General features: G+C 41.2%; 1 protein-coding gene across 1 annotated transcript; it reads right to left on the minus strand.

Moving 5' to 3' along the window:
- Positions 1-1,397: 1,397 nt before the first annotated feature.
- On the minus strand, positions 1,398-59,671 carry LOC134477200 (uncharacterized). Its single transcript, XM_063254232.1, has 13 exons — positions 59,633-59,671; positions 46,536-46,725; positions 46,008-46,372; positions 45,702-45,926; positions 28,401-28,527; positions 28,083-28,138; positions 25,307-25,400; positions 12,463-12,491; positions 12,301-12,373; positions 3,796-3,912; positions 3,571-3,599; positions 3,409-3,481; positions 1,398-1,543 (listed from the first exon to the last, which is right to left on the minus strand). Exons 1-13 carry the CDS (start codon positions 59,669-59,671, stop codon positions 1,404-1,406), a joined length of 1,557 nt encoding a protein of 518 aa, XP_063110302.1. The 3' UTR covers positions 1,398-1,403.
- Positions 59,672-72,089: the final 12,418 nt, after the last annotated feature.

Here is a 72,089-nt window from a genome sequence, read left to right on the forward strand (position 1 = left end):
CTGACAGGACAATGGATGGGCCCGGATCCAGTGGTCAGCTGGAACCGAGGCGCGGTTTGTGTTTTCCCACAGGAATCGGGACGAGAACCACTGTGGGTACCGGAGAGACTGACACGGGCGACAAAGCCCTCGACTGAAGATCAGACCTGCCCTACCGGAGATCCATCACAGACCAACCAACAAGATGAATAGAAATAGCGGTAGCCCGAAATGGACAAGAAGATCCTCAGGCATATGCATGGCTCGCTCGCCTAGCCTACGACCGAGTCTAGGGACGGTGAGCTTCCCACACTCCTCCTCTAAAAAATTATGATATAGCAGGGTAGGAGAGTCAATGACGGGTAAGAGCGTACTCCCCCGGTGCGACTCAACCTAAGCCAGGCCCTACCCCATCCTGCACATAAGCCGCTGGACTGTTAGATGCTGCCCAGGTCTAAATTTCTCTCTGAGGGGATTTCTTTACGGAGAGGAAATGAGTGCAAGCTTGTGTGCATCCAGGTTCCGTCCAGTTTGTGCCTGGCCCTAGAAAAAGGACGAGGGCCTCAGGGCCTTGGCAGACCATGGGACGGCCGACCAGGGTCTAAGCCAAGGACCTACGGTGGGCCTACGCATAGGGCATAAGCCTCTGCACCCAGTCCAGGAAGGGCTACGATGCGCACATTCATAAAAAATAAAAAAGGGGGAGATGTTGGGAGCCGCAGCCCCGAGCCCGGTCGCCTCACTTGGCGGACGTGAGGCCTGTAGTAAAGAGTAAAGCCTGAGGTAGATTACCCCTCCCATCGAGCACGTTAGTTTCCTGCTTACCGCGTAAGCAACCCGCTCAACAATATAGTCTGCCTGGCAACTGATGATGTTAGCCAATCAGCTTGCCTTGCTTACTTTAACATGATTGGACACTGTATCCGTATATATACTGGTGCCACCCCTGGGGGAGAAGAAGAAGCCCGGAAGTAGAAGCCCAGAAGGAGCCGCGGGGAGCGGACCAAAGGAGGCTTCGGCTGGGAGCGATCCCAGGGCAGGCTGTACGGAGAAGGAAAATAAAAGAAAAGGTTGTCCACTGCCAGACTTTGTCGTGTGTCCTTCCTGCCGGCCGGGAGCGACATCGACACTGGCCCCTCCCCTCTGAGCCAGTCAACCATGTGAGTCTTCACCATCTTAGTGTGTACTGCACAGATGGAACTGACTCAGGACTGTTTCAGGGGCAACTTCATCCCTGGCTATTGGGTCCCGTTCCAGGGGCAAGACCCAGTTGAAGCAGTTCCCACCAATCTGCTCTGCATCAGGAGAGGCCAAATGAAGCAACTACAGTTCCGGATTCAGGCCCATCCTGCCTGATTCCAGCATGTCACCCAGCTGATCAACACCTCCTGCAGGAGGACCAAATTCCAAGCACTCACCACAGGCTAGTGTAGATCTCCATGCCAGCTCCATTCTCTGTTGTGACACACCCTCCTGCTAAGGTCCTCAGGCTCAGAAACCCCCAACTTCAGCAGGACTGTGAGTTGTTGGACTCCAGGGTGCCTAGGGCAATGTGGGACCACTTCTGTTGAATGAAAGTGCATCTGGATTCAGGCTTCCACCCATGTTTTTCTTTCATTTTTCCTTGGATTTTTCCTGAGTCATGAGAATCCCTCTCCTTTTTTTCTGGTCTTCTCCATGGCATTAAATTCTAGCATCTTAGCTGTTTCTCTCAGAGAGCCTCGCTATCTTGCTACTTATTGATCTGCTATCTTCCCCCGTAGTCTATATTTCTCTTTTGAGCATCTGTTCTTACTTCTGAGTCTTCCTCAGATCCACATGAACTAATATTCATTGCCATTTCATTTTGGTATGGTATTTTCCATTGTTCTTGAAGCTGTTCAGCTATGCAGCCAGTGAATTAGTATTTTCACTGTTGAAAATGGTTATGAGACAAAGAAAGCTGTGAAGGGACAGCATGGGAAACTGAGGGCCTCATCAACAGGAGGTAAGGTGCTCTCAAAATTTCCACAGAGGTAGAGCTCATAAACGTTGGGTCAGTATTATTTTTATGTGCCACAGAAAGCTCTTTGCTATCCCTGAAAACCCTAGAAGTTTCTCTGTTTCTGACCTAGACCTAGACACAAACAAGTACCAACAAGTGCAGAGTGCTAGGAGACAGGAAAAGAAAGCATAATGAAAATATACCCTTTTTCTTTAGAAACCACATTATCAGATTTAAAAATTTGAAGATAAGTGGAAGAAAACAGGAGACATAAGAGTTTAAAAGACAATTCACTTGAAAAATCTCTTTGTCATATGGCTTTCATGGACTTCCCATACTGTAGGAATGGTGGTTTAACAGTGAATTAAAATCTATGGAGTATAACGTTGTAAGAGGACCAATCATACCAAAGGTTATCTGTCATTTCACGCTTTTTCTTTCTTGTTGGGGCATAGCACAGTGAGGTTTTCAGATATATAATGTATCACATGTCTCAGTTCAAATGATTCATGAATCACAGCTCTAATGGATGCTGGCATATGTGCTGCATGTTGCTATTTTGCCACTTGTTTGTTTCTTTGTTGTGATACCTAAGGTTGAACTCCTAAACTTGCACTTGCCAGGCAGATATGTATTTTGCTGAGCTAAATCTCTGCTCACTGTATTTTGCCTCACTAAGATTCAGTTTCTACTAGTGTCAATAGAGTCAACATACTTATAAAAAAAGCTTCTGTATTATCTGTAAGAAAACTTCCTACTACTCAAGGAATTCAGGCCTAAGATTCATAATCACTGTTTTGAATAACTGTATCTACCAGTCATTAAGGAATGATTGTAGACTACCTTCTTAATAATCAAAATATGAGACACCATACATATATACTTGTAAGAGTCTGCTTTTGAGAAAATCTATCTGCTTGCAATCAAGAACATATCAATACTGAGATGAAATAAAGTGGAAACACAGTGGGCTTGTTCGTAAGGAAAGCTTAGTCTAGGTAAACATCAGACTTACTGGAAGCACTTTTCCTCACTGTGGTGAACTGAGAGATGTGATGGTGGGGGGACCAGTGAATCTCTTGCCACAGCCTCCTGAGTTAACTGGGACTCAGGAAGGTGCCAGAAGGATCAACTCTCCAGCAAGCACCCACAAACTTGAAAACAACTTGGAATTTTATAGTAAGTTTTGTGGATACCTGTGAAGTACCCAGGGTCCAAGCTGGTAACATAGGGTATTGAAATATAAGTAAACAACACATTAAAAGTTGTTTTCTCTTATGCATATCAGCACTCTATTTGCAAGTATGGACAGCAATAATTACATCTGCACTGTTAATGTCAAAGGCCTTCCAAACATTTGGAGAAAAAACTGACATGATTCTGGGCACATCAAACACTTTAAGGTACTGTGATTTTTCCAGAGTCATCTGTATTGCTTCATTTACCTTGTTGGAATGTCGGTATAACTTTCATTCTTACTGCTTTCTTCACAACAGAATCTTTTTCTTCCATGGCAGCCTGAATGGGTTTTGAAGTAAAATGGTTAGTAAACACTCCACGGCTCCAAACTATGCAGTTAATTCAGAACACAAATATACAGTCATTACCTTCCCGTGAAGATGTGTGTCACCTGATTCTGTAAAGGAAAAGGGAAAAATAAACTTTATAAGGAAATATGAGAAAGCCAAAGACACATTCTTGTACTGTGAGGCTTTGGCTGAATCTTCATGCTTTGCTTTGGAAACCCAAATCATGCAACACAGTGAGGACAACTGCCTGACACAAACACAGGTCTGATATTCATCAGTTTTTACCCAGTAAGGTTGACTCACCAGATTCTGGGAATGCTGATGGACTCATCACGGATTCTGCCAGAAGTGGATGTTGATGGCCAAGCATCAATTTCTCAGATCTCTTCAGAGTCTCATTAGACTCGGTGAAACTCCAATCTGAATCAGAAAAAAAAGTTTTATTTATTAGGATGTAATGACAATACAAACATAATTACTATATCAATCCTTTCCTCAGAAGTACTCTCATGTATTTCTCTGCTCCACAGTCCAATAATTGCTCCACTGCTTCTGTGCTTGACACTCACTAAGCCAAGTCTGATTGTTACCATCTTCTCTCTTTCTTCTGTTTTAACTTAGTAGTATTGTGATTTTCCAACAATCTCTTTAATTTTTTTTTGGCTTTCTTTTTTTTGGGTGGGGTATACCATGGATCGAACTCATGACCTTGTGTTTCCCATGCAGGCACTTATACCACTGAACTAAATCCCCTGCTCCACTCTTTAGTTTTTAGTACACTTGACTGTTAAAACTTTAGGGATATGAATTATATTTCACTGCTTTGAGATGTTAAGTGTGTAAAGAATGAGCAAAGTGTGTAAAAGGCATTGTGAAATAGGGAGCAATTCTTCCAGAGAAAGGGGAAGCAAAGAAGAGGCAGGGTGGATGGAAAGAATGGGGACAAAGACTCCACTGGTTAAGTGAAATGAGTCACAAGCACAAATTTCAATACCATATTGTTTGCTAGTGGGAGAAACTGAAAAGTGTAATGGCCCAACTGTGCAAAAGATAGAAAATATTCAAATAGAAATGGTAAAGTGGTGGGAGGGTAAGGAAGTAAAGGATGTAAAGGAAAAAAATAAAGGAGCAAACAGAAGAAAATGGAAACAAAACTTTTTAAATAAGGACAGTAAGATAAGGAGTTGAAGGGAGAAGAAGTGACTAGGGGAAAAATAAATAAGACTATCAGGTACAGGTAGAAACTTCCTTTAATGAATGTGATCCTTATGGATATCTAAAATGCACCAATGAAAGCAATTTGAAAAAATATATGAAAATTATCCACTTGAATATAAACACACTATTTTTTCCCCAGTCAAAGGCATGGATGTGAAAGAATATTCTACTTTCAAATGGGGAACTACAATGAGATACATTCTTCAATACATCAGTGTTGTTAGAATTCCCTTCTCCGGGTTTTGATAGCATCATAAATTCCTAAGAACAGTGCTAGCTTTCAGTGACCTAAATGTGCCCATGTACAAACTGGTTTATTCCAGGTGAATCGTGGTGAACCTTTGGCACATGTTGCACAGTGGGCTCTTTGCTATCATTGAAAGGCCTAGAAGTTTGCTGTCTCTGACCTAGATACACATTAGTGAATGTAGAGCACTAGGAGACAGCAAAGGAAAGCATAATGAAAATATATCTTTTTTTCTTTATAAATCACTTTGGAAGATTTGCAAATTTTAACACAAGTCAAAACAAACAGGAGACATAAGAGTTTAAAAGGCATTTCCCAGTGAAGAAGTTTTTTATCATATGGCTTTCTTGGATTTCCCATGTTTTTGGAATGGTAGTTTAACAGTGCATTAGAATTGTTGGAGGCTTAGGTTCTAAGAAGACCAATCATATGAAAAGTTATGTTCCATTTCATGCTGATTCTCTTTCTTGTTCAGGCATAGCACAGCGGGTATACAGAGATGTAATATGTCATGTGTCACAGTTCAAAAGATTCTGAATCACAGCTCTCATGAATGTCGACATATGTGTGCATGCCACTATTTTAATGCTTTCTTGCTTGTTTCTTTCTTTCTTTTTGTACCTTGGATCAAACTCATCATCTTGTACTTGGCAAGCAGACACTCATGCTGCTGAATTAAATCCCAGGTCCCTATATTTTACCTCTTTCAGATTCAGTTTCTTCTACAGTGTCAATAGATTTCAACATGCTTAAAAATAAAAGGTCCTGTAGAATCTGTAAGAACCTTAACTACTATACAAGGAATTCAGACCTAAGTTTCACAATCACTGGTCTGTAAAATTCTATCTAGCAGGCACCAAGGAATGATTATAGACTCCATTCTTACTAATCAAACTATAACACACCATACATACACATTCATACAGTCTGCTTTTGCAAACATCTGTCTGCTTGTAAACATGAATATTCTAATAATTAGATGAAATAGAATGGAAATGCATTTGGCTTGTTATTAAGGAAAGCTTTAGTCAAGGTACAAATCAGAATTATTGGAGGCATTTTTGCTGGTGGTGTTGAACTGAGAGATAAGGTCCTGGGTACCAGTGAACCTCTTACCACAACTTCCTGAATTAATAGGGACTCAGGGATGTGCCAGAGGACCCAGCACTCCACCAAGAATCCACAAACTTTCAAACCATCTTCAAATATTATAGTTAGATCTGTGGATCCCTGTGAAATATAAGAATCCAAATTGGGAGAGTTTAAGATCATTGCTCTCAGTGGTTAAGTGCCCACCCAGCTTCCAGCCACACTATACTGATCTCTGCAGCTTTCATGGACTCAAATGGACTATACGCTGTGACCTTCTTCAATCAGTGGAGATGAATGCATTGGAGGTTAGTTCTAGCACATTGGTGCTAGCCTAGGGAGAGCTTTGGACCATCCCTAACCCTGGTTAGGAGCTCATCCAGCTTTCTGAAACCCTGGAGATGGCACAGAAGTTCCTGTGGGTCTGACTGGACCATGATCTGCAACCTCCATTCAGTCCCAGGAGCCAAGGGCACAGGAGACAATTACCAACACACCCAGGGGAAGCTTTGGAACATCATTTGAAACACAGAATTCTAGGAAAATGACAAGACAGAAGACCAAAATGCAATATCAAACCTCCAGCCCATCCCAAGATAGCCTGGAAACCATATACATAGAAGAAAATATATGCCATATACCTGAAATATCTGAAATAATATGAAATGAATTAAAGAAGCAACTCTGAGAAGTTTTAAAGGAATTCAAATTAGAAATAATCTCTCAAGTAAAAGAAGAAATGATAAAGGTAATAAAAGAAATGCTGAACATATCTAAAGAAGACACAGTTAAATAATTAGAGGAATAATGTAAAAACATAGAATTCATGGATGAACAATTTAAGAAACAAACAGAATGCATGAAGCAGATTCAAAGAGATATACAGGAAAACAAAAATTTCATTGAAAGTTGTCAAAACTGTCACAAGGAGTGAAAATAGAACTTCAGACCTCAAAGACAAGATTTCAGCTAGTGAACAGGAAAGATATTTTAAAAATAACAAGGAATCAGGCGATAACAATTCAAGCAATGCAACATGATGCAAATAAAAACAAGAGATTGATAGGGATAAATGAAAAAGAACGGGACAACACAAATGATATGAAGAGGCTATTTACACAAGTAGTAGCTGAAAATTTCCCAAACATGAAAATGGAAACTGACATATGGATTAGTGAAACATATAGAACTCCAAATAGCCATAATCACCCAGACAGATAATAATCACCACCCAGAAATCAAACATAAGAATAGAATATTAAAAGCTGTTAAAGAGAAAAGACAGACCACCTATAAAGGAAAACATATAAGAATCACAGAAGGCTTCTCAACACAAACAATGAAGTCAAGAAGAGCATGGAGCGAAGTATTTCAGATCCTAAAAGAAAATGACTTCTAACCCAGATTGATATGCCCTGAAAAACTGTCCTTCAAAATGGATGGAGAAATAAGATACTTCCATGACAAAGAACAGCTAAAGAACTTCATAAATACCAAACTAACCTGGAAAAGAATACTGAAACAAATTCTAGATACACATAGGAAAAGACTACTAAGCAATATTTACCTCGATATGATAAAGGACATCTATGACATACCAATTAAACAGAATAGAAAGGTAAAGATACAACAGCAGAAAGAAAACATGTCAACAATAAAGCAGTGTAGAACAGCTATAACCATTAATGTAAATGGAATCAATTCATTCATTGAAAGAAACAGACTGGCAGAATGGATTAAGAAACAACATCAAACCAAACTCTGTCCACAAGAAACCCATCTAACCCAAAAGGAAACTCATAGACTGAAAGTCAAAGGATGGAAAACAGTACTTCATGCAACAGGAACTCAAAAAAAAAGTGGGGGTAACTATTCTATTTGCAGACAATGTGAACTTGAAACCAAGAATAATCCAAAGAGATAAAGAAGATCACTACATAGTAGTTTGGGGAAAACTTCAAGAGGAAGAGATAGCAATCTTAAATATACATGCACCAAATTCCAGAACACCCAGCTATACAAAGCAAATGTTAACAGAAATGAAAAATCAAATAAGTAATAACACAATTATGACAGGAGACCTTAACACACCATTGGCACTAAGGGAGAGATCAACCAGACAGAAAATCAGCAAACAAATAACAGAACTGAATCATAGCTGTGAACAAATGGATTTGATAAACCTATACAGTGTTCCATTCAACAACATCAGAACACATATTCTTATCAGCCGTACATGGGACATTCTTTAAAAGAGACCATATACTAGCCCATGGAACATATGTAAGTAAATGCAAAGGAGTTGAAATTATCCCATGCATTTTATCAAATCATAGGACAATGAAACTAGAAATTAATTATAAAAGAAATGGCAAAAATCCCCCAAACACATGGAAATTGAATAATACACTCTTGAGCATTCAGTGAGTCACAAAGGAAATTAAAAGAGAAATTAAACAATACCTACAAGCAAATGAAAATATAAATACAACTTACCAGAATCTGTGTGATGCAATGAAAGCAGCCCTCAGAGAAAAATTACACTGAGCTCCCACATCGGGACTATAGAACAAAAACAAGCAACTTGATGCTACACCTCAAACATGTAGAAAAAGAAGAGCAAGTCAAGCTCAAAGCCATAAGAATGGAGTAAATCATAAAAATCAGAGCAGAAATTAATGCAATAGAGACTAAGAAAACAATATAAAGAATCAATGAATCAAAGAGTTCGTTCTTTGAAAGAATAAATAAAATTGATAATCCACTAACCAACCTTTTTTAAAAAGGAAAGAAAAAAACTCAAATTCATGCAATAAGGAATGAAAAAGGTGAAGTCACTGCAGACTGCAGAAACAGAAAAGATCATTAACACCTATTTCAAAAACCTCTACTTTCATAGGTTCGATGACACAGAAGATATAGACAGATTCCTAGAAACATATAAACTACCAAAGCTGGGTCAAGAAGATGTCAAACTGCTGAATAACCCAAATTCAATTAATGAAATTGAAAACATAATTAAGTCCTTACCTACAAAGAAGAGCCCAGGCCCACGTGGATTCACTGTGGAATCCTACAAGAAATACAAAGAAGACTTAATGCCAACACTCCTCAAACTCCTCAATGAAATCAAAAGGAAAGCAATTCTTCCCAAGTCATTCCTGGAAGCAACTGTTACCCTACTACCAAAATCTGAGAAGGACCCAACTAAAAAAAATCTTCCTAAAGAACATAGATGCAAAAATCCTCATTAAGATATTGGCAAACAGGATACAGCAAATCATCAAGAAGATTACACACCATGACCAAGTGGGATGCATCCCATCCATGCAGGGATGGTTCAAAAAACATAAATCAATAAATGTAATCCTCCATATCAATAGAGCCAAAAGTAACAATCACATGATCATTCATATAGATGCAGAAAAGCTTTTGATAAGATCCAACACTTATCCATAGTAAGAATCTTACAGAAAATTGGAATAGATGGTCTTTACATCAGTATGATAAAAGACATCAATGACATACCAAGAGCCAGAATCATATTAAATGGCAAAGAACTGAAGGCCTTTACCTTAAAATCAGGCACAAGACAAGGATGTCCCTCATCACCGCTCCTATTTAACATAGTACTGGAAATACTAGCCAGAGCAATTAGACAAGAGAGAGAAATAAAAGGAGTAAACATAGGAAAAGAGGAAGTTAAATTATCATTATTTGCAGATGACATGATATTCTACACAGAAGACCCCCAAAGCTCCATTGAAAGACTTCTAGATATAATAAATAAGTTCAGCCGTGCAGCTGGATACAAAGTCAATACTCAAAAATCAATTGCATTCCTATACACTAACAACAAAATCACTGACAGAGAAATAAGAGAAGCCACACCCTTCACACTGGCATCCAAAAATATGAAATATTTAGGAATTAATCTCACAATACAAGTAAAAGAATTACAGGGAAAATTATAATACCCTGAAAGAAGAAATTGAAGACATCAGAAAATGGAAAGACATCCATTGTTCATGGATAAGAGTAAATATTGTGAAAATGATCGTTCGCCCAAAACTGTTATATACAGATGCAATGCAATCCCAATGAAAATACCATTAACAAACCTTACAGATCTAGAGAAATAACGCCTAAAATTCACCTGGAACCAAAAGAGACCTAGAGTAACCAAAGCAGTTGGAAGTAGCAAAGGCAAGACAGGAGGCATCACTATCCCTGACTTGAAGTTATACTACAGAGTTTCTGTAATAAAATCAGCATGGTACTGGAATAAATATGGATCTGAAGATCAATGGAATAGATTATTAGAAGACACAACCATAACTTCAAACACACTCAACCACCTTATCTTTGATAAAGACATGTTCACTGGAAGAATGACAGTCTCTTTAATAAATGGTGCTGGAAAAATGGCTCCTCATATGCCGAAAACTACACCTAGACTCATGCCTATCACCATGTACTAAACTAAAATCTAAATGGATCAAAGATCTGAATATTAAAACAGAAACACTAAATTTGCTGGAAGACAAAAATCTTGAATCTTAGATAAAAATCTTGAAAACATAAGGGTAGGTAGGGAATTCATGAACAGGAATCAAACCACACAAGAAATACTTCCCAGAATCAATAACTGGGATGATGTCCTATTAAAAAGTTTCTGCATGTCAAAAGAAGTCTCCAGCAGAGTGAAAATAAAACCCACAAACTGGGAAAAAAAATTCTCACTAAACTGTCCCTCAGACAAAGGACTTCTAAAACATATAAACTATTTTTTTTTAAAATGAGACCCCTGAAATTCAAAGATCCAATCCAAAAATGGGCATCTGAGATGAATACACGTTCTCAGGTGAAGAAATGCAAATGGAAAATAAATACATGAAAAAATATTCATCATCATCAGTCTTTAGAGAAATTCAAATTAAAACAACACTGAGATTCCATCTTACTCCAGAAAGAATGACCAGGATCAAGAAAACCACCAACAACAAATGCTGGAGAGAGTGTGGGGGAAAAAGGAACTCTCCTGCACTGCTGGTGGGAGTGTAGACTGGTGCCACCACTGGGGAGGTCAGTCTCGACATTCCTCAAAAAGCTGAGATTGGAAGTCCCATTTGACCCAGCTATTTCACTTATGGGCATATTCCCAGAAGAACCAAAAACACCATTCCACAGTGATATATGTGCACCCATGTTCATAATAGCACAATTTGTAATAGCCATATCTTGGAAACAGTCTAAGTGTCCATCAACTGAGGAATGGATAAAAAAGATGTGTTATTTCTATACAATGGAGTACTACTCATCTATAAAGAAGGATCACATTGAGATATCTATAAATAAATGGATGCAACTTGAGACCATACTCATAAGCAAAATAAAAACTCATATTTAAATACCATATAGTCTCCCTAATGTAAGACATGGTAAGAGTACAAAAGGATTTATGGTAGTCTTGATTCCCCATTACATTGCTTTGAAGCCTTATAATGTTTTCATTAATTAGTTGGAATGGTTTTATTCTGTTTTGTTTGATTTGATTGTGTGTGATGGTATGAACAGCTATTTTGAAGAAAACAAGACATTTTGGCAGCCATTGCACTGATGTAATATCATCTTGTTTTGAAGTCCTACTATGCTTTTGTTCTTATGTTTCCATTGGTTCTATCATGTTGCGTCTTATTGGATTTTAATATATGTGATAGTATAAACAAATTTGCTATAGAAAAAGAGTTAATATCATAGCCATTATTAATTTTCTGTTCTTTGGTTCCGAATGCCCTATAATACTTTTATTCTCCTGAATAGTTTTACACTATTTTGTTATGTTTGATACTATTATATGTGAAGGTATACTCAACTATTTCAAATTTTGGTTGCTACTGTTAATATCCAGTTGTCTTGTAGTGAAGTGCTGTATTGCTTACATTGTTCTGCTCTGACCTGCTTTGTTCTGTCTTTTGTCTTAATCTCTTTAAAATAAAACTTAAAATTGTCAATAAAAAAGGATGCAAACTGGGAACATTGGGTATTGAAACATAAGTAAACAACACATTAAAAGTTGTTTTCTCTTGTGCTTTTTAGCACCTATTTGCAAACACAGACACCAATACTTACATCTTCAGTGTTTATGTCAAAGCTTTCAAAATTTGGAGAAAAAAATGGAGATGATTGTGGGCACATCAAACACAGTAAGCTACTGTATTTCTTTCCAGAGTCATGTGTATTGCTAGATTTACCTGGTTGAAATGTCTTTACATCCTTTATTCCTACTGCTTTCTTCGCAACACAATCTTTTGCTTCCATGGCAGGCTGAATGGGTTTTAAAGTCAAATGCTTAATGAACACTCCACAGCTCCAAAATGTGAAGTTGATTCAGAACACAAATATACAGTCATTACCTTCAAGTGAAGATGTGTGTCAGGTAAATCTAAAAAGGAAAATGAAAAATAATCTATATAAGAAAATATGAGAAAGCCAAACATACATTCTCACAGAGTTAGGGTACATGCTTTGCTTTGGAAATGAGTTCTTCAGATTTTTGACTTTGCTTTCCCATTGGTCAGATCAATATGAGAGAAAAATTAGAATACAGGTTGAACATGATTTCCAATGTGACATTATTCTTCCAAATGCCATAACTAAACAGGAAGTGAGTATATACCAATCTATACATGTCGGGTGTTGTGAAAAAGTGATTTTGGGATCCATCATGACCCTGAGAGGCTGACTGTCAAAGCTGAAAGAAGAGAACAGCATATAAATTGAACAAACCACATCATCCATTGGTACAGCATTGCACTACACGTAGGTGCTCTCGAGACACCTAGCACAGCAGAGCTCACAAACGGTGTGTCAATGCTATTTATGTTTTAAAAGATGAGGTTTTGTTATGCTGCCAAGGTGCCCTTAAATTCCTGCAAATGAGTGATCCCTCTCCCTCAAATTTTCAAATAGCTCGAACTGAAAGCATACGCACCATGCCTAGTGAGATTTTTATATACTACTCATCAATATCATTACTCCTTACACAAGCAGGTTTTGTGAAAGTTGGGGACATGGCTGAGGAGAAGCTACGTGGGAATTTCTCAGTGATTTCCACTGATACCACATTCAAGGAATGAACCAAAGAATGTCTCTATGTTACTTTTTAAAGGATTTGTGTGAAAAAGCTATTTTATCACAACTTACTTATCTTAAAATGAGTCAATGCTTCTATGTGTACATTAATGTCACTTGAATAATTATCAATTTAACAGAAATCTCTGATGCCTGATAGTTTAGGAGGGGAGGGAAGTACCTACAGTGTAAGGCAAGTCTAGCCCTTGTCCCTGCTTCTAATCATCTCTGCAGCAGCAAGAATCGACTTTGCCATTTGTGAGCACAAACACTGAAGCTGTGAGGAGTAAGTGCTCTCACGTTTCATCATGTGTTCCAAAATTATGTTTAGCTTTGTTATTTCCTATTTTCTTCCCCCAATAAATCCCTGTTCCTCTCCCAACTGACCTCTAGTTCGATGGTCTTGATTGTTTCCATTTACTGCTTTTTATGGATTATTCCTACCATTCCTTTCTTTATTTGGCAGAAATGGCAGTAGTATCTTAGAATTACAATTTGTTTTTCATCTCTTTACTCTTTCCCCTTTGGCTAGAAATATTTTCAGAAATAAAAACAAGATTTATGGGATGAGGCTGAGGAGGCGTATGATTCCCATTCAGTCTCTGGTCCCAGGAGGGAGCTCTCTAGGGGCACGACCTACCGCAGCAGTCCTGCCCTGGGGGAGTGCTGAGCTGTGATGGAGCTTAGGACAGGGAGAACAGGTCAGACACTGGGAGCCTTATGCATCTGCTCTGTTACCTTCAGTGATACCACTTCATAAGAGTCCAGAAGGGTGGCTTTTCAATTCTTCCACCTCATTGCCTCTTAAATTTGCCTTTGGGGACTTGCAGATCCAGAGTTACATTTGGCTTCTATGTCTTCACATTTTCTATTTTTATTTCAGTGAAACTGCTGCATTGATCCTTATAAATTGTTTAAGGTAGTTATCTTTATTGCTGCTATCAATAGCAATGACTTGGGAAATTACTACTCCTCAGAGACATCTTCAAGTTGTAGCTGACTTTTGAGTGTTGATTCTGTTATAAGATTGTCCTTGTTCAGCAGTCACGGGAAAGATGGTGGATCAGTAAGTAACAAGGTACAGAGCCTCTCTGGGAGAAACAGCTCAGACACTTAGAATTTACCACCATGCAGAAGACTGGGTGAAAGGAAATGGACTCTCAATGACTCAGGAAGAAACTGAGGAAAAAGATTTTAAAAAAAGAAAAGAAAAATGTGGACAGAAGGCTGGAGCCAGAAGCACGCTCACCAGAGCCAGTCCAACTCACGGGTGTGGCACTCTCACCTGAGCAGTTGGACTCGCATGGCAGTGCTCTCACTGGAGCCACAGTTGTGCTGAAGTCAGGGTTTGTTAAGCCCAATGGAGGACAGAGCCAGTGTGGAGACCTGCACTAACCTGCAGTGAGTGCTCAGAATCTGGCCCTCCTGGGAGAGATTAGGTGACCAACCAGATGACATATTGATATTGGGCAGGATGGGCCAGAACAAGGAATGGCAGTGACTTCAGTTGGCTGCTCCCTGCCAAGAGCACATGGGTGGGATCTGATAGGGCTGGGTCATGCCTTTGGCCAGCACCCAATAGCCAGAGTTGAAATTGTCCCTGACATTTTCCTAAACCAGTTCCATCCTCGCTGCACAAACTAATGTGGTGAAGGCCTGCACTGGTTGACTGGCTCAGAGGGTAGGAGCCATCCTACACCACCCCTGCTTGCACCTCAATGACAAACAACAAAATGGAGAAGGCTGCAATCCCTAGCCAGCACACTTCAGAAGAACCATAACCAATAGGAAAGGGGCTGGGACCTTCACGATACACCTGTATTGAGGAAGCAAGATACATAACAAGAGAAAGAAGTAAGAAAAAGCCTCCAGTCAACCCAGGGAATATGGGGGTCAGGAGAGGTATATACCAAACAGATTGAGGGCAGCAAACATGAGATATTTGACATGGTATCAGCTGACATAAAGAAATATCTTCATGACATTATAGATGAACTGAAAACTGAAATATTAATACAACTACAGTAAGATGTAAGATTAATAAAAGAAATGCTAAGCCCCTCCCAAGAAGACATAGATGGAAAAATGGAGAAATACGAAAAAGGAGAGAAACCTTCATAGAAGACCATAAAATAAAACTAGAATACATGCAACAGAGTCAAAGAGATTACCGGGAAATTTAAAACTACATTGAAAGATAGCAAAATTGCCTGAAAGAAACTAGGGATACATTAACAACACTTGATAGGTTTGCAATGTGTAATTGTGAAAGGAAAGATCTCTTAAAAATAACAAAGAAATAGGCAGTAACAATACAAAGGCTAGAAGACAACAAGAGGATGATCTATAGCTTAAGAATAAAAATGAGTGAAGAAGCAGGGGTAAACACAAAGCAGATACAAAGGCTATTCACAGAAATAATTAAGAAAAACTTCCCAGGCATAGGAAAAGGAGATGATATTCGGCTGTTTGAGGCATACAGAATTCCTGCCACCTAAAACAAAACTGAGCTACCACCCAGACATATAATAATCGAGATCCCAGAAATTCATCACAAGAACAGAATATTGAAAGCTGTCAGAGAAAAGAAATAGATCACCTCTAAAGGAAAACCCATCAAACTCATGACAGACTTCTCCATACAAACCATCAAATCAAGAAGAGCTTGAAGTGAATTATTCCAAGCCTTGAAAGAAAATAACCTCCAATCCAGATTGACATACCTTGAAAAACTGTCTCAAAATTAATGGAGAAACAAGATGCTTCCATGACAAAGAGGAAGTGGGGGAGTTCGTGACCACCAACCCAACCCTACAAAAAATACTGAAGGACATTCTAGAGAGGGAGGAAAAAAACCCAGGATTTCAGGAACAGTGGCAGAGAGGCCTCAATGAATGGGGCAGACAATGGAATGAAGGAGAAAAGTAGACAACCAATAGCAGAAAAATAGCATAGCAGAAATGAGGCAGAGAAGGTTGGCTATAATCTCTAACATAGATGGCCTTGATACACTAACAAAAAGAAACACAGGCAGAGTAGATCAGGAGATAGGGCCCATCGAAAATTTCCTCTGTATAGGAAATATAATTAACGTGAAAGAGGGTTTATGGACCAAAAGTCAAATATGAAAAAACAATGCTCTATGTGACAGGGAACCAGAGAGAAATAGGGGAAGCTCGTCCAGCACCTGAAGATAGCTTGGAAAGACATGACACTTGTGCAGTGGAGAAGAAGCTATAATGAAGGAAAAGCCTTGAGGCTTTTGTACGTGCAGGAAAACAACTTAAGATCAAGCCCAGGGGTAAAAAGTTTCAGAACCACTTGGGTAAATAACAGGTTGCATCCCTAACCTACAAACTAAAGGGAATTAGTGGGAACCAAAATGTACAATATACCCTATGAAAGTGAAAGTAAAAGGGAAGGAATTGTCTAAAAGGGAAGGCAGAGGACATTGTTAATAGTGTACCACGATTTAAAATCCACATTGTTCTTATCATTTTGTTTAGTTTGGTTATATTTTATTCCAGCCTGTCTACCTGTAGTAGACTTAATGGCCAGACAGCTACTCCAAAAATAGCAGGATATACCACAGTAACCATCCTTAATTTCCTATTAACTTAATCTGAAGCCCTGTACTACTTATACTGTCTTATTATGACTGATCTTATTTGAATCTGGTTTGTCAGATCACTGTCTCATCTTGACTGATCTGTTATGATTTGATAGTATCAAGTCTGAGAGTATAGACAACTACACTGAAGATGACAGGATTTACTAGGATACCCACTCTGGTTTGACTATTACCTGCTTTTGAAGTCTTATAATGTCTCCAATGTTTTGTTTTTATTAATATTGTTATATACTGCTATGTTCAATTATACTATGCCTGATGATATGGATAATTCTATTGAAGATAACAAGAGACATCATAGTAACCATTGTAGGTCACCTTGTGTCATGGTTTTATATGACTTCTTCATTTTGTGTTTTTCTAGGAGTTTTTGTTTTGTCTTGTTTTTCCCTCCAATACAGAAAGGATAGCTATCCATATAGAGACTCATGCATGTGTAGAACTTCTAAACAGTTTATGAGAACTGATTATATAATGCACAATAAAATGAACAACTACTTTGAAGAAAAAGAGACACTAAGGGACCCAGTTCTGATTCTGTAGCATCATGATGTGAAATCCAGCAAATTATTATTCTTTATTCCAAGGGATTTTAGTCTGTTTTGTTTAATTTCAAAATGCATGAAGGAATGGACAGTGATTTTGAAGAGAATGAGGAACACTATGACAGCCATTGTCGATTTCCTTATTGTCTGGTCTTGAAGACGTAAAATGCCTTCACCATCCTGTTTGGATCAGTTTTATACTATGTTGTTTTGTATAAATTCACTGTATGTGAAGATATGGACAAGTATTTGGAAGAAAACAAGAGAAAGTATAACAGGTAGTGAAGATCTACTGATGTCTTGCTTTGAAATGTGTCTCTTACACTGCTTTCTTATGTTTTGTTTTGTTATCTTTTGTTATGCTTAATTTTACCCTGTTTAAAATAAAATTAAGAAAAAAAGATTTATGCTCCCCCTTGACCCTGTTATGTCTTGATCTAGTTGTCAACCTATGGTTCTTCTCCAGATTTCTCTACAGGGAACTTGATATTGGGCCACCTCCAGTGGTCTGAGGATGAGTGGTGTCAGCCTTTTCATAGAACTTACTACCAATACACTTCCTCAGTCCTTGTGAATCAAATATGTGGTGTAACATGTTCCCCAACAGGGGTTTCATTTCTTCACAAAAGATCTGGCACACACACTCTCTTCCAAATCCTCTTCCCTTCCCTGAGTCTCTTCCAAATCCTCTTCCCTTCCCTTCCTTCCCTTTTTGGAAAGTGGTGTTGACTTCCTCATCATCATGTCACCCAAATTGAAAATGCATGAATGTCAACCACTTTCTTATGGACTTTTTACTGAGACTATGACTTTGCTGATCTCAAACACTAAGCATTCGGTGTCTGGAGGACTGTGGATATCTCTGCAAGCAGGGAGGGATCACAGGTTCCTGAGGCACTGTGGCCTGTGGTGAGTAGCCTAACCCAGCTGCGATTGAAGAGCTGTGGAGCTTCCAAGGGGCAGGTGGGCGCACAGTGTCCCCGAGGCCCAGCTTGTCTGAACTGTGGAGTTCTGAGCAGGCAGAGGAGGGCCACTGGTTCTGCAGGCCCAATGGCTTGGGGTAGCGTGGTGCCAGAGTCTCAGTAGCTGCAAAAATAGAAGGCGATTTTCAACAGATCCTGAGGAAGCTTTCAAATAACACTTGAAACACAGAAATATAGGAAAATGACAAAACGAAAGACCAAATTACAACTTCAAACCTCCAGCCCTTCTCAAGAAACCCTAGGAGCAATGTATATAGAAGAAAATATATCCCATCCACCTCATATATCGGAGATAATAGCTACTGAAGTTGACAAACAACTCCAGGAAGCTTTAAAGAAATTCAAACTCGAAATAAGCTCCCAGATAAAAGAAGAAATGATAAAAGAAATGAAAGAGATTCTAAATATATCTAAAGAAAACACAGATAAAAAATTGGAGGAACTAAACAAAAAGATAGAATCCCTAGACGAGCAATATAAGAAACAAACAGAATACATAATGCAGATGCACAGAGATATACAGGAAATAAAAAACTCCACTGAAAGTTGTAAAAACCGCCTTAATGAAAGTGAAGATAGAATTTCACCTTGAAGACAGGATTGCTGCTAGTGAACAGGAAAGGAAAGATCTTTTGAAAATAACAAGGAATCAGGAAACAACAATTCAACAACTGCAAGACGATGCAAAGAAGAATAACATAAGAATGATAGGGATTAATGAAAGAGAGGGAGACAACATAAAGGATGTCAAGCGGATATTTAGAGAAGTAATAGCTGAAAATTTCCCAAGCATGAGATCAGAAACTGACATCAAGATCAGTGAAGCATATAGAACTCCAAACACTCATAACCAAAATAAAACTACACCCAGACATATAATAATCACCATCCCAGAAATCCAACACAAGAATAGATTACTAAAAGCTGTCAGAGAGAAAAGACAGATCACTTATAAAGGAAAACCTATCAGAATCACAGCAGACTTCTCAGCACAAACGATAAAGTCAAGAAGAGCATGGAGTGAAATATTCCAGATCCTAAAGCAAAATGATTTCCAACCAAGACTGATATATCCTGCAAAACTATCATTCAAAATAGATGGTGCAATACGATACTTCCATGACAAAGAACAGCTGAAGAACTTCATGAACACCAAACCGACCCTGCAAAAAATATTGAAAGACAGTTTAGATACACAAAGGAAAAAACCACTAAGCAAAGCAAATAATTAAACAGAACACCAAGATAAAGATGCAACGCAGAGAGATAACATTCCTACAATTAACCAGCATTTAACAGTAATAACCATTAATGTAAATGGTCTCAATGCACCAATCAAAAGAAACAGACTAGCAGAATGGATCAAGAAACAAAATCCAACCATATGCTGTTTACAGGAAACCCATCTAACCCAGAAGGATACTCACAGACTGAAAGTCAAAGGATGGAAAACAATTCTTCATGCAGCAGGAATCCAGAAAAAGGCAGGAGTAGCCATTCTGTTTGCAGACAACGTGAACTTTAAACCAACAATGACCATAAAGGACAAAGAAGGTCACTACATACTTGTAAGGGGAAAACTCCAAGAGGAAGAGATAACTATCTTAAATATATACGCACCAAACTCCAGAGCACCAAGTTATATAAAACAATTATTAACAGAAATGAAAACTCAAATTATCAGTAACACAATTGTAACAGGAGACCTTAATACGCCATTGACACCAAGGGACAGATCAACCAGACAGAAAATGAGCCAAGAAATAACAGAACTGAATCATACCTGTGAACAAATGGGTTTGATAGACATATACAGGATGTTCCACCCAACAACATCAGAATACACATTCTTCTCAGCAGTACATGGATCATTTTCTAAAATAGACCATATATTAGCTCACAGAACATATTTAAACAAGTGCAAAAGAGCTGAAATCATCCCTTGCATGTTATCGGATCATAGCGCTCTGAAATTAGAAATTAATTATAAAAGATACTGCAAAAATCCCACAAACACATGGAAACTGAATAACACACTCTTGAGTAATCAGTGGGTCACAGAGGAAATTAAAGAAGAAATCAAACAATACCTAAAAGAAAATGAAAATACAGATACAACTTACCGGAACCTGTGGGATGCAATGAAAGCCGTCCTGAGAGGAAAATTTATTGCACTGAGTTCCCACATCAGGAAAACAGAACGAATACAAATAAATAACTTGATGCTACACCTCATACAGCTAGAAAAAGAAGAGCAAGTCAAGCCCAAAGCCAAAAGAAGAGAGGAAATTATAAAAATCAGAGCAGAAATCAATGCAATAGAGACTAAGAAAACAATCAAAAGAATCAACAAATCAAAGAGTTGGTTCTTTGAAAGAATAAATAAAATCGATAAGCCCCTAGCCAACCTTATTAAAAAAAGGGAAGAAAAAGCTCAAATTCATGCAATAAGAAATGAAAAAGGAGAAATCACTACAGACCCAATAGAAATACAGAAGATCATCAACACCTACTTCGAAAACCTCTACTCTCAAAAGTTTGATAACTCACAACAAATAGACAGATTCTTAGAAGCATATGAAGTGCCAAAGCTAGATCAAGAGGATGTAAAACTGTTGAATAACCCAATCTCTGTTACTGAAATTGAAAATGTAATTAAGTCCTTACCCACCAAGAAGAGCCCAGGCCCAGATGGATTCACTGCAGAATTCTACAAGAAATACAAAGAAGACCTAATGCCGACACTCCTCAAACTGTTCAATGAAATTGAAAGGGAAGCAATCCTTCCTAAGTCGTTCCTGGAAGCAAATATTACTCTAGTACCAAAACCTGAGAAAGACCCAACTAAAAAAGAGAACTATAGACCGATCTCCCTAATGAACACAGATGCAAAAATCCTCAATAAAATATTGGCAAATAGGATCCAGCAAATCATCAAGAAGATTATACACCATGACCAAGTGGGATTCATCCCAGGAATGCAAGGATGGTTCAACATATGCAAATCAATAAATGTAATCCACCATATCAATAAAGCCAAAAGTAAGAATCACATGATCATTTCTATAGATGCAGAAAAAGCCTTCGATAAGGTCCAACATTTATTCATGATAAGAACTTTACAGAAAATTGGAATAGATGGTCTTTACCTCAATATAATAAAGGCCATTTATGACAAACCAACAGCCAGCATCATACTAAATGGCCAAAAATTGAAAGCCTTTACTTTAAAATTGGGCACAAGACAAGGATGTCCTTTATCACCACTCCTATTTAATATAGTACTGGAAGTACTAGCCAGAGCAATTAGGCAAGAAAGAGGAATAAAAGGGGTAAAGATAGGAAAAGAAGAAGTTAAATTATCATTGTTTGCAGATGACATGATACTCTACATAGAAGACCCCCTAAACCGCATTGAAAGACTCTTAGATACAATAAATAAATTCAGTAAGGTGGCTGGATACAAAATCAATACTCAGAAATCAATAGCATTCCTATACACGAACAACAAAATCACAGAGAGGGAAATAAGAGAAACTGGACTATTCACATTAGCAAGCAAAAAAATGAAATATTTAGGAATTACTCTTACGAAAGAAGTGAAAGACTTATACAGTAAAAATTATAATACACTGAAAAAGGAAATTGAGGATGATCTCAGAAAATGGAAAGACATCCCTTGCTCATGGATAGGAAGAACAAACATTGTGAAGATGGCCATTCTCCCAAAACTCTTATACAGATTCAATGCAATCCCAATAGAAATACCATCAACATATCTTATAGATCTAGCGAAATCACTCCTAAATTTCATCTGGAACCAGAGGAGACCTAGAATCGCAAAGGCAATTCTAAGCAGCAAAGACAAAGCAGGAGGCATCACAATCCCTGACTTGAAGTTATACTACAAAGCAACAGTAGTAAAATCAACATGGTATTGGAATCAAAACAGAGCCAAAGATCAATGGAATAGATTAGAAGATATAACCACAACTACAAAGACACTCAACCACCTTATCTTTGATAAAGGAGCCAAGCAGGTTCACTGGAAGAACGACAATCTCTTTAATAAATGGTGCTGGAAAAACTGGCTCTCCATTTGCTGAAAACGAAAGCTAGACCCATGTCTATCACCATGTACTAAATTAAAATCTAAATGGGTCAAAGATCTGAATATTAAAACAGAAACACTAAATCTATTGGAAGAAAAATTGGGTAGAAACCTTGGAGACATAGGAGTAGGTAGAGAATTCATGAACAGGACTCAAACCGCACAGGAAATACTTCCCAGAATCTGGGACCACATCTTATTAAAAAGTTTCTGCATGTCAAAAGAAATCTCCAGCATAGTGAAAAGAAAACCCACAAACTGGGAAAAGATTTTAGCGAACTCTCTCTCAGACAAGGGACTCTTGTCTAAAACATATAAAGAATTAAAAAAAACTCAGGCCTCCAAAATTCAAAGATCCAATCCAAAAATGGGCATCTGAGATGAATACGCAATTCTCAGATGAAGAAATGCAAATGGCAAATAAATACATGAAAAAATGCTCATCATCATTGGTCATTAGAGAAATGCAAATTAAAACCACACTGAGATACCATCTCACTCCTGAAAGAATGGCCAGGATCAAGAAAACCAACAACAACAAATGCTGGAGAGGCTGTGGGGAAAAAGGAACTCTCCTGCACTGTTGGTGGGAGTGTAGACTGGTACAGCCTTTGTGGAGGTCTGTCTGGAGATTTCTCAAAAAGTTGGGATTGGAAGTCCCATTTGTTCCAGCTATTCCACTTCTAGGCATATTCCCAGAAGAACTGAAAGCAACATACCACAGTGATATATGTGCACCTATGTTTATAGCAGCACAATTTGTAATTGCCAGATCTTGGAAACAACCCAACAACCCAAGTGTCCATCAACTGAGGAATGGATAAAAAAGTTGTGGTATTTCTATACAATGGAGTATTATTCAGCTATAAAGAAGGATCACATTGAGATATTTATCAATAAACGGGCACAGCTTGAGACCATACTCATAAGTGAAATAAATCAATCTCGCATGTGTGAATACCAAATAGTTTCCCTAATGTAAGTAATGATTCAAATATATAAAAATATGTGGTAATCATGATTCCCCATTCTGTGGCCTTGAAGCCTTATAAAGTTTTCACTTATTAATTAGAAAGGCTTCATTCTGGGCTTCTTGATATGGAAATATTTGAAGCTATAGTATATGAAGTTTCATCCAAATATTTCAAGGAAAAAGACAGACACTATGGTACCTACTATTAAGTCGGGTTATTTGGTGGTGAAGCACTAGGGTGCTGAAACTGTCATGCTTTGACCTCTATTGTTATATTGTTATGTCCTGTTTTATCTCAATCTCTCCCTTATTCTTTAAAAAAATTATTTAGTTATTTCTTATGTTTGTTTTAATTAAGGGGAAAAACTTTAAAAATTAGGATATATAATAGTAACTCTTTTTGATTTCCTATTAACTTGTTTTGAAGTCCTGTAATACTCCCATGATCTTGTTTTGACTGATTAGACTCTGTTCCATTCTGTATGATAGTATCAAGTTTGAGGGTAAAGGCAACTACTTTGAAGGCAGTAAGATTCACTAAGATGCCCATTCTGGTTTGACTATTGTCTCCTTTGGAAGTCCTGTAATGTTTACAATGCCTAAGTTTTATTGGTCTTGTTCTCTACTGTTTTGTCCAACTTTATAATATCTAATGAGATAGACAATTCTTTTAAGGAAACAAGAGACAACGTTGATAACCATTGTTGATAACCTTGTACTCTGTTCTACATCATGTGCTATGTCTATCCTTGCTTTTGACTGACAGCTTTGTTTTGCCATATTTGACTTTATTCTCTCCCCCCCAAAAAAAGTAATAAGAACTAAGGAGAAATAAAATCCAAAATGTGTAAATTTTGTTGTAAAAAAGAGAGGGGAAAAAAAAGAGCTCTAATGGATATAACAGCAAGTGTGTTTAGGGGTGTTAAATAGCTGACTATATTAATGTTTTTGGATCATTGAACACAGCTGTTTGCAGTCTCTCTGTTTGAATGTCCACTTTGTATTCTTTGATACTGTGATTTGAGCAACTATTTCCAAGATGATAACATATAATCTATTAACAGGTGATTTCTTACTGCTATGTTTTTTTTTGTAGTTCTGTATTACGTGTACCCGTACACTGCTTTGTTTTGATTTGTGTTTTTCTCTTTTTCCTCTTAAATAAAATTTTAAAAAAACCTAAGCATTCCTTTCTTTCTATTTTTTTACTGTATCATTCTGGATACACTACATGGTGAAACAGCAACTCTTTTTAAGTGGTAAAACTGTAAATGGAATTCTGCAACCAGCATTGTGGGAGAAGTGCATGAACCAAGGTACCAGTGAAACTACACATATAGCTGACCTTGCTTGTTTATTCTGATCTGTAGTGAATAAAGAAGAGCTCTGCATAATCTAGTACTTCAGTCCTTGATGCCTTTCGAGTGGTAAGAAGACAGGGAAAGTGAAAAACTTCTGCTCTACTTCTCTATCAAGTTTTGCTACTCAATGCTCAATTGATACAATTCCTACACTTCTGCTACCTTGCTCTTCCTTCTCTTAAGAATTACTTCATTTTTCCACACTCCATACTTTGTTTTCTTTGTTTACTCCCTGTATTATTGCTTTCGCATTCTTCACTCTTTTCTTTCCTATTAATTTTCTAACTTCCCTCAGACATTAGAATGCCTTGGAATGGTGCTAACAAGGTAGCTCCCTCAGTGACCCTCAAATTAACCTATTACTTAAACTTCAAAGTGTATAAAACTTACTACTGATTTACTTCTTTTTTCTTACTATCCAATTCATGGGTAGTTTTTTGACTATTATAATCCAACAATGCTCTACTTTTAGCTAAATAACTATCAAATAACTTCTCTAAATAAATTACACATATTTCCTACCTTTTGTTTGTGTATTTCTTGCATGTTTTCCTCTATCATCTGCATCCCCAGAAAAAGGATCGACAGGCTGCTGTGGAAGATTCTCAGAGATACTCTGTGAAAATTCATATAGCAGTAATGAGTTACAGAAGCATTTCTTACTCATTTCCAAAGAAGCTATCTGATTTTTACCATCTTAAGGCAAGCAGGTTTAATAATGGGAAGCATATACTGAGGACCAAAATGTCTCCCATGTGAACCTTATGACAAGCCCAGCTGCTGTCTCCATATGGGTGCTGACTTTGTAAAGCAGGCATGGAATGCTACAGGAAGGATTCAGAGACAAAATTCTGTCTGACAAACCTATTTCATCCTAGCTTCACAAGAGTCAACAGTACTCTGCACTCTCCAATGAATGTAACATTGAAACATACAGATTTACATGAAGCCATTTTTATGAGTGCATGTTTGTGATATATAACAATTACACTTGTTTTGGGGAACTGCTACATGAGTTATCATTTCTTGATTACCTTGGTTCCCTTTACACCCTAATATCACTTTCCCTTCCCTGAATAAACAAATTCTTATAAATATACTTGTTATTATTCAGCATTAAGCATTCTGTTCGCAGAAGTCATGTCACTGTTAAGATACTTGGCCAGTAAGAAACTTCAGAGAGCCATGCTGAGTAAAAACATCATTGCAGGCACTACTTCACTTGTGTAAACAAGGACTTGAAAGAAAAGCAACTCTGAGATAATATTTTTACTGATAGAAAAATGTTCGAAAATAAAAATATACTGATAACTTCATGTTATATTCAAGAAATAGCACATGAATATGAGATGTTATATACAACTCTTTCCCAATTAAGAAAAACTTTGAAAAAGTATGAAAAAAGACAGCAACATAAAAACTTTTTTTACAAAGTGCCCCCAATTTACAACATACTGACTTACACATTTTCTTTTCTATCTGTTGCAAAACCGTAAATAACTGTGAGGAAGTAACTGCACTTCCTGCTTCCTGGTCACTGTAGGGTGCTGCAGTGATGGACAGACAGGGCTCATGGTCCTGCCCACAGTGTCCTCCTGGACTTTACTGTGCTGGCTCCTGTTCACTCTTATGTTAGCAGGAGTTCACTCTCATTCCCATCTGTACTGAAACCCCCCTCGAAATTCTTTAACATTTGCAGGCCTAGTGGTGCACACCTGTAATTCCAAACTTCTGGAAGGGTAAGGCATGACAAGCACCAGTTCAAGCCCAGTCTTGGGAATGTGGTTACATAGAAAGACCCTGTCTCAAGTCTAATATGGCTGGTGGTGTAGTGCCATGGGAAGGCCATAGGATGGATTCAAATTAATGAAATAAAAAGTGCTTCTTGTTCATTTGACTATCATGATAACACAAGTCTTCACCTAAGATATTCAGTATCTCACTGCTTGGTACACAGTGGTACTCTAAAACAGAGATTTATTCAAGTTCACATTTAAAATCTCATCAGGGAAGCCTCAAGCACCAAGCCACTCTCTTCCTATATGCTGTTTCCATCAACAGTTTTACTAAGAGTTTTACCATTTACAAACCAGCAATCTACATGCCCCTCTCATCTTTCTTACTCTTTTCTTCACATTATTATTTTGCTGATCTCATGTTTAGGAAAAAATCTTCAATATTTATTCAGGTAAAACCTTTTATACTTTCAAAGTATTTTTATAATTTCTTATCACAAATTTCCTATGACATATAGAAAGTATCACATAAGTAGTAGATCATGTGCCATCTTCATGGTATAATAAGGTCACCAAAAGCCAAATTCATTGGATTATGTTTCCAAGATTTAGCAGTTACTAACAGACAGAATACTAACACATCTTGTGACTTGAACCACCACCTGGTACCACAATGCAGGAGCTGCTTGGAACAAAGACATTAGCTCTTTCCCAAAATGCTCACTCTAGGGCCAGGGATTTAACTCAGTGGCTGAAGTGCCTCTCTGGCAAGCACAAGGTTGTGAGTTTGAACCCCAGTAACCGAAAAACAAAACAGAACAAACAAAAAATCAAAATGTTCACTCTAACACAATTTGTCATTATTTACATTTTTATCAGTACAAGCATGGCTGCCATAAAGAGACTCAGTGCATTCCACATTCAAAATTGGTTTCTGTTTTTTCAAATAATATAACACCAAACTGTGAGTATAACACCATGTATTTACATCTTGAGTCCTTGATTCTATTGAATTACTACGTTCAGATCCATACCAGGAAACCCTAACATAATAACTATTGCAATTATCATTTATTACTTTGTCAAGTAAAAAACTGTAAAAATTATGATCCAAACATTTTGTCTGAATCTCAGCAGAATTTTCACCCATTGGCCATAGACTGACTGGGAAAAATTCCTCAGTTTTTGCTCAGCTTAGTTTCAGAATCCAAGCTGATTGCTTATGACATGTTGCTCCTAGTTTTTAACTGCACTGGCTTCCTTAAATGAATCTTACACAGGTAGCAAAGGTGTGCTCAGACTCCACTCATTTATTCCTTCACCTGCAGTACAAAGGATTCAGCACAGGACAATTGCATTCAGCTATGAACCCAGTGGCATTAACTCTTTGAGACATAATCATACTAAACAGCTAAGCTACACAGGAAATTAGGAACTGTGGTTAAAAACTGTAAGGAAAAATTTCTTACAGGTATATGAAGAGGTGAGAAAGTGTAGTCAAATTTTCCCATTATATTTCAACCTCAACCAATATTTATTTCAAAAATAATTACAGGCAATACCTCAGAATCCCAAGGAGATTCATCATCTGTCTGTGCTTCCAGTGGCAACACAGTATCTATAAAATGTAGTCACAGACACATTAGTTATATTTACTACATTAAATTTTACTCATGTATGCAAATCCATCTGCATTCATGAATATTTCACTAAGATACAAGTCAATGTGAAAAGAATTTCAGAAACAGGTTCAGAAATATGTTGGTGGAAGAAAAATAAGAAAATTTTAAAAGAAATGGATATTATGTTTTGGATCTATACACATTTGAAAATAATAGCATATGAACAAGAACGATTTTCATAGCTAGTCACTAACTTACCAGTTTGAGAAGTTTTCTTCTCTTCATCCACATTAGTCACATTTTTGGCTGTTTGCTCTTCTTGTGTTTTTACAAGAACAAACTTACCATTTTCCAGCCTTATAATTTTTGGCCTTTCTGCTTCTTTCTAACAACAACAACAAAAAAAAGGCAGAACAAAAACAAAAATAGCATTACAAAGCATGCAATTGCCCAGTGACCCACTCAGCATAATGGAAACAATCACAGGGAAAAAATTTATCAAATCACAGTGATTACTCTGGGAAAAGCTGAAAACAGGAAGCACATTCTGCTCTGCATGGAAGCAGATGCAGATACATGAACACAAATGAAAACAGTGAAATGTATTTCATTTATTCTACAAATGAGGTACAAAGATACACATCCAAATCAAGTACAGTCAGTTCTATCTGGGAAGCTCAGGAAGGGCCATTTCTTTTGAAAGGGAGAGAAAGCACACAGGAAGGCTGTTTAGGGAAGTCAAATTATCACATTTACATTTAAACCTCAACCAATACTTATTTCAAAAATAATTACAAGTGATAGGCAACACCTCAGAATTCAAGAATACAATTTCATTTAAAGAACAAATGAAATACCTCAGAATTCAAAAAGGGACACCAGAAACAAAAGGATGAGGCATGAAACAATACAGCAAAAGAGGGCTGCCCAAGGAAGATGATACAACTAGAATAGTTTCCAGAAGGGCACAAACAGATAAAAAGGAGCAGCAAGGGGAACCACACAAGACTCATCTCAGGCTGGAATGGGAACTTTCCCTTTGTGAAAAGGGAATCTGCAGATTCTTGGCAGCAGTGTAAGATCAATGCCAGAGTTTAATGGGCAGCAGAGCATAAAAGAATATAATGTCTACATGATGGGTGAGAAAATGAGTCTAGAAATGAAAAACGGTTCTCAGAATGTAAAGAGTAAGAAAGACTCGATAGTCATCAGAAGAGTGGCTGGGGCCAGGAATTCTCAGCTTCAGAGGTCTGGAGCCATCCAATATCAGCGCGGAAAGGTCACAGTCAAGGCCTGCAGAAAGACATCAAGCTGGAAGCCTGGGACTGCAGACACATTGTAGGAGGAGGGGAGAAGATGACCTCACTCAGGAAATCATATCAGTTCAAAAGGTGAAATATTTGTAGAATGCAGCAAACTGAGGTAGTAATGCTAACTATGCTATCCATGGTTCTGAAATTCCTCAAATGAAATCAAGGAGATGCCATTTTTCAATTATATACACTAACTTTTTTTCAGGAAATGAGCATAAACTTTTATTAATATATGTAAAAGCTGACTTCTGGGACACTACATAAATATGATTTTAAAATTTAATCATAAGATTTAACACTAAAATGTCCATTGAAGATTTTGCCAAATATTCCTGTTCAAAGAAAAATCTTCCAGGATTTAATGAAATCCAGGCCTGCTGATGTGCACCTGTGTCCTGTGCAAATAGGGCAGCTGAGGTACGATGGTTCCTGAAGCCAGGAGTCAGAAGCCCAACTGCTAAGTATAACCAGGTCCATTCTCAAAAAGGGAAACATATTGTAAATTATAGAAGGGAAATGGTGATATATTTACAGAATAAGGTATTTTTGAATACTACTATAACATGAGGGAGAAATGTAAAACCTTATTTAAAAATTCCTATTCTCCCAATAAATGGCATATGCCAATACTTCTAATTTTCTACTTATACCATGTGCAATGACAGTTACAAATTGAAGATAGGTTGTATGCTATGTACCACTACCTGAGAACTGAAGCATTTATAGTAGAGAGAGAAGAAAACACAGTATGTTCCATGAGTTTTTCATTCAGAGAAACAACTGCTAATCAGGATTCTATAGAAAAAGTACACTTTGAAAAGATGCACCTAGTAAACATAGAGCTGGCTAAAAGAAGAGATTAATAAATTTTAAGATGACATTCTAACCTATGTTCAGAGTTAAAGGATACTACAATGTACTGTGTGTATCATACCTATTCATTCCTCTGATTTGTTTCCTTATTTGACATAACATTAAACATAACCTGAAATTATATATCCTAAGCACAGTAAGGAAATATACACTTTAGGGCATATTTTTAGAAACTCAATGTACTTATTTATTACATAAATCATGCGTACATTACTTGAAAAATTCTACTAGGTAGAAATCCATTCATTAACATTCAAATGGTATTAAAATGCCTCTTAATACAAAACACCGCACTGCAGGTCTTCAGAATTAACACAACATCTTTCTAATCTCCAGAAACTCACAGTACTGCGCGAGTTTTAAATGAATATTTGGAAGTACAAAAACTTCCGAAACTTGAAATGTCAAAATGAGATTTGGACACTTCAACTGTATATTTTAAAAACTATAATGCTTACAATTGCTTAATCATTACCACTTGCTTTTTTAGACCATCTAGTTCTAGGACTGGTCATTATTTTGACCACAACAAGTATTCTACAAAAAGATGAAAAATTTTAAAAATGTTATCCTCTTAATGGAGGAATGACAGAAAACACAGTGCAGACAGGTGTAGTAGCACATTCAACCCAGCACTGAAGGTGAGGCTAAAGATCCCAAATTCCAGTCCTGATTAAAAAACAAATTCAATTAATTAAAAAAATGAGGACCAGGGGTAGACCTTCTTGCACAGGCACTGTCACACCTCTCTCACCACCGTCTTGCAGCTGCTTGCACTCACTGCCATCTGATGACCCTTCCTACACATTGTCTTCATTATCCCCACTCCAGCCATCTTTGACATGATGCTCACCCCACCCTCTCTCCCTTTACAAAGTGAGAGGTACCAAATGCTTAATCCACATTCATGTCCCTTTTTCCATCTCCAGTCTCTCAAATATCTTCCAGCATGTAATATCCTTTGCTGCTGACCCATACAATGATATCATAAAAAGCTCAAATTCATCCTTCAATCCTATCTACAAGGATCTTGATGCTATTCTTGCTTCCACTCTTCGCCCTCAACAAAAGCTTAATCTTCTATTTTATTTGCCAAGCAGCACCAAACATTCAGACTAAATTCAAAAAGTCAGACCTTGGTCTTCAATCTCCCTAGAGATACCTCTTAGGTATGGCTTTCCATGCCTTCAACAGTGGAGAAAACAACAAAAACAGGATGACCTTAAAAAGGATGCATTTTAGGCTAAACTCAAATGCCAATTTCTGGCCTCAGTAGCTTCAGCTACAGTGGAACTCAGGGCTCAAGATAAAACACAGGTAGGAAAAAATGACTAGAAACCTGAGCCCCTCTCCACCATGCTTTGAGTGCAGCAGATAAAGGACACTGGATACAAGCCTGCCCTGACCTGTGGCCATGAATGGGAACTTGTCCCATCTACAACCAAGAGGGCCACTGGAAGTGCAACTGCCCTGTGAGAACGAGTACGTCATCACCTTCCCTACCCTCACAGGCTAAGACATTGCTGCCTTGGACTCATCACCAGCTGATCTGCCCAGCATCACCACTGAAGAGGATAGACAGAGCCCCATGTCTCACTGGATGTCTCAAGTAAAACTGTCTCTTTCCTTATTGACACAGAGGCCACCTATGGTATTCTTCCTGAGTTTTCAGGGCAGTGTTTCTGCTCTGCAGGCTCTCTTATGGGAATTGACAGCCAGGTTACATGATCTCCCCAGATAGGACCTACTTCCTGCAGATTCCAAAACTTTTCCATTACACACAACTTCTCAGTATCCCAAACTATCCTGTACCTCTTTTTGATAATCTGCTCCAAAAACTCAGTTTCTCTTACACTCTCTGCCCATGGGTGTCAGACTCCCAAGCCAACTATCATGTGCTGTTGACTCAGCCTCTCCCCTTCCTTCCTCCATTGTCAACCCTACAGTCTGAGACATCTCCAATCCTATTCATGCCAACACATTACTTGTAATTCACCTCAAACACCCCTCACTTTCCCCATATCCAATAGCCCCTAAACATCAACAGGGGCTCAAACCTATAATCTGCTGCTTATTATCTAATGGGTCTCCAAAAGTCACTCACTCACACTACAACTCCACTATTGTCCCTATCCTCACATCCAGTGGCTTCTATCACCAGTCCAAGATCCTGGAGATATTAAAAATGTGATTGATAGTGCCAAACGCTTACACTATACTCTCGCTTTTCTTTGTGTACCTTTCACTTTTCTGTATTATACCTTAATGATATATTTTTAACTATTTCCTGACACCTCAATTGCCAAGATTTCTTTGCCTTTCCATAGACAAATCCAGACACTGAAATCTACACAACTTATCTAGAGTCCTACCTCAAGGCTTCAGGGATACTCCACACTTCAACTGAGCTCCTGCTGCTGATCTCGTGGCTCTCAACCTTTTTTTTGTGGCTCTCAATCTTAAACCTGACTTTCTTCTCCAATATACAGATGAGCTTCTCCTCTATTCTCCAGTCTAGGCTCTAACTACATAACATCCAACTACCTTTCTCAACTATCTCTCAAGTCTCAAACATAGGGTGTTCCCTACTAAAGCCCAAATAGCTTCACCAAAGATTAAATACCTGAGTCTCACTCTCATCCCCACCTATAACCTCAGACCACAGAGCCCATCTCCATGATCTCCAGGTGCTAACTTCAAAACAAGTTTTATCTTTTCTAGATTTAAAAACTTCTTTTATCTCTGGATTCCTTACTTTGCTACACTAGCCCAACCTCTTTATAAAGCATCCACAGGTTCTTTATCAGAAGCCTCATATCCACTACTCCTACTTCTCATTTTCTAAATTAAAAGAGGCTGTTTCAAAGGCCCCAGCTCTCATTCTCCTTAGACCAACCCAAGATTTCTACCACTCAAGATCATAATGCTGTAGGAGTTTTAGTACACACACACACACACACACACACACACACACACACACTTCTTTCCAAGCAGTAGCCTATCTCTCAAAACAGACAACATGATACAAAGCTGACCTCCCTGCCTTTGTCCACTTGCTTCAGCAGCCTCACTAAGACAAGGGGCCAAAGAGTTCACTTTAAAACAATCCATTATTGTCCACCTACCCCATTGCTCCAGTGACCTTATTTTACACAAGATACTTCCTGCCTTAATGACGTCTCACCTACAAGTTGACTTAATTCTTATACAGGATCCTACAATCACCATCTCTGTTAATATCTCCCTGAACCAAGCCACCTTACTTTCCACCTCTGACGAGACCCCTTACACAATTATAGTGAGGTCCTGCAGATGACTCCTACTCCCTTCCCTCACATTAACAGTATTCATCTCCCTACAGCTTCTGATACACGGTTCATAGATGACAATACAGCCAACACAAACCCTCAAAAGAGGACAAAATATTCTATAATCAAAGGTTTCAAGTCATAGAGGCAAGCTCACTGCCACTCAAAACATCTTCCCAGAAAAGAAAATTAATTGCCCTCACATGGGACCTCACACTAAGGACAAAATCATAAATATCTATACTGACTCCAAATATGCATTCAACATACTTCACTCTCATACTATGTAACAAATATGAGATCTAAGTAATCACAAGGGACCCCTAATCACTAATACACCTCTCATTCTTAATTTGTTAGAGACAACACAACTTCCAAAACAAGTGACAATCATTCACTATAAGGGACACCAAACATCATCAGGTCTATCTGTCAGGATAGTACCTGTGTGAACACACAGGCTAAATTAACTACACAACAACCATATGTCTCTCATCTTTCCCCCCTTATCCCAAACACATTGACTTCACTTCAATATTCATCTACACAGTGACAGTTAATTCACAAACCCACAAGTTCTTCCTCCCAGATCAATGTTTTAGACCTCATCACTAACATACATAACTGCTTTCATCTAGGCAGTCAAGCCCTATATAAACTACTAAGTCTACTCACTACTCATTCCTCTCTAAAAAATATTCATCAGGTCACCACTCACAGCTGTTTTGTGCCAAAACCTCTCCTCAGAGACATTTATCTGCTTCTTTCCCAACCTATCAACTTTGTGAACACACTCCAAATAAAGACTAATAGATTTTACACATGTGCCTCATCATAAGACCTACACACCTCCACCTCACCCGTTCATAGCCCAGTGTTCTGTTACTCTTTACTTCCTTGGCATTTTTTACTGCTGGTCCTCATACTGCTGCTGTCATACTTCAATCTCTCCCTACAACACCAAAACTTTTATTGTTCACTAAAATTTTAGATTCAAACACCTTACACTGCCTAAAACAAAGCCTTCAGTCTTACTCCCTCTTCCACTACTCCTATTCATTCTCCTTCTAGGACACACGGCCTTACTGACAGTCTACTGCACAGTTTTCAACCTCACTATTCCTTTCTCCCACATAAATCCCAACCTAAAATCTCAAGTTCAAATAAAAATTCTCCAATATTACAACACACAACAAATAACCCCAGCCCAAACCCAGCATCTCCCTACCTTTTCCATAAGGCCCACATCTTCACCCCAACATCTCCAGATCTGAAAACAAAACCTGTACGATGATTAAATACCTGGCCATCAATATATCTGTCACTCTTTCCTTTCTGTACTGCCAGTTTTACCCCTCCACACAAATATGAGACATAACTATAGCAACTAACTCACACACACACACACACTTGAGACATTAGCATCCAAAACACTTCCTTTTACTGATATTCCTTAGACAAAAAATAGAGATATACTTTTATGATGGAAGCCTCATATTTCATTTGATGTCCATTAGAGCCCGACTTCTAAGTACTCTTACTGATGCTGTCTCTCATCCTACATGCCTGGCCTCCCCATACTACACCTCTCCATTTATTCTCTCATTAAGCAAATGTTCAAGACTCTTTCCAGCAACATTATCACTGGCAAGGTTTCTCCATCTGGTCTTCTCTGAAGGAGGAGGCCCCTATCTCCTCCTATATGTGGACTTCTCATACTTCTCATCACATTTTTACTGATTTTTACTCTCATCTTTTTAAACTTTCCCCCAGGGCTTCATCAATTCAGGATATGAACCTTCATAACTAGAGAGCTCCTTGTCCTGGCACCATCATCACAACAACTGCAACAGCTCTCACCTTGATGCCCCTCTACAATAGGAAGCAGGCTAAAATGAACACTGTCCTGTTCACCCATAAATCATAAAAATGGAAAAGATAAGTTCCGCAAGCCTGGGGCCATCTGTAACATGACATCTGCCATGACAACTTGGTACTGGACCCAGAGAGGCAACTTATGTCTCCAAGGGTAACTTCTACATTCTCTTCATTCCAGAGAGATAATTCTCCCACTCCCTTTTTGCATGTCATAGCATCTGCAGAGCCTTATCCAATCCCAAGACTCCATAACAACCCAAGTGCTCCACCCCCAGTCCCAGTAAATCTTTGTTTCCTGATTTGTGCAGGCAGATGTTCCTTCAAATCAGTTGTTAATAGGTCATTCTGCTCACCTCTCAAAATCCTCCCCCAGACAGATCTGATAAAGGTAGCTTCACTGCTTTGTTCTTGCTGAGAGTTCCTGCACCCATTTACAGCTCTCCTGTGCCTGCATTAAAGGCCTTTCTACGCTGTCTCTAATTATTTCTTTAGTTTTGCGTAAGATTAAAAAATACTCAATCATAAAGATATTAATATTTTTAATTTTGGGGCTGCCTTAACACATGCACAGACAGCACACCTCCATACAATAGTCAAGAATTGTCTGGGCCAATTGAGCCCTGTTGGATGATAGCACAACATCTGGGAGCCATCCATATCCCCACTACAAACCCCAGGCTAGCACAAACCCATGGGCCAGCATACTAGGAAGACCTGGTGAGCATGCACAGAACCTACAGAGACATGCACCTGCAGAGAAGGTTAGGTTCCTTGCTCAGAAGCCGTGCGTGTGCAGAGGCTGTTAGGCTTCTTGCTCAGAAGCCGTGCACATGCAGAGGCGGTTAGGCTTCTTGCTCGGGAGCCGTGCACGTGCAGAGGCGGTTAGGCTTCTTGCTTGGAAGCTGTGCACGTGCAGAGGCCGTTAGGTGTTGGGTGCAGGCACTCAACATACCATACCCCACCCGGGACTAAGGACCACGCCAGCTTCCGCAATGCGCTATGTCCCTCTTTAAATTAGCCAACCCGTGTGCACTTCGTGCTCACTCCGTACTCTGTGGCAACTCCTGATTGGCCACAGCTGGATATGGTAGCCGGAGCCTGCGTCCCATTCTCGCCCTGCTTCCTCGTGGCAGCCTGTGATTGGTCACGGCCAAATATATAAACCAGAGCCCGTGTAAATAAACCAGCAGTTAACAGTCGCCCACAAGAGTGTCTCATGTTTCATTGGGGCTGCGCCGGTCAACTGGTGGCCCGTACGGGGAGCGCTGAGACGAGCGCTGAGACCCTCTCTCCGACAGTATGGGGAACGAGTCTCTCTCTGACGGAACAGAGACGTTAACAGGTAAAACCGTCAAGCACCGATAGCGGGGGCTACTCGGCGGGCGGGGGCTGACAGGTTAAACTGCTCAATGTTGGTAGCGGGGGCTACGCAACAGGCAGCGGGGGCTGCAGGGCCGGATGGCGGGGGCTATCGGGCAACCTTGGGCGGACGCGTTGCAAGGGTGGAGGAACTCGTAAAGAGAGTTCCCGGTGCCGTAAAGAGGCAGGTTTTGGGGGCGCTGTAAAGGGGCGCGGGGACTAAGCTGTCCCTGTTTAAAAAAAAAAAAAGGAAAAAGAAAAAAAAAATAAAAATAAAAAGAAACTCTTGAAATTCTGGTTAACATGGGTAACACGGCTACTCAGCCACTGTCAGTCACCTTAAGTGACTTACTGAGAGAAAAGGGATTACAAATGAAACGAGAACAAATTCAAAACTTCCTCGATCAGGTCGATAAGGTAGCACCTTGGTTTGGTCCCACGGGGTCCATTACCATCCCCAGCTGGGATAAATTAGGGAGAGATCTTGACTTTGCAGCAGAAAATGGCCTCTTGGAGCCAGGAGTCAGACCCCTTTGGGCAGTAGTGAGGGGCTGCCTCGAAGACACCTCTTGTCGTGACCATATAAGGGCTGGCACCATGGCGCTTGATTACCATCAGGTAGAATCCTCCCGGGAGCAATCTTGTGAGCCCAGTGCCGCAGGCGAGGTGACCCCACCCAACCCAGAAACAAAGGACTCGTCAGATAATGAGGGGGAGGAAGAAGTATACAAAATGGTGGATGCAGACACTACCGAAAGAGGGGAAGTCACACACACGCAGTTGAGAGGGCCCTACTCTGAGGCCATAAATGAGCTGCAACGCAGGATTTTTCAGAGTAAATGGGTCAATGAAAGTGAGTACGGGATCTCAGGGCTGCCTCGTATAAGACCTACGGCTCTACTTCCCGACCCGCCAGATTATCATGCTCACCGGAGACCCTGCCATCAGCTATGTAGCTGTCCGCAACGGGTCCAGACGTCCCCTGGGACATTCCAGGAAGACCTTTGGCATCAAGTCAAAAGAGAAGATCCAGGAGGCCTGGGCCGTTTTCTCCAGGCTTTTCCGGTTGCTGTAGATGCTCAGGGAAACAGAGCCCACCTGCCTATAGATATGAAGGCAATAAAGCATCTTAAGGAGGCCAGCACCATGTACGGTGTTAACGGGGCGTATACCCTGTCCCTAGTAGAAGCCCTGACAGGAAATGCCATGACACCTGCTGATTGGGCCAGTTTGTGCAAGGCAGTGGCTCAGCCCAGGCCAATATCTTGATTGGAAAGCTTGGAATGTTGAACTTGCCACAGAACAGGCCCAAGCTAATGCCCAGAACAATCAGGCCGCCTGGAACGCGGATATGTTATTAGGACAAGGGCAGTATCTCAATAACCAGCTGATATTTCCACAAGAGGTGTATGCACAGATAAATAGCCATACAAGCATGGAAACGGGTCTCGGCTAGGGGAGAAGTCTCAGGCCACTTGACAAAAATTTTGCAGGGCCCGAGCGAGCCTTTTTCAGATTTTGTGGCCCGCGTGATGGAGGCGGCGGGGAGAATTTTTGGGGACGCTGAGACAGCTATGCCGCTCATTAAGCAGCTCATTTTTGAGCAATGTACTAAAGAATGTCGCTCTGCCATTAGTCCATACAAAAATAGGCCTCTTGAGGTATGGATGAAACTCTGTCGGGAGATTGGGGGGCCATTAACCAACTCAGGTTTGGCAGCCATGCTAATGAAGCTAACTAAAGAAGGTCAGGAAGGCAGAGTGGCGCCACAGAATGGCACCCGCCCAAAAGAAGGCTGCTTCAAATGCGGCAGACAGGGACACATAAAAAGAGACTGTCCATCTTGGGGACTCAGAAGAGAACAACCCCCCCCCCTGAAGACCGAAAGTGCCCCAGATGTAAAAAGGGAAATCACTCCGCCGCGGAGTGCCGGTCCACCTTTGATGTAAATGGGCTGCCCCTCACGGGTAAGGGCCGTAACACAGAGAGGCCAAAAAACGGGATTGGGGGGCCCCCCCGGGGCTAGGCCCCCGATTCTACCCAGCCAGAGAGTATATGGTAGACCAGACACTGCCAATGATGCCAACATGGGCAGGTCAGAACCGAGGAGAGCCTCTCCGGGTTCAGGGGGACTTGACCTCTGTGCCACCACTGGACTCGTGTTAACCCCGAAAATGGGGATACAGGCCACAGAGACAGATATGTCCGGCCCCTTACCGGAAGGCACAGTAGGGTTGATAATTGGTCGATCATCCCTCTCCATGAAAGGAATACAGGTCTTACCGGGTGTTATAGATTCTGATTACACAGGAAAAATAAAGGTGATGATGCAGGCTCCTAAAGGCCCAGTAGCCGTAGGGGCAGGAGACCGCATCGCTCAGATGCTAGTGTTATCCAGCCGTCATGGGGATTATCCATCATTGTCTGGTATTAGAGGAGACAGAGGTTTGGATCATCAGACCCAGCCTTTGCCGCCCTCGTTCTTAGACTGGATGAGCGCCCCATGCTAATGTTGTCACTCAATGGGCAAAAAATATCCGGACTGCTAGACACAGGAGCAGACCGCTCTATTATAGCTGAAAAGGACTGGCCACTAACCTGGCCTACCCAGACGGCACAACAAACACTGCAAGGCTTGGGATCAGTTCATGCACCTAAAATTAGTAGTCAGATAATTAAATGGGAAGACAATGAGGGACACTCAGGAGAATTCATACCCTATGTTCTCCAGCTTCCAGTTACCCTATGGGGGAGAGAAGTGCTCTCTGCCCTAGACTTGACCTTGTGCAATGAATATTCTCACACAGCCAGGAGAATTCTTAAAAATCAAGGGTATGAACCAGGCAAAGGATTAGGCAAAGACCTGCAAGGAAGGCCTTTCCCCATCCAGGCACAACCACGTGCTCAGAGGCAAGGTTTGGGTTTTTAGTGGGGGTCACTGACTCGGCTTCTGCCCCTCTCAAATTGACATGGGTCTCTAATGACCCCATTTGGATAAATCAGTGGCCCCTACCACGAGACAAAGCAGAAGCGGCATCCAAACTTATTCAAGAGCAATTAAAGTTAGGCCATATCAAACCCTCAAGTCTATTCTGTTTAAACAAAAGGAGGGTATTGCCCAGGGCATGACACCTAGGGCCAGACTAAATCTTGCCCTCTTCACTTACAATTTTGTAAACATCAACCCACAAGGATCCACGCCAGCACAGCTACATGTCAACCCTGTCGCACCCAAACATGGTTGGGTACGCTGGAAAGACCTCCTGCATGGGGTGTGGAGAGGCCCCAGCCCAGTACTTAGTTGGGCGAGAGGGGCGGTCTGTATCTTCCCGCAGGAAGAAGGCAGCGAACCTGTCTGGGTCCCGGAACGCCTGATACGTCCCTGCAAACCACCAGACCCCGACCCAGAGGAAACGTCAACCACAGAACAGGGGAACCAATAGGAGCATCACAAGCCAGACCAAGCAAGTATACCCACAACTCCCATTAACCATGGCACCTTGGCCAACTCCCCTGGTTAGTAGCCTCCTTTTCCCCTCCTTCTTGCATCTCGTACGGCCCTTGCAGCCAATGACTTTTCTAAATTGCTCCACCGCAACCTGTTATATGTTACAATGTTGGGATAACAGTGCACTTTCAGCTGTTGTTATGCAGGTACTCCAGTTTGCACTGGTTCCGGTTATGGCGGACTCAGACGAGTTTCCTGTGATCCAGCTCGGGCCAACTTTCCAATTGGCTTTCATAAAGGAATGGGCAGGAACAGGGGCTCTGGCTACCGTGACTACACTTGCCGCATTTGGCAGTCTACTTCTGCTCTGTCGGATTCGCAGACAAAGGAATAGGGACAAAGTATCAAACAAGCATTGCTGGTCATGGAATCTGGTCAAAGCCCGGCAGCATGGCTCGCCATGCTGTGACGCAGGTGTGGAGCAAAGCATCGCAGGGGGTGTCGTCCTTGGCCAGGAGACACCCCGGTCCCCATGTCGGTGAGCATGCGGGTTGGGCTCATAAAACAATACTCCCGCCCCCTCCAAAAGAGCACCAACGAGTAGTGAGGCACTGTCATGACTGCAGCGTGACATCTCACAAGGGGCACCGACCTCTGGAGACCCTGCGTCAGTTATAAAGAAAGGGGGAGATGTTGGGCGCAGGCGCTCAACATACCATACCCCACCCGGGACTAAGGACCACGCCAGCTTCGGCAATGCGCTACGTCCCTCTTTAAATTAGCCAACCCATGTGCACTTTGTGCTCACTCCGTACTCTGTGGCAACTCCTGATTGGCCACAGCTGGATACGGTAGCTGGAGCCTGCGTCCCATTCCCGCCCTGCTTCCTCGTGGCAGCCTGTGATTGGTCACAGCCAAATATATAAACCAGAGCCCGCGTAAATAAACCAGCAGTTAACAGTCGCCCACAAGAGCGTCTCCTGTTTCATTGGGGCTGCGCCGGTCAGTTAGGCTTCTTGCTCGGGAGCCGTGCATGTGCAGAGGCCGTTAGGCTTCTTGCTCGGGAGCCATGCACGTGCAGAGGCAGTTAGGCTTCTTGCTCGGGAGCCGCGCACGTGCAGAGGCTGTTAGGCTTCTTGCTCGGGAGCCGTGCACGTGCAGAGGCTGTTAGGCTGCTTGCTCGGGAGCCGTACACGTGCAGAGGCGGTTAGGCTTCTTGCTCAGGAGCCGTACACGTGCAGGGGCTGTTAGGCTTCTTGCTCGGGAGCCGTGCACGTGCAGGGGCCGTTAGGCTTCTTGCTCGGGAGCCGTGCACGTGCAGAGGCCGTTAGGCTTCTTGCTCTGAAGCGGTGCACGTGCAGAGGCTGTTAGGCTTCTTGCTCGGGAGCCATGCACGTGCAGAGGCGGCGTTCATTGAAAGTCAGTGAGAGGTCAAAGGGGCCTGAGATTCTGCCATGAAGAGGGTCTACAGGTTGCCCGGTGAGGACCGGAAACCACTAAGCAACAGGGACGGTCGGAGGAGCCGTGCACGTGCAGGGGCTGTTAGGCTTCCTCCTCGGGAGCCGTGCACGTGCAGGGGCCGTTAGGCTTCTTGCTCGGGAGCCATGCACGTGCAGAGGCCGTTAGGCTTCTTGCTCTGAAGCGGTGCACGTGCAGAGGCTGTTAGGCTTCTTGCTCGGGAGCCGTGCACGTGCAGAGGCGGCGTTCATTGAAAGTCAGTGAGAGGTCAAAGGGGCCTGAGATTCTGCCATGAAGAGGGTCTACAGGTTGCCCGGTGAGGACCGGAAACCGCTAAGCAACAGGGACGGTCGGAGGAGTCACAGGGCTGCCATGCCAGGCATCTTTGGCAGCTCAGTGCCCAAGCTCCACAAGGCTGCCCACAAGGGCGACAAGGCCAAGGTGGAGCGTCTCCTCCAGAAAACAGACACGGTTTACACAGACAGCAAGCAAAGGTAATGGGGCTGCAGGCCCAGGGGCTGTGAGTGGGGCCAGGATGATGCAGGAGAGGAAGAAGTGGGTGAAGCGGGGGCAGGGGGATTCCCACCACCCTGGGAGGCAAAGCTGGCCAGAGAGTTGATCCTCAGGTGGTGTCCATAAGCTGCAAAATAAAAACCAAACATTCACTGGTTTTTAGTGGACTTATACTTCCTGTGGAGACTACATTATTGACTGCAGAAAAGCTATTTAAACATGGTAACACGTGTATAGAGTTTTATTCTTAGTATCACGTTAAGAGATGTACTGTTGTACATATTATTTAAAAAGGGAACTATGACATGTTTCCTGTAATCTACAAACTTAAGGTAGAAACTTAACCTGATGAAAATCTAGTGTCCATTTACTATCAGTGTACACCTGTGCATGTATGTTCTTTACTAAGGAACCTTATAAGAAAACTGAGATGGGAAGGTGGCTGCATGTTCTTGACTAGAAAGTTCTGTTAGTCTCAAAATGTGAGCTTTCTGTGTATCAGCTTTATAGAAGCTAAATAAAAAAATCACATAAGACTTGAGTGTCCGTAGCCTCTTTTGCTATGGGGTCACTAAGAAAATGTAGTGAAAACCCACCTTCGTAGGTATCTCGGTAAGTCATTTTCACAAATTAATTGTTTTCCAACAGCCCAAAAGATAAATAAATGAACGTAACTTAGTAGAAAACCTGGAAACATTCAAATATCTGTCAGATTGTAGAAGTTGAAAAATTGGAATGACTCATGAATGAAATGCCTGTAAAGTGTTTCCAAAAAACCTGGATTTTTATGTCACAAAAGTTTCTGGTGGTGTATTGATTAAAAATTTTATATCATACAAAATGAGAAAAGTAGCAAAGGAAAACACATAGCCTATTTGAGCCTTCCTAAGAATGACACCAACAATGAACATTCATTTTTTTGTGTTGGGGGTTGTTCCTAGAACATGGTGCATGCGAAACACACTACCACTCAGCCATCCCCTTCCCCACATGCATTCTGAAGGTTGACTACCAAAAGAAAAATTAAATTCTCATTTATATTGGAAAATCATTAACAAAATGAAAAACATATTTGTGAGACATTTATAACAAGGGCCTGGGATATTAACTCAGTGGCACAGTGCCCGCATGAAAATGTGAGGTCAGGAGTTAGATTTGCAGTGCCAAAAAAATAAAATAAAATAAAATAAAATAAAATAAAATAAAATAAAATAAAGGAGAGATAAATAGATACATCATGAAATACATAATACATCAGATGAAACAATCATACATACATACAGCAGATAAAAAATGTATCTTAAACTTACAGGGTAACTTTTTAAAAATCATCAAAGAAAAATATTGAATACTAATTTACTTCCATGCTAGATAGCACACACTGTGAGCCTCATATCCTGGGCTGTACTGCTGAGCTATATTTAACTCTGATTTCTGAGTCTATCATTTAACAAAAATAAAATTTGACAAATGCCATCTGATTTATTGAGAGCTTGTGCCAGCTGTTCCTTCCTCACTTTTCCATTCCCTGGACCTCTTCCATAGTGCATGACCCAACTGAGCAAGCCCTGCCTACTCTTTTCACTTTTGTAATCAGATAGAAGGTTAACAGAACACATTCTGGATCCGGGAACCAACAGGAACTGTGTTCTACACCCAAGCACACTAATTAGCTGGCAACCTCTACATCATCCCTTAGACCTCACTTCTTCTGAGCCACCCTGACTTTCTCAAAACCTATTCTCCTTTGTAGTGCTTATCACAATAACTTAATGTTAAAATTAATAGCTGAATCGGTATCTTTCCTACCTACATCCTGGACTGCAAACTCCCTCAAGGCAGAAAGCATACAAACCTTGTGCCTCAGCAGTGCAAAATAAAAACTCATTACATTAACGCTGAAACATGTTAAGATCACTTCCTGATACACTGCTCTCATTACTGTTACTTAACCTAAGTAATAAAATTACTAGCACTTACAAAGTTACAACTTTAAGCAGAAACTCCACCTATTACCACAAACACAAATATGTTCTACATATAAATTTATATGAAAAACTGTAAAGAGTAAGAGGAACTTGTTTCCTAAGATTGTTACACTTTTCTTGCCCACTCCCATGAAAAGGAAGTTGGATCAGTTACCTACATTTCAGGATTGAAAGGTGTGTGCTAAATCTTGTACAGGCTAAATGTGCAAATAAGTATCATGAATCAGTGATCCCAATTTGACATTAATACTTTTCTATGTACCTGTTTACATTAATACCCAATGAATACCCATTGGGACTTTAGATTTAAAGCTATTCCTTAACATTAGTAAGTCATGATACGCACACTGAAAAACATTAGTAAGTCATGATACACACAAAGAAAATCACCTTTATCAGCCCTGTGACACTTCAACAGGATTTTTAAATATTCCATATAAGTCAGGGTAAAACCTGTGCTGGTTGAGCAACTACAAGTAACCACAATTGTACAACTACAATTACAGTAACCACCGTACCATATCAGATGTCTTTCAAACCTAAAAATTTCTTATTTCACCAAAGTAAGTTAAAGTTTTGTGAAGTTTTATGATATACCACCTTGATCAAACACTTTTAACAGACTATATGTTAATCTGTCCTTGAACAGAGGGGTATTTACTGCTTCTCAACTACACTGGAAGACGGGGTGCTTTTGTTAATTGGCCCTCTGGAGTCAAGAATGCAAGTGATTCCAGTGATCCGTGATATGCAAGAAACTGACAAGGACTTTTGAGGTTTAACAGATTTATATAAGGGCAGTAGAAAACAATATACAACTATCTAACATCCAAGGCTTGGGTAATTCCCTGGGTTAGGAGTGATTAATAGACTCTAAATACAGTCTGAGAAGCAGCATTTCATAACACAAACACTGAAAGACACAATCACTTGGAACCACTCTCCAGGTCGTCCCATGGTTAAGTCAGCACCTCTGATCTTAAGGGGGAGAGGTGTATCCCCAGTACCCTCTGGGAAGACCTCAGACTGTGGTTCTAATCTCAGTGCAGTCTCCTGGGACCTACAGGGGTTTCTTGGGGCTGCAGAAGCTGGAAAATCCCAGGCCAGTCAAAGAGGAGTTCCAGCTCCCTCCCAGTCCCGTTCCTTAAAATGAATTGGCCATAGGATTGTTTAATATTTAAAGAGGTGTGTAGTGGCCTCTCCTAGTGCTAGTGTGAGCACAAGAATGTCCCACTCACGTAAGTGGGATGACCCGGGAGAGAGACCCTAGCACCCCGACCCTGCTCCGCTGTGCCTCCCCCACTCCGTGTCCACCCTCCTCACGCGAGATCCCCTTCTCCCCAGCCCCGCGAGCCGAGGTGAAGTTCCCAAACGTTTCCTCCCGGATCCCAAACAAAACCCAAGCCGCCGCCCCCGCTCACCTGCGGACTTCGGCGGCCGGGGTGTCCGAGAGGCAACTTGCAGCGGCAGCCGCAAGGGCAGCTCAGCCAGAAGCCAGAGGCGCTCAGGGCCACGGGACCCCGCTCCGCTGCCAGCTTCGCCCAGCGAGGCAGGGAAAGACGGCGGCGGGGGCGGACACGGGAAACTCTAGCCTCCACGCTCGCGCTCCTCAGCCGCTCCCCTGCCCCGCTCGGCTCCCGCCCGGCCTAGTCTGCCCCTCAGGGTTCTTCAGGCTGAAGTGGAGACTCTGGGGCGCCTCCTTCCTGAGGGGGTGAGCGGGAGGAGACCAGAGAGAGGGCGTTCGTCAGTCCCCGCCCGGACGTTGGAAAGAGACCGCCACAACCTGGGCGACCGCAGCCGGGGGCGGGGGCGTGCTCCCCCTCCCCCGCCTTTTCTCTGTCGCCCAAGCGCAGGCGCGCGCTCTCACGCGCTGCGTCTGGCGCGACGCGCGCCCCACGCCGCCCCAACCCGGGTGGTCGCCTCCGGTGCGGGGGCGAGGCTAGGCTAAAGGGCCGCTCCCCTCCTCCTCCTCCGAGGCGCCGCGGACAGGCGCTGCTGCGGGCTCTCCCCTTTCCCCTGCTCTGCCTTCTCCCTCTCGCCGGCCTCTCGCTCCTCGCCTCAGGGGAGAACCTCCCCACACCTCTCCAGCCGCCTTAAGGTGCGGAGACCTCGGGCGCCTCAGGCTCTGGGAAAACGGGCTGTACCCAAGGCCGCGGCGGGCGCGCACCTGGGCGCAGCCCGGGTCCCGGGCCTCGGGCCTGAATATAGGGCCGCTGGGTCCACTCAGTGGTCTGTTCGGCGGTTTATGTGCCAGCCGTAAACAGCCGCCTTGGCTCGGCTCCCGCGGGAGGGCCCCCGCGCCTCGATGACCTGACCTAGCAGCGCTCTGGGCAGTCTGAGCGCCAGGAAGCTGGGGCGCTGACAAAGGAGCCCCGCGCCAGCTCCTCTGGAGCCATCTGGACCCGCATCCAGCCCCGTGACCACCACCACCACCACCCCTGCGGGCTGATTTGGGGACAGAACTGCAGGAGTTCCCCTATACCCTGGAGGAGTACTTAGCGCATTTGTACCTAGATGTCAACCCTATCTCTCCCCTGTAAACTGGGAGCAATCAGGATTTGATTTTTAAGCCTCTTTGGTGATCATGAGGTGACACCTCAGCTCCTCAGAGTTAGCTGGAAACTGTTGCTAGTTCCACTGCTGATGCCAATGCTGATTCTGTTATGATCTGCATCTGTGGAAATGTTTTAAAAGAAAGTTTCTTTGGTTATATACTTGGAGAATCACGCAAATTCAATGATAGGAGTTCATTTTCTATTCAGGCTTCTCAATAGTCTGATGCATTGCTTCCCACAAGGAAATGGCTATTTCTGTAACTCATCCCCCTGTGCTGCCTTTAGTTAATTTCTTCAGATAGTTTATCATGAAATGCCAAAATTGAGAGGGAAGAGCTCAGAAACCTCATAAAAACCTCTTATTTCCTCAACGTAGTGAAATTAGGGACCCAGGGTCCAGTTTTTGGTACACGCTTAACGTTTTCCACTAGGCAAACCATTTGAGTATCTGTTTTTTGTCTTTTTGAGGCAGGGTCTTGCTATGTGATTCAGGCTGGCCTTGGGCTCACTTTGTAGCCCAGGCTAGCCTCCAACTAAGGATCCTTCTCATTTTCCCCAGTGCTAGGATTACAAGAGTGGACCACCACGCCTGGCTCCATATCTTTGTTTTGGCCAAAATTGTTAACCAGAAAAAAATATTTTCTAAATACCTTCCTGATTGACCTGTTAAATTAGAAATAGTTTAACTCCCAATTACTTCACAAGTGTTTAGTTAATTAACCCTTATCATTCAGGCTATCATTATTCAGTTTTTCTGAGATAATGAGAAAGGCTCTTTAGAAACTATTGCCTTGGAAATGTTAATTTTCAACTATCATGTCTAAGGCTGAAAATTTTTTTATTATACTAAAGTCGTAAAATGTGTCATGTGACTTCTAAAATGATGCTTACATTTATTGTCAAGTTTTGAAAAAAAACGAGTTGTGGCTAATAACAGACTGATTTTCTTTTGGTTTTTCAATTTTTATTTTGAAAGTATACAACAGAACAAGTCAGAATAAAGCCAAATAAGATCGTACAGTGAAATTGGTACAGAACTTCACAGCAGGTTACCGGGATAACAGTAATAGGTATCACAGTATATTTTGTTATCTTTATAATAGTTGTTCTTTCAATCCCATATATCAAAATGCGATGAAATAGGGCTGAGGATTTAGCTCAGCGGCATAAGTGCCTGCCTGGCAAGTTCAAGGTCGTGAGTTCAATCCCCGCTACCGCAAAAGAAAAAAAAAAAAAAGATGAAATATAGAACACTATAGAACTTACCAAAACAGAATATTGAATAGAGCAGTACCATTAATCAGAAAAGAGCAAAACAGTAATAAAAATATTTGCCTTCAAAGAAATGGTAGAAGGAAGACCCCCTTATTTGCTTTGGTCAATCTCCCAGGAGAAGCTCAGATTTCTGGTTCCCACTTGCTAATTGGGCGGGGAGGAGGAGAAGGAGGATATGGGAAGTGGGATAATTGACTCTAGGCCATATAGCAGTAGGTTCACTATTGCTAAGCAGGGAGGCAGAATGGTCATTTGTTTTTTTTTTTGTTGTTGTTGTTGTTTTGTTTTGTTTTTATTTTATTTAAGAGGAAAAAGAGAAAAACATTAAACAAAACAAAGCGGTGTAAGGGTACACGTAATACAGAACTACAAAAAAAAAAACAGTAAGAAATCACCTGTTAATAGATTACATATTATCATCTTGAAAATAGTTGCTCAAATCACAGTATCAAAGAATACAAAGTGGACATTCAAACAGGGAGACTGCAAACAGCTGTGTTCAATGATCCAAAAACATTGATACAGTCAGCTATTTAACACCCTTAAACACACTTGCTGTTATATCCGTTAGAGCTCTTTTTTTTTTCCCCTCTCTTTTTTACAACAAAATTTACACATTAATTCCATTTATTCCAGCTATTCCACTTCTAGGCATATTCCCAGAAGAACTGAAAGCATCATACCACAGTGATATATGTGCACCTATGTTTATAGCAGCACAATTTGTAATCGCCAGATCTTGGAAACAACCCAAGTGTCCATCAACTGAGGAATGGATAAAAAAGTTGTGGTATTTCTATACAATGGAGTATTATTCAGCTATAAAGAAGGATCACATTGAGATATTTATCAATAAATGGGCGCAGCTTGAGACCATACTCGTAAGTGAAATAAATCAATCTCGCATGTGTGAATACCGAATAGTTTCCCTAATGTAAGTAAAATTGACTCCCCGTTTGTAATGTAACCCCCCCGAGCTATAGAACAGAGCTGTAAGGAATGTTTCACTCCCTAATTCCTCCTTGAGATATCAAAGCAGGACAGGAAGAAATACATCTGCTAGTCATTAACCACAAGACGTTCTGTCCTCTGTAAAGATAAAGATAAGTAAAGGAATGTGCTGTTCAAACGAGACCGAGTTGTACCTGGCACTCTGAGATCAGACCAGGACCCTCAGTCTCCATGGTTACTCAGCCCCAGACCCCTCAAATCAGCATCTGCCAAGTCCTGTGCCGTTCAAAATTAACCAATGCGATTTGCTTCTGTAAACCTGCTTGCTTACCGCTTGTGCCCTTAAAAACCCTGCACAGATTCCCCTCGGGGCCCTCCGCACTCGTTTGCCTGGAGGACCCCATGCGCATGGAAATAAACTTTTTTCCCTCACCAAGAGTTGAGTCCTTGGGGTCTCTTTCCCTGCGGCGTCGGCCCTAACATCTTGGAGGCCCTAGCGAGATAGCACGTCTCACGGGAGGTGACCTCAACGGCTCTGCGGTGGGTGAGTACGACCGGTCGCTTCTTATTTTTACTCTGAGGATCAATCTACCGGTACCTGTTTTTGTTCTCTGGTGACCGGGGGACGCCCCACACGGTTTTCCGTGACTCACCGTCTGCGATAGGATTTTCCTATCTGTTTGGGGAATTTCATTCCCAATCTGTGGTCCGTCTGGGCCAATCTGGGGAATTTCATTCCCAATCTGTGGTCCGTCCGGGCCAATCTGGGGAATTTCATTCCCAATCTGTGGTCCATCTGGGCCAATCTGGGGCCCAATCTGTGGTCCGTCTGGGCCAATCTGGGGAATTTCATTCCCAATCTGTGGTCCGTCCGGGCCAATCTGGAGGCACCCCCTAAGGTGACTCGTTTGGTGTGAAACTAATGCGTGAGAGTGAGGTGGCCGGCCTGTTTGTCCTGTGTGTTGTGACTGTTGTGAACGGTTATTTGTTGTGTCGCGCGTACGCTAACCACTCTTTGTCTTCAGAACATCATGGGACAAACGACATCGTCCGCATTGTCCCTCACCCTCGACCATTGGTCGGAGGTTTGAGAGAGGGCTCACAATCTCTCCTTACAGGTTAAAAAAGTAAATGACAGACTTTCTGCTCGTCTGAGTGGCCCACATTCTCCGTGGGTTGGCCACCGGAGGGGACTTTCCACCATCCCCTCATCTTAGCAGTTAAGAACATCATCTTCCACCCTGGACTAGAGGGCCAACCCGACCGGATCGCCTACATCTTGGTATGGCAGGACCTCAGGGAGGAGCCCCCACCGTGGATAAAACCCTTCCTTCCTCCGCCCTCTCCTTGGTTGCCTGTTTAAACTTGTTACTAACTTAGGGGCTTGTTGCCCATTTCTGTTACAGGATCCATATGGCTTATTAGATTCAAGGTTCATGATAAAAAAAATTATTTCCTTTAGCTGACCAAACTATGCAAGAAGCTCCCTTTGTTTGTGTCTTTAATGTTGTGGCGCCTTGTTTAATATGTAAGACTTCAATTGATTGCTTGCAACCTCGACATGCCTTTTAAAAAGAGTATTTTTTTCTCTCTGGTAAAAATGTAAACATGTGCACATATATATGTATATCTATGGTTATTAAGAGTCATGTCAACTTTGCCAAGTAAAAACCAGGCGGTACTATATTTGAGCCAGTTAAAAGGTTACAGTTTTGTTTTTAAAATACAGCATTTTTATGTGGTAAAAAGACATAAAATAAGTATGTTTTGGACTACTAGAAGGTGACTTCAAGGGTTTTGTTGAGAGTTTTAATGTTGTCTGAGAAGTGAGAAAAAAGGTAATTGACTGGTAATAGTAAAAAAAAGGGACAAAGAGAGTGGTCTTCAAGTAAAGGTGTCTGGCTATGCCAGAATGTAGAAAAAGATTAAAGCTTAGTTTGAGAGGTATTATTGTAAGTTGTAGAAGGCTCAAGAGGATGTGAATATTATTTGTCTTGGTTTATAGTACTACAAATAACAGGTTTGACAAGAAGTAAATGTGTTCAGAATTTGACAGTATTAGATCAGTTTTGGTAGAAGTATACATAAGATTGTACTTTGCTGCAAAATGTTTTCATTAAAATGAGATTATAGGTGATATTAAAAATAAGATACAAGTTCTTACATGTGCTGTGAACATCTGGGAGATTATACAGCACAATTTTGTTATCTATGAAAAAGCCCTTTTTGTTAAGAATATAATTTTAGTAAAATGATGGCCTGCCACGTGACACCCTTGGACAAAAAGCAGTGTGCCATCCAGATGAAGCCGGCTCTCTGATCCGGAATGCCAAAACCATGTTCTCCTTTTGTGCCACCCTGACTGGACATCCAGAGGTAAGGAGGTTTCCCAATATTGCCAGTTGTTCTCTTTGTAACTCAGTCGGCCCCACATGTTAGACAAAAATTACAAAGGTTTGAGAGGTTTAAGAAAATGCCCCTCAGCCAGTTAATAGAGATAGCACAAAAAGGTCTTTGAGAACTAAAAAAATTTTACAAAAAGATAGCCAAGGTGTTACAGATGAGACTTTCTGGAGGCAGTTGGATACTGTAGGCTAAATTTTACTGGAAAGCTTGCCTCTATATGACTCCCATAAGGGAGAAACTCAAAATTCGCTGAACTGGACTGATAAATGTAAACAGGCCTTCCAACAGCTCAAGCGGGCCTTGACAGAGGACCCAGCCCTAAGACTCCCTGACGTTACCAAGCCTTTCATCTTGTTCATAGATAAACTCAGGGACATTGCCAAAAGAGTCCTAACTCAGGACATTGGCCCTTGAAAGAGGCCTACCTCTCCAAAAGACTTGATTCAGTAACAGGAGTATGGCCCCCCTGCCTAAAAATACTAGCTACTGTGACAATGCTACTTAAGAAGACAAAGAAACTCGCTTTGGGCAAGTGATTTCTGTGGTAACCTCTCACAGTTTAGAGACTCTTATCAAAACCCCTCCTAAAAAAGGCTCTCAAATGCCAGAATTCTACTGTCAAGCCCTGCTTCTAGACCCAGAGTCAATGATATTCAAGACTTCTTCAGCTTTAAACCCAGCCACCCTTATGCCTGATGATGATCCGGAGGAACAAAGGACACCTCTCCATGAGTGTGCTGACATCCTCGAACTGCAGCAGAACCTACAGGCTGATCTTACTGACCAGCTTTTGGAAAATGCCGACAACTGTTCGATGAAAGCAGCTTCATCCAAAACGGCAAACGAGTGGCCGGGGCAGCAGTGACCGCCGAAAAGGAGGTACTCTGGGTTAAGCGGGTAGAGCCTGGCACTTCTGCCCAAAAGGCAGAGCTTGTTGCTTTGACTGAGAGGCTAAAACTAGCCACGAAAAAGAGGGTAAACATTTTTTTTACTGAAGACATCCCTTTACTACTGTACATATACGGGGAAGCCATCTAAAAATGCTCCACAGATTCTAGATTTGCTGGCAGCTGTCTGGCTGCCTCAATGGGTTGCTATTCCTTACAAGGCTCACCCAACCAGAGATAAAAAATAGCAACCACATCAGAGGGGTCAACCAAAAAAGTAACTGCTCTGATACTAGTCCCCTGACCTTGTCAGAACTAGTCTACACAAAAAAAGACCTACAGTTGGCATCTCAACTTAAAATAAAGTCTCCCACCCCAAGGGGCTAATACCAGTTACCTGATAAACAAGTACTGTTACTGAAGACACTAGGGTGGGAGCTGTTTCACCTTGCAGAATTGTTCAGAACTCAGTATTTTATTCCAAAACTCTACAAACTGACCACCTCTTCGAGCTCCAGATGCCCACAGTGCTTGTTAGTCAACTCAGCCAAGAGCTCTGTGTTAGAGACCACCCGACATCAAGAAATTGTTCCAGGAGAACATTGGGAAATAGACTTCATAGACATGGTAAAACTTAATTTACAGGGACACCGCTATCTCTTGGTATTAATAAACACTTTTACTGGCTGGGTAGAGGCTTTCCCTACTAAATCTGAGTCAGCCTTAGTGGTAGTTAAAAGGCTATTACATGAGATCATACCTTAATTTGGCCTCCCACTATCAATGGGGTCCGATAATGGCCTGGCTTTCATAGCCCGAGTCACCCAAAAGTTAGCCCAGACATTAAAGATTAATTAAAACTCCACTGTGCCTATCAGCCACAAAGCTCAGGACAAGTAAAACGTATAAACCAAAGTCTCAAGGACATTTTAGCTAAGCTGTTTTCAAAAACTGGCGATAATTGGATGAGCCTTCTTCCCTTTGCACTGTTAAGAGCTAGATATACCCCATATGTTTCCAAAATTTCCCCCTTTAAAGCCATGTTTGGGAGGCCCCCGCCATTGGTTCCAAGATTGTCAGAAGACAGATTAGCTAAAATTACTAATCGAGATCTTAAGTCCCTGCAGACACTCCAACCTGTGTTGGCCTGGATCCACCAGCTGTTTAGACAAAAACACCTGGACCTGCCTTCAGAGACGCCTCTCAAGGCCCCAAGAACTCCAGTCTTGGTTCGATGTCACCACCGTGACTCCCTTAAACCCCGCTGAGAAGGACCTTTCACTGTGGTGCTCAGTACCCTCACTGCCATCAAGGTAACAGAAAAAAACTGCGCGGATTCACTACACTCATGTAAAGCCACTGGAAACAGCGGACAACGAGGGACATACTCAGTGGACTACACAACAGACTGATAACCCTTAAAGTTAAAAATTGACTAAAACATAGTTAGATTATGCTGGTTATAAACTGTTTTAGCTTGCTTGTTTTGATTTTAATAACATTGATGCCGACCTTGCACGGTGGCTTTGGTCCCCCTGTAAGCAAAAAAAAAAAAAAAAAAAACCAATTGTTAAAGATCTTTTGTTTTTAAAAAAAGGGGGTCTCTGCGCCGCACTTAGAGAAAAAATGTTGTTTTTACACTGATCATACTGAGATTGTAAAGGATGCAATAAAAAAGTTAAGAGAGAGAATCAGATCTCAAGAGCCCCCTTCAAGTGAAGCCAAAGTGTTCTCTTTCTGGGAATCAATCCTGCCCTATATTCTCCCTTTATTGGGACCCCTGGCCGGATTCATTATAGTCATAGATATAGCCCCTTGCCTCATTAACCGAGTAACCCAGTTTGTGAGGGCCCAGATTTCTCAAGTAAAAGTTATGGTGCTACGTCAACAATATGATCCCTTACCCATACAGGACCTTTAAGATTAAAAGTCATCCACAAGAAAAAAAAGGGGGGAATCAGAGAATCGACTCCCCGTTTGTAATGTAACCCCCCCGAGCTATAGAACAGAGCTGTAAGGAATGTTTCACTCCCTAATTCCTCCTTGAGATATCAAAGCAGGACAGGAAGAAATACATCTGCTAGTCATTAACCACAAGACGTTCTGTCCTCTGTAAAGATAAAGATAAGTAAAGGAATGTGCTGTTCAAACGAGACCGAGTTGTACCTGGCACTCTGAGATCAGACCAGGACCCTCAGTCTCCATGGTTACTCAGCCCCAGACCCCTCAAATCAGCATCTGCCAAGTCCTGTGCCGTTCAAAATTAACCAATGCGATTTGCTTCTGTAAACCTGCTTGCTTACCGCTTGTGCCCTTAAAAACCCTGCACAGATTCCCCTCGGGGCCCTCCGCACTCGTTTGCCTGGAGGACCCCATGCGCATGGAAATAAACTTTTTTCCCTCACCAAGAGTTGAGTCCTTGGGGTCTCTTTCCCTGCGGCGTCGGCCCTAACAACATTGAGATATTTATCAATAAATGGACGCAGCTTGAGACCATACTCGTAAGTGAAATAAATCAATCTCGCATGTATGAATACCGAATAGTTTCCCTAATGTAAGTAATGATTCAAATATATAAAAATATGTGGTAATCATGATTCCCCATTCTGTGGCCTTGAAGCCTTGTAAAGTTTTCACTCATTAATTAGAAAGGCTTTATTCTGGGCTTCTTGATATGGAAATATTTGAAGCTATAGTATATGAAGTTTTATCCAAATATTTCAAGGAAAAAGACACTATGGTAACTACTCTTAAGTCGGGTTATATGGTGGTGAAGTACTAGGTTGCTGAAACTGTCATGCTTTGACCTCTATTGTTATATTGTTATGTCCTGTTTTATCTCAATCTCCCCCTTATTCTTTAAAAAAAAATTATTCAGTTATTTCTTATGTTTGTCTTACTTAAGGGGAAAAATTTAAAAAATTAGGATATATAATAGTAACTCTTTTAGATTTCCTATTAACTTGTTTTGAAGTCCTGTAATACTCCCACGATCTTGTTTTGACTGATTAGACTCTGTTCCATTCTGTATGATAGTATCAAGTTTGAGGGTATAGGCAACTACTTTGAAGGCAATAAGATTCACTAAGATGCCCATTCTGGTTTGACTATTGTCTCCTTTGGAAGTCCTGTAATGTTTACAATGCCTAAGAATGGTCATTTGTTTTCACAGCATCCTCAGTTCCAACATGATGTGGATTTCAGGAGACACTGCTAGTTCTCCCCCTGGAGGGGCTGCAGTGGGCCACACTACCGCCGCTTACCAGGGAGGGAAGGTGCTGGCTTGAGGCTGATTTTCATGTATGATCTCTTTAAAGTGTTTCATTAATTTACCAGCCCACTGTGTATTGAGTGTATTAAAAAGTTTATAGCACTCTCTGAAAAGTAGGGTGACTAACTCATATATTTCTGACGTGATTCAATTGCAGTTTTCATAAAAGTTACTCTTAATAAAACACTAATAGATGAAGCCCCAGATATAAAGTTACAGATTTTAAACCAGTTCAAGAGTAAGATGGTAAGATAACCCAGGCACACACTTCAATTGTGATCCTTTATTCCATTGTAACTGTTACTATTGATATCCCCTTTTAAAAGTCATCATCTGGAGTCATTAACCTCTCCTTTGTTTAGTAAGGTGTATCTGAGAAGAGCTTTTTCTTAGGCATCTCATTCATCATTCTCATTCCCCAGAACCAGATTTTCAATAAAACCCTAGTCCACAACTATATTGCAAAGCAACATATTTTTATGCAAGTCTAAATTACTAATCTATGAACAGATATTAAACCCTTGCTAAAAGTAACACTTTTTTCATCAATGTAAAGTTTGAACATGAGCTCCATATTAAAGGAGTAACACACAAAAGAAACGTTAGAGCAAAGAAAACAGCAGCCATTTTATGTTAATGTAAGTTATCGAATTGCAGGCCAAAAATATCTAAACCAAATATTCTTGTGAAATTCATTCTAAGTATATTTTGGTATTAAAAAATAAAATAAAAACCTAGTATAAAACTTGGTGGGAATCTTAATTTTTTTTTTTTTTTTTGTCTTTTTCCTTTTTATCGGTACCAGGGATTGAACTCACGACTACCTGCTTGCAAGGCAGGCTCTTATGCCGCTGAGCTTAACCCCCACCCCCTTGGTGGGAATCTTATTCTCTATAGTAAAAGCAGTTTTCAGCATTTTTTTTTATTTTAATGATTAAGATAAAAGACACAACAACACAGGTCAGAACAGAACAATTTAAGCAACATAGTATTTCATTACAAGACAATCCGACATAAAAGTAGCTACCATAGGGTCTCTTTCCTTGAAATATTTGAGTATACCTTGATATACTCTGTAGTCGTGAGTTCGATCCCCGGTACCGATAGAAAGGAAAAAGACAAAAAAAAAAAAAAAAAAAAAAAACAAACAAACAAACAAACAAACAAAAAAAAAAACCCCAAAAACATAGAAAGACAGTGTAAAGCCATTCAAGAGAATGAAAGTATTACAGAGTATTCAAAACCAATTAACAGAAAATGAACAATGGTTACTATATTATCTCCTTGTGTATAAAAATTTTTGTTTATACTATCACATATAATAGAATCCAATAAGATACAACATGATAAAACCGAAGAAGACAGAAGAACAAAAGCTTAGTGGGACTTCAAAACAAGATAATAAATCATCACTAGCTATTATAATGTCTTGCTTTCTTCAAAGTAGTTGTTCATACTATCACAGACAATAAAATCAAACAACCCAGAATAAAACTGTTGTACACTAGCAAAAAGAGCTTCATTATATTTGTATTAAACCAAAATACTTGTAATGTGGCCTACTGTTCTATATGCATGTTTCTTTTCCTCTGGGTGACCTAATTGATATGTTAATCAATGCTCTCCTCTGTAAAGAATTGTAAAACCTAACCTAATTGATACATTAACCATTGTTGCCCTCTACAAATAATAGATGTGGTGCTAAAATAAGCTAACAAAGGTTTTAATTACTGCTAGACTACTCTATCCTCTGCTCTGCTAAGGAAAACAAAGTTCTTTCTCATTAACAGTTTTCCTGATCCAGGCCCATAACTCCTACTTTGTGAGCAGTGATGTGTACATAAGGGCAGCAAGTGTAGAGGAATGACATACAGCCTTTGCAATCTCCAACTGCACTGTGTCGCTGGGCCCAGGTTAAAATAAATCAGTGCTGCTTTTTAAAATATGTTTTTGCTCCATTTTTTGAACTCAAGTTTGGGGACTCCTTTGTGAATGACAAGAAAAACCATCCCATGGAATGAATGGAATGGAAACATTATAAGGAATTATGGAAACATTATAAGGCTTCAAAGCAATATAATGGGGGAATCATGATTACCACATACCTTATGTATTCTTACCATTTCTTACACTAGGGAAACTATTTGGTATTTATACATGTGAGTTTGATTTATTTCGTTTATGAGTAAGGTCTCAAGTTGCATCCATTTATTTATAAATACCTCAATATGATCATTCTTTATAGATGAGTACTACTCCATTGTCTAAAAATAACACAACTTTTTTATCCATTCCTCAGTTGATGGACACGTAGGTTGTTTCCAAGATCTGGATATTACAAATTGTGCTGCTATAAACATGGGTGCACATATATCACAGTGGTACGGTGTTTTCAGTTCTTCTGGGAGTATGCTTAGAAGTGGAATAGCTGGAACAAATTGGACTTCCAATCCCAGCTTTCTGAAATCTCCAGACTGACTTTCACAGTGGTTGCACCAGTCTACACTCCCAACACCTGTGCAGGAGAATTCCTTTTTCCCCACAGTCTCTCTAGCATTTGTTGTTGGTAGTTTTCTTGAACTTGGCCATTCTTTCTGGAGTGAGATGGAATCTCAGTGAGGTTTTAATTTGCATTTCTCTAACGAGTAATGATGATGAACATTTTTTCATATGTTTATTTTCCATTTGTATTTCTTCATCTGAGAATTGTGTATTCATTCGAGATGCCCATTTTTGGATTGGATCCTTGAATTTTGGGGGGGTTTAATTTTTAAAAATTGTTTATATGTTTTAGAGAGAAGTCCTTTGCCTGATGGACAGTTCACTAAGATTGTTTCCTAGTTTGTAAGTTTTCTTTTCACTATGCTAGAGATTTCTTTTGACTTACAGAAACTTTTTAATAAGACATGATTCCAGTTGTTGATTCCGGGAAGTATTTCCTATGTGATTAGATTCCTGTTCATGAATTCTCTACCTACCCTTATGTCTTCAAGGTTTTTACCCAATTTGTCTTGCAATAGATTTTGTGTTTGGTTTCTTATTTTTTAGATGCTATTGTGAAGGATGTTATTTCCATAATTTCTCTCTCAGTGAATTTGTTGTTTATGGGAATCCTATTGATTTTTGAGTGTTGACTTTGTATCCAGCTACACTGCTACATTGTTTATTACAATGTTTATTATTTGAACCAGAGCCTTCACACTACACTATATCCCAAGCTCTTTTTATTTTTTGTTTTGAGACAGGTTCTCACTAAGTCATTAAGTCACCAAGGTTGGTCTCAAACTCATGATCCTCTTGCCTAGGCCTCCCAGGCTGTTTATTAAGTCTAGTAGTCTTTTGATGAAGTTTTTGGGGTCTTCTATGTAGAGTATCATATCATCTCTAAATAATGATAATTTAACTTGTTTCTTTCCTATTTTTATTCCTTTTATTTCTCTCTCTTGTCGAATTGCTCTGTCTAATGTTTCCAAAACTATACTGAATAGGAGTTGTGATGGTGGTCATCCTTGTCTTGTTTCTGATTTTTAGAGTGAAAGATTTCAGTTTTTGTCCATTTAGTATAATGTTGGCTGTCGACTTGTCATAGATGGCTTTTATCATACTGAAGTAGATAACAGCTATTCTGAGTTTTTGTAGGGTTTTTAAAATCATAAGCAAGTGTTCGACTTTATTAAAAGCTTTTTCTGCATCTATTGAGATGATCATGTGATTTTTGTCTTTGGCTCAGTTGATGTGGTGTATTACATTTATTGACTTGTCTATGTTAATCCAATCCTACCTTCATGGGATGAATCTTGTAGTGGCAGCTCTACCATGGCTCTAAGAAGAAGCTGGGATGGGGCTCACGGTCTATGTCTCAAGTCATCTTCTGGCTGTGTTGTTGGGCAGGTGCTTTCAGATCAGGCCTCAGGACCAGACCTCACAGATCCATTCATAGTCACCATGTACACAGGCTTCTCTTCCTTGGTGTCCCCAGCTTATAGAACCAAGTTGGCAGCACTTACCCACACACCTCCACTGGCACTCGCCTTTGGGTGGGCCATGCTCCACAGGCAAGTGGGCAGGTAGCTACCTGCAAGGCTACCTGTGTTCACTCAGCTCACAGGCAAAGTGAGTTCTTCCCTACTGTGTTGCCAGTATTTTCCCCCCTTGTTCTGGAAGTCCTCGGATGATGAGGCCCAACAGGGCAGGGAAGAGGTGGTGCCTTAGCAGAGCTGACAGTTTGTCCTCAGTCCTAAGTACTTGTACACTGCACATGATGTGGAATCCAGCCCTCGCTGACCAGAAACAGGGAGCTGGGCTTCTCAGCCATGGGCTGCATGGACTTGCATTTTAGAATGGACTCAACTCTTGGGGTTTCTTTCCCAGGAGCCAAATTATCCCCAAGGTGGAAGGGACTCACAAGTGGTTCGTGTCCTCTGAAGAGTCCCGTTTCCCATTCCTGTGTGGGTTGGAAATATTTCTTATTCTTCATTTTTCATCTTTTTAATGTATATTAGGGTATTAATATTATTACTCTTTTTGGTTCTGGGGATTGAACCCAGAGCCTTCACACTACACTATATCCCGAGCTCTTTTTATTTTTTGTTTTGAGACAGGTTCTCACTAAGTCATTAAGTCACCAAGGTTGGTCTCAAACTCATGATCCTCTTGCCTCAGCCTCCCAGGCTGGGCCACCTGGGCCACCATAGGCCACCATAGGCATGGGCTGCAGCACCTCGATAAAGCTTCTTATTCCAAAAAAAAAAAAAAAAAAAAAAAAAAAAAAAAAAAAAAACACAGTGTGTGCCCAGAATAGCCTTCATATAGACAGTGTCTGTGGTAATACAACACAAGTGAGAACCAAAGTCCCGGTGTGTGCTTGTGGTGACTTGGTACTGATAAGTCCTTTCTGCCACCTGCAACCACCTGCACCCCTGCCCCTCCTCAGGGAGGTGGGTTTTTCTTTTCAGTCCCATTTCTGCTTATGCATGTACATGGCTGATAAAATATTCCTCTCCCCTCCCCCCGTTCCCATGGGACCTGCCCTCTTATGGGGAAAGAGTTTGTATGGCAACAACCACAGCAGACTGTGTGTCACCTAGAAACCATGGGTGTCTCCTTCTCTCTTCCTCTCTCTTTCTTTCTCTCTTGGCTTTAATAACATCCTTGTTGGAGAGAGAAAAGGTTTGGGCTTTCTCCTGGGCCCTGCTGAGTTCACTCACGGACTCCAGAGGGAAGATGGCACGTAGGGTTGTGCTGTCCTCTCCCAGGCCTAACAGTCCTACAAAAAGGTGGCTTCTGCCTCAGAGAGTGGAACCTGCAGTGGCCCAGCCAGTCCCCAATGGAGGCGGCAGGGGAGGCTGCTGGGTAGTGGCCTGGCTGGGTGGGCAGTGTGTACCTGTCTCCTGCATCAAGGATAAGCTCTGGAGCCACATATTCTGCACAGGAAGCTGTGAAGGGTTGGTTAGGGCTTCTTCCCTGAGCTTATTTATAACCATCTTTGCAGAGGAGCAGCTGTGTTTTTCGCCAGGTACCCTGGAGCAGGATGGTTTCAGCCTGGCACACTGCCAATGAGAGGAGTTATCCTTTCTGCAGCCCTGGGACCTGCGAGGCAGGGCACAGAGTAGCAGAATGCAAACTCTGTTCATGAAAGAGCATCAGGTAGGATACAGAGCCAGGCATGGTAGGTGTCATCCCAGTACTCTGGGAGAATGAGGTAAGAGGATCACAGTTTGTGCCCAACCTGGGTAACTTAATGATTACAAGCCCCTGTCTCAAAATGCAAAATAAGAAAAGAACTGGGAATGTAGCTCAATGAGAAGACCTTGGATTCAACTCCTACTACTGCAACACAACAAATCAAAACAAAAATCACGCAGTCTCAGGATGATGACAGTGAATGACTTCTGGACGTCAGAGAAGGTGGCACTGGACATAAGTACCTTCACAGGAGGTGACTCTTAGAAGGACAGCATCTAGGTGGCAGCAGCCAGTGTGAGGACAGCTAACCTTGGTGGCCTCCCCACATCCTTTAAGTTCCCTCCAGCTTGGATAGAGCAGCACAGCTTTGAGGCTGAGCCCATTTCAGACAAAGCTGCCCATGGGCAACCTGGTCCCTCTGTGCCACTACCCCATCAGCTCTGACTGGCAAGTTTGGGTTCAGATGTGAAGAAACCCATAGGGTCCCAACATATGACAGCCATGTTGAGGGCAAGGTCCAGTTCTGTACAGAATGCCATCTGTCATCAACTTTGTGTTCCCAAGATGGTGGAAAGCAGGAAAAACTAGTGGCAAAATGTGAGCTCTTTACTTACTCATTTATGTTTTGCCATGCTTTGGTATTCCAGTTTTTCTTTTGCACAATTATGTGTGTGCATGTGGGGTGCATTGCCTGAAAACCATGGGCAGAGGCACTCAGGAGATGGAGGCACTCAGGAGGCTGAGGCAGGAGGATTGCCAAGTTTAAGACCAACCTGTTCAACTTATTCAGATCCTGTTTTTATAAAAAAATGCAAAGGACTGGTATTAAGCTCAGTGTTAGAGTGCTTGGCTGGTGTGTGTGAGGTCCTGGGCTCAATTTCCAGGACCAAGAGAAAGAGGGAAGAGTTTGAGGACTGCATGTTTCCAGGTCTCCTAGACCACTATGAGATGTAAGGAGTATACAGGGGAGGCATTTGGGTATATTGAGGCATCTAGCAAGGGTGTGGCCTGCCCTGAAACCACAGAGTGATAGATCAGTTGAACCCAACAACCAGAAGATACACTGCAAGGTCAACATGATCGGTTGTAATTAAAGGAGGCAGAAGTGGCACTTTACCCAGCCGATCAGAGCAAGGTGCACAAGGCAGGGACTGAGCAGGGATTTTATTGACAGTTAAGGTGGGAGTAGGTGCTGTTTTGGTCATGGTCTGAGAGCTGTGGGTGGATCTTGTACTTTCTATGTAATGTGCCTTTCTCTGGAGGAGGTTGGCAAAGGGGCTTTCTGTTACACAGGGCATTTACTTTTCTTATGGTTAGGCTCTTGTAACATGGCAATGGATCTTTTGTCCCTATGTTTGGGATTTTTCAGTGTTAGGGGGTGCTGGTCAATGTTGGCCAGCTCTATCAATATTTAAATGTATGAGGATGACTGTGATCTAATAAAACTTTATATATAAAAGCAGGAATCTGGCAGTATTTAGTCCATAGGCTGCATTTTGTAGACCCATGGCATGAGATGTAAGAGAAGCATCACAAATTTTACAGATGACCTCTTGGAAGTCTGATTACTACACTGTTCACTGTGAATGGTGGAGTGCCTCGTGCAACATAGGTGTGGAATGTCTCACTTATTCTCAAGCTTCCTCCTCTTGTTTCCCATTCTAGAAATATACCATTACCCTCTCAATCCAAATGCATCACCAAAGGAGTGCTGTCCTCAGATTGACAGTTGTCTTCTTTGTGATGGTAGGCAAGCAGAGTATGGCTGAACTTCTTTCACCTTCATATTTTCAGGTAGGACTGATCAAGGTGGGGGTGGTGTTTGCACAAAGAGAGCTAGCCCAGCAAGTTCAGAAAATAAGTATTTTTCCTTTCAGTAAAAAATTTTAAAAATGCTTAAGACAACAATGCTGTGTTTGCACTGTATTTAGTATGTTGAAAACTTACAATCATATATCATAACATACCAAACCATATAACCATAGCATCATTGTCTCACACTATCCTTGCAACTAGCATACTAGTGTTAGTTCTCAAATCTAAAACTTTGTATATTAATTAGTCTTAACCTCATTGAACAACTCAGACACAGAAAGTCTGTGTTACATAGTCAACTCAGAGATTATGCATTATCAAATAGTCTGCTGTACTCAGTTCATAGAAGGTTTACTGTGAACAAAAGTAAATAGGAACTTCCAGGTGCATTTGTATCATGCAGCATTTCCTGATATCTGTTCTGCTGCTGAACAGGAATTTAGATGGGAACTCTGTTTTTATTAGTGTGAACTTCAAATAAGTAATGTAATAAGCACAATCCGCTGTTTATATCCTTGGATTCTGTTCCAAAAGATTCAGTCAATTATAGGCTGAAAATATTGGGAATAAAAATGCATCTATACTGCATACAAACTGATTTTTTGTCTTGGCATTATTCTCCAATCAATGCAGTATAACAGCTATTCACATCCATTTACATTGTGTTGGTATTAAAATATATGGGAGGATGAACATATATTATATAAAGATGTTGTACAATTTTGTAACGAACATGAGCCTTCACAGATTTTGGTATTTTCAAGGGGAGAAGGGATGTAGGGAGCGGCATGTCTCACTGCTGCCATCTTATCTCGCCCTCCTGTGGGCCTCTGCTGCATTTGCCTACATTTCCCATGATCCTCATGTATGCCTACAATACCCATAATCCTCTCCTGCTTATATCATATATCCGGATGTGACCATGATCTATCAGATAACACTCCGTGCCCTCTTCCTGCCCCATTGGCCTGCCTCCACCCTATATAAGTTGTAGCCATTTTAAGAATAAACGAGTCTTGAATGGAATCCCGCTTTGTCTCCATCTCTCTTTTCTCTTGCTCATCCCCCCCATCCCTGTCCCCTCTCCAGGCGAGGACCACAGCCTTGATCCACAGGCGGGTCAAGTGGCGCCCACATCGGGGCTCGACCTGGCACGAGGGATAACTCCCGTGAACGCACGGGAGTAAAGCGCTGGACAGCGTGACTGATTCAAGGGCTTCATCCCTGTGATCCGTGCAGATGACCACCTTACGTCTCACGTGAGTCACGGGAGGTGAATGGATCTTATCTCTCTACTGGCATGGGGCAAGCACTTAGTGAACACGAATTGTTCATCAATGGCCTCAGGGAAGCACTCAAGATTAGAGGGATCAAGGTTAAGACTAAAGACTTGCTACAGTACTTTCAGTTTATACATTCAGTGTGTCCATGGTTTCCTCTAAAGGGCACCATTGATTCAAATAGGTGGAAAAGAGTGGGAGATGCTCTCAAAGACTACTATGGGGTTTTTGGCCCGGAAAAGGTTCCGGTAACTGCTTTTTCATATTGGACTCTAGTCTCTGAGCTGCAGACACAACGTCACGCAGATCCCCAGTTTGCAGAGACACTTGCTCAGGGTGAGGCTGCATTATCTGCCTCCCTCAGTTTTTGGCCCCCTTCCCAAGGACGCCTGTGGATTAGTTCTTGGATGCAGCAGCACAATCTTAAAAGGGTTACAAGTTGTTTCAGAATCATAGATAATGACTATACTGGTGAAATTGTTGTCATGGCATCTTCTATCTCTGGCCTAATTTCCATTAGTCAAGGGCAACTTATTGCTCAGTTGGTGCTATTGCCTTTAGTCCAAACTTCTAATGCAGCTGTGGCTTCCTATAGGGGAAATTCTTCCTTTGGGTCTTCAGATATATATTGGGCTCAATTCATTTCCAAAGATAAACCTCTTATGGCTTTATTGCTCAATGGGAAAAGTTTCTCAGGGCTCATAGATACAGGTTCTGATGTAACAGTCATTAGAAAGGAGGACTGGCCTCCCGCATGGCCCTTAGAAACCACTATGACACATTTGCAAGGGATTGGACAATCGAAAAATCCACAACATAGTGCCAGTCTACTTACCTGGAAATATAAAGAAAACAATCAAGGACACATACAGCCCTATGTTGTGGAAGGGCTACCCCTTAACTTGTGGGGCAGAGATTTACTAACTCAAATGGGAATGATGATGGGCAGCCCTAATACTATAGTCACCAAACAAATGCTCACTCAGGGATTCCTTCCTAATCAAGGTTTAGGTAAACAGGGCTCAGGCATTAAAGTTCCTATCTCCCCAGCCCCAAACCCCTCTAAAACAGGCCTAGGCCATTTTCAATAGGGGTCATTGACACTCCTGCGGCCCATGCAAAAGAGATTATCTGGTTGTCAGACAAACCTGTTTGGGTCGATCAATGGCCCCTTACCTCTGAAAAGCTTACAGCCACACAGCAGCTGGTGCAGGACCAGTTAGATGCAGGCCACATTGTCCCTAGTGATTCCCCTTGGAACACACCTATCTTTGTTATTCGAAAAAAAGTCGGGGAAATGGAGGCTGCTACAAGACCTTAGGGCAATAAATAAGACCATGGTCTTAATGGGACCCCTACAGCCAGGCCTCCCTTCATCCAGTGCCATTCCCCTGGGATTTTTAAAGATTGTCATAGATCTTAAAGATTGCTTTTTTTCTATTCCCTTACATCCAAATGACCAAAAGTGTTTTGCCTTCAGTCTCCCAAAAATTAATTTTAGAGCCCCTATGCAAAGATTTCAATGGTGAGTCTTACCACAAGGGATTGGCTAACTCCCCCATGCTATGCCAGTCTTTTGTCACTGCTGCAATACAGCCAGTTAGAGATCATTGGCCAAATATATATATCTCCCTTTATATGGATGACATCCTCTTGGTGGGAGAGAGTCAAGACCAGACTTTACAATGTACCAGGCACTACAAGCTGCCTTACAAAAGGCTTGGCTTCAAATAGCCCCTGACAAGGTCCAGCTTACTGACCCATATACATATTTGGGTTTTCAGTCACAAGGCACTCAGGTGTTTTCTCCAAAGCCTCAACTAAGGCTTGATGGCCTTAAGACACTTAATGATTTTCAAAAGCTTCTAGGTGATATTAATTGGCTTTTACCCTATTTGAAATTGACCAAACATGATCTACAACCCCTTTATGAGGTCTTCTGAGGAGACATTGACCCAACTTCCCCCCGAGAGCTCATACCCAATGCTAGAAAAACACTCCATACAGTAGAAGAGGCTATCACTCAACAAACTGTCTCCTTCATAGATTATAATAGGTCACTAGAAGATCTCATGTTTAATACAAAACTTTCTCCCATGGCAGTATTTTGGCAACAAGCTCCTCTTACGTGGCTTCATCTGCCAGTCTCCCCAAAGAGAGTATTATTGCCTTACTACCAAGTAGTCTCTGACCTGATAATTCAAGGCAGAAGGCTAGGAAAATGTTATTTTGGAAAGGAACCAGATGTCATCATTCAACCCTTCACCAAAGATCAAGTGGACTGGCTACTCCAGACCACTGAGGCATGGCCTATTGCTATAGCCTCCTTCTCAGGGACCACTGATAACCATTACCCTCCAAATAAGTTGATTGATTTTGCTAACCGTCACCCGTTCGTATTCCCCAAGATTACAGCCTTACAACCTCTTCCCGATGCCCCAGTGTTATTCACTGATGGTTCCTCCTCCGGCAGGACTGCTTATGTAGCACAAAGCAGTGTTTTTACCCTCCAGACAGATACATAATCCACGCAGCTGGCAGAACTACAGGCTATTCTTGCAGTTTTTACCACTTCTCTCGACCAACCCTTCAATTTGTTTACAGATAGTGCCTATCTCACTCAGTCTGTTCCATTATTAGAAACTGTTGCAACCATAAGCCATGGCTCCCCAGCTGCAAACCTATTCAGGCAATTACAGGACATGATTTAGCTTCGCAGTCATAAGTTTTTCATTGGCCACTTGCGAGCTCATTCTGGCCTCCCGGGTCCCCTTGCTTAGGGAAATCATTTGGCTAATATTGCCACATGGACATTCATGGGTATTCATGACCCATTTTGAGCCCACAGAGGACTCTAAGGTATCTGAGGCCCAACGGACTCATCAGTTACACCACCTCAATGCTCAAACCCTTCGCCTCCTCCACAACATAACTTGGGAACAAGCCAGACAAATTGTAAAAAATTGCCCCTCTTGTGCTGTTCATTTGCCTGTTCAACACCTGGGAGTCAACCCAAGAGGTTTAATCCCCAATGCCTTTGTGGCAGATGGATGTCACTCATTTTAATGAATTTGGCAACTTAAAATATATACATGTAATTGTTGATACATACAGCGGTTTCATCTTTGCCACACTCCAGACTGGAGAGGCTACTAAACATATTATAGCCCATATGCTATCAGCTCTCTTGGTTCTGGGATGTCCCCAACAACTCAAGACTGACAATGGCCCAGGCTCTACTAGTACCTCCTTCGCCAAATTTTGTAAGTGCCTTAATTCTCCACACCATGGGTATACCTTACAATCCTCAAGGACAAGGTATTGTTGAACATGAACATTGTTCCCTCAAATCCACTATAGATAAAATAAAAGGAGAAACCTGGTACCAAACCCGAGGGTCTCCTAGAAATATTCTCTCACATGCTCTCTTTATTTTAAATTTTCTATCCCTGGATGCCTCAGGCTGCTCAGCGGCATCTCATTTCTGGCACACACAGACAACAACACAATTTGCATCTGTGCTATGGAGAGATCCCCTAACCAACACATGGAATGGCCCTGACCCAGTCTTCATCTGGGGACGAGGCTCTGTGTGCATTACAGGAAAAAGGAGCTAGATGGCTCCCTGAACAGCTTATAAAACAAGTCGACAGCCCTTCATCGAAGGCCCTATGTGATGCCCAGGAATAACATCCTCTCCTGAGGCACAATCCCCTGTGTTCTCTTACAGATGGTGCAACCTCTCAAAACCTTATGGACCATCATTGGACTTTTGACAGACAAAGTCAATTCTACCTTTGTCCTGCAGCAACAAGGGGCAGATCATATTGTAATTCCCCGGGAGAATATTTTTGTGCTCATTGGGGCTGCGAAACAGTTGCAACAGGATGGCAACCCTCCTTCCCTGATAAACACCTTAAATTGACGTCGGGGCCGCTGGGGTGCAGCCTAGATGACTACCCACCGGCCAATCAAAGAGCCTGTCAGGTGCTAAAGGTCACTGTCACCACTTCTGAGGACCCTGGCTGGCTGACAGGACGCACCTGGGGACTTCGAGTCTATGAGTCTAGCAAAGATAGGGGAAATCTTATTCTCATAAAAAGGTTCCCCTACAGGTTTCATCCACGCCCATAGGCCCAAATCCTACTCTAAAGCCAAAATACAATCCAAATCCAAATACAATCAGTCTAATATAGATCCTGTTACTGCTGTTCAAACAACCACAGTAAGTCACCCAACCATAAGCATTTCTCAAGCCCTCCCACACCAGGCAGATCATATTTACCTGCCCCTCAATATTCACATTCTAACCTATTCAGTTTGATTAAAGGGGCATACATGGCTTTAAATCATACCCAACCTGATCTCACCCAATCCTGTTGGTTATGCTTGGCCGTTCCTCCACCATATTATGAAGGGAAGGCCCTCAATTTAACCTTTAAGAGTTCTTCTAGCTCATCTGCCTGTGACTGGGGTAATCACCACAAGCTGACTCTCCCTGACGTCTCAGGTAGAGAGATCTGTCTTGGGGACTCCAGCAGTCCACCAGCACTGGCAGCATGACTCTGTGCCCAGCTTCATTCAGAGTTCAAGCCAAATAATTACCTCATTCCACCCCAAGGAATGTCTTGGGCCTGCAATTTTGGCCTCTCACCCTGTATAGCAACCACTGTTTTTAACAAGTCTGCAGATTTTTGTGTTCTTGTACAGGTTCTTCCTCACATAACATTCCACCCAGGAAACTACTACCTCCAGGCATCGCAGACCGGCTATATGTACAAGAGAGAACCTGTGACACTCACCTTAGCTGTATTACTAGGGTTAGGAGTCGCAACGGGAATATGAACAGGGACTACAGCTCTAGTGTTGGGAAATCAGCATCTAGCTCGGTTACAGGGAGCAGTGAGATATGCCGCTCCCTACACTTCAGCATACCAAAGATGATGACTATATTTAGGAGCCAATCAGATAACTTGCTATGTGGAAAAATCTTGAAAAGCTTTATAGAGATAACATATAACATCACTTATTACCTACTGCTGACTTCAGCAGAAGAAAAAACAAGTCAGACAATGGTATCTTGTTTTAGGAGCTCTGTCTGTGTAGAGTAAGAACTCAAAAGATACATGATGGAGAAGTAAATGTACAGAGGGAAATGATGTATTCTTCAGCAAACAAAGTGGTACACAAATGTTAGAGAGGCTGATAGAACCAAATAAGGTCAGTAGGTGCAAAAGAAAGGAATCAGGATGTTGTAGACCAGTGTTTCTCAGATGTTCATGTCTGTCTGAATCATGAGGCTCTTGTTCATGGGTAAGGTGTGATTCACTGGATGCGGGGTGGGATCTGAGACTCTGTGTTTCTCATGAGCACCTGGAGGTCATGCAGGCACTGCTGACCTAGAATATCCAAGCACCTGAGTAGCACAGTTCTAAGTCTTCAAATGTTACAGCTGGGTAGGAATGAGTGGATCATAGAAGCCACCTCCTTATGACATCATCCAACTGATAAGATTATATCCAAAAGATGAGAAGTATAAAATAAAAGAGGCCTTTATTCTGAGAACACGGAGAGAGAAAACCAACCCCCCTCCACACAGTGCTGGAGTCCAGCTTTTTCTCTGGTGGACATGTGGCATGGGGGTATATAAGTAGCCTAAGCTTAGGGTAGTACCCTAGGGCCATTAGAGATGCACAGGTATCTCATTGGCAATCGTTTGGCACCAGGGGCAAATTCCTAAGCTTTTTTTTTTTTTGTCTTTTTCTTTTTTATTGGTACCGGGGATCAAACTCACGACCACACACTTGCAAGGCAGGCGCTTATGCCGCTTATGCCCCTGAGCTAAATCCCCAGCCCTGAGGGGCAAATTCCTAAGGGTGGGGGGAGATAGAGTCACAGGTAAATCCCTAGGGGTGGGGGTGATAGGAACTCCCTGGTTCTGGCTGAGGCTTTTCTGGCTATGGAGTCCTGCCTGGGCCAAATCTCTTTCACCAACCTCCTTATGACACCAAAAAGGAAAGGAAAGACAAGAAGGCTAAGCCAAGTGTTGCCCAAGGCTGTGTGTTAACCCCAGTATTGCTCTCCCCATCTTGTTCTGTCTGATTTTACTATATTCTATTTTGTTTGATAGTATCAAATTTGAGGGTATAGGCAACCACTTTGAAGGCAGTAAGATTTACTATGATGCCCATTATGGTTTGACTATTATCTTCTTTTGAAGTCCTGTAAGGTCTCCAGTGTAGGTTTTATTGGTCTTGTTCTGTACTGTTTTGATTGATTCTATTATACCTGATGATATAGGCAACTCTTTTTAAAAATAACAAGAGGCACAATGGTAACCATTTTTGATCACCTGAAATATAGTTAGCCTGAAGAAGTTTATATGGACCAAAAGCAAACATGAGAAACAGAACTCAATGTGATAGGGAACCAGAGAGTAATAGGGGTAACTAGACCAATATTTATGGATAGGATGAACAGCCAGGCTTTAATAAATGAAGAAATATATCTAGAATCCAGTCCAGGACTGAGAAAGTTCAGAAACACTTAGGTAAATATCAGGGTCCCCCCCAATACAAAACTGAGTATTGGGGAGACCCAAAAATACAAGTTCACTCTGTGGGAGTAAAGGGGAAGAATAGTCTTCAAAAAAAAAAAAAAACCAGCAGAAGATATACCTAATAGTGTATCAGGCTTAAAACTCCTATTATTCGCACCACTCTGCTTGGTTGGAACTTTTTCTGTCCTAGTTTGTATACAAGCACTGGATCTGAGGGGCACAGACAGCTGTCCTGAAGATATCAGGACATAGCACAGTGGACCTCTTTAATTTCCTATTAACTCAATCAGGATCCCTGTATGACTTATACTTGTTGTATCATGACTGATCTTAGTTAAATCTGACTTTTTTGATTGCTGCTTATTATTGACAGATTTTATTCAAAACTGTAAGGTTGACGGTATCAAGTTGAGGAATATAGACAACTGTACTGAAAATGACAATGATTCACTGTGATATCCATTCTGATTTGATTACTACCTGTTTTTGTAGCTCTACAGTATTACAAAGTTGTATTTCTGTTAATCCTATTATGTACTGATATGTTCAATTATACTTTATCTGATGATATAGCCAATTCTGTTGATGATTACAAGAAACACCACAGTGACCATCGTAAAACTCCTTATACAGCAGATTTATGTCTTTTTAGTTTTACATGTCTATAGGAAAAAGTTTAGTTCTGTCCTGCTTTGTTCTGTTTCTCCCTCTAATATAGAAAGGATAGAAATACATGTTAAGACTCATGCTTATGTAAAACCTATGAACATTTTAGGAGAACAGATCTGATGACACATGATGAAATGAACAAAAACTTTGAAGGAAAGAAAGGGGCACTGCAGTATCCAGTGCTGATTCCAGAGTGTTATGATGTGAAATCCAGCAATATTATTAATCTTTGTTCAGAAGGATTTTAATCTAATAAATTGTGTTAGGTCTCAACATAAATGAAGATATGGATAAATGCATACATGTCTAAATGTATAGGATTGATAGCCATAATACTTAGTTTTTGTTGGATATTTGAACAGAACTGTTTGCAGTCTCCCTGGTTGAATTCCCATTTATATGCTCCACTTGTGCATCTTGAGCGACTATTTATAGGGGGACAATATGTATACATCA

The sequence above is a fragment of the Cavia porcellus genome, unplaced genomic scaffold, assembly GCF_034190915.1.
Source record: "Cavia porcellus strain 051 isolate PalLab524CR breed Dunkin Hartley unplaced genomic scaffold, mCavPor4.1 scaffold_8, whole genome shotgun sequence".
NCBI classification, from domain to species: Eukaryota; Metazoa; Chordata; class Mammalia; order Rodentia; family Caviidae; genus Cavia; species Cavia porcellus.

What these genes read in the sequence shown, in the direction of transcription:
- LOC134477200 (XM_063254232.1), bottom strand. Translation starts at nt 59,671, where the DNA reads ATGGCCCACCCAAAGGCGAGTGCCAGTGGAGGTGTGTGG. An exon ending in AATCTCCTTGGGATTCTGAG is followed by an intron (nt 25,401 to 28,082) that starts GTATTGCCTGTA and finishes GAATTTTCACAG; the next exon opens with AGTATCTCTGAGAATCTTCC. An exon ending in ACACACATCTTCACGGGAAG is followed by an intron (nt 3,482 to 3,570) that starts GTAATGACTGTA and finishes AAACCCATTCAG; the next exon opens with GCTGCCATGGAAGAAAAAGA.